The following is a 72,089-nucleotide window of genomic DNA, read 5'->3' on the forward strand; positions in this document are numbered from 1 at the left end:
ATTCAGATACTCTGTCCATCACCACCCCCTTTTCTGAATCGTTTTGTCCACCAGAAGCGTGGAAGGGTATACTCAGATGTGAGTCCCTTGCTCACTTCACCATCAGGATTCAAGCAAGCCGGGCCGAAGATGGCTGGAATGCCAGAAACCGGTCCCCGGAAGCTTGTTTCCTTCCCAGTATAAGAATTGGCTTGGTAGTTTGGTCTGCCCTGTTCCCATGATGCACTGGGCCAGGGACAGACTAATTTGCATGTAGCCAGGTTCTGAGCTGGGATGGTGCAGTGAGCTAAAAAACAGTGATGGATCAAGCCCTGATCATGGGACTGGGTAGGAGTATTCTGCTTAATTCAGATACTCTGTCCATCACCACCCCCTTTTCTGAATCGTTTTGTCCACCATAAGCGTGGAAGGGTATACTCAGATGTGAGTCCCTTGCTCACTGCACCATCAGGATTCAAGCAAGCCGGGCCGAAGACGGCTGGAATGCCAGAAACCGGTCCCCGGAAGCTTGTTTCCTTCCCAGTATAAGAATTGGCTTGGTAGTTTGGTCTGGCCTGTTCCCATGATGCACTGGGCCAGGGACAGACTAATTTGCATGTAGCCAGGTTCCGAGCTGGGATGGTGCAGTGAGCTAAAAAACGGTAATGGATCAAGCCCTGATCTTTGGACTGGGTAGGAGTGTTCTGCTTAATTCAGATACTCTGTCCATCACCACCCCCTTTTCTGAATCGTTTTGTCCACCATAAGCATGGAAGGGTATACTCAGATGTGAGTCCCTTGCTCATTGCACCATCAGGATTCAAGCAAGCCGGGCGGAAGACGGCTGAATTGCCAGAAACCGGTCCCCGGGAGCTTGTTTCCTTCCCAGTATAAGAATTGGCTTGGTAGTTTGGTCTGCCCTGTTCCCATGATGCACTGGGCAAGGGGAAGACTAATTTGCATGTAGCCAGGTTCTGAGCTGGGATGGTGCAGTGAGCTAAAAAACGGTGGTGGGTCAAGCCCTGATCTTTGGACTGGGTAGGAGTGTTCTGCTTAATTCAGATACTCTGTCCATCACCACCCCATTTTCTGAATCGTTTTGTCCACCGTAAGTGTGGAAGAGTATACTCAGATGTGAGTCCCTTGCTCACTGCACCATCAGGATTCAAGCAAGCCGGGCTGAAGATGGCTGGAATGCCAGAAGCCGGTCCCCCCGGAAGCTTGTTTCCTTCCAAGTATAAGAGTTGGCTTGGTAGTTTGGTCTGAACTGTTCCCATGATGCACTGGGCCAGGGACAGACTAATTTGCATGTAGCCAGGTTCTAAGCTGGGATGGTGCAGTGAGCTAAAAAACGGTGATGGATCAAGCCCTGATCTTTAGACTGGGTAGGAGTGTTCTGCTTAATTCAGATACTCTGTCCATTACCACCCCCTTTTCTGAATCGTTTTGTCCACCATAAGCGTGGAAGGGTATACTCAAATGTGAGTCCCTTGCTCACTGCACCATCAGGATTCAAGCAAGCCGGGCCGAAGACGGCTGGAATGCCAGAAACCGGTCCCCGGAAGCTTCTTTCCTTCCCAGTATAAGAATTGGCTTGGTAGTTTGGTCTGCCCTGTTCCCATGATGCACTGGGCCAGGGACAGACTAATTTGCATGTAGCCAGGTTCTGAGCTGGGATGGTGCAGTGAGCTAAAAAACGGTGATGGATAAAGCCCTGATCTTTGGACTGGGTAGGAGTGTTCTGCTTAATTCAGATACTCTGTCCATCACCACCCCCTTTTCTGAATCGTTTTGTCCACCATAAGCGTGGAAGGGTATACTCAGTTGTGAGTCCCTTGCTCACTGCACCATCAGGATTCAAGCAAGCCGTGCCGAAGATGGCTGGAATGCCAGAAACCGGTCCCCGGAAGCTTGTTTCCTTCCCAGTATAACAATCGGCTTGGTAGCTTGGTCTGCCCTGTTCCCATGATGCACTGGGCCAGGGACAGACTAATTTGCATGTAGCCAGGTTCTGAGCTGGGATGGTGCAGTGAGCTAAAAAACGGTGATGGATAAAGCCCTGATCTTTGGACTGGGTAGGAGTGTTCTGCTTAATTCAGATACTCTGTCCATCCCCACCCCCTTTTCTGAATCGTTTTGTCCACCATAAGCGTGACCATAAGCGTGGAAGGGTATACTCAGATGTGAGTCCCTTGCTCACTGCACCATCGGGATTCAAGCAAGCCGTGCCGAAGACGGCTGGAATGCCAGAAACCGGTCCCCGGAAGCTTGTTTCCTTCCCAGTATAAGAATTGGCTTGGTAGCTTGGTCTGCCCTGTTCCCATGATGCACTGGGCCAGGGACAGACTAACTTGCATGTAGCCAGGTTCTGAGCTGGGATGGTGCAGTGAGCTAAAAACGGTGATGGATCAAGCCCTGATCTTGGGACTGGGTAGGAGTGTTCTGCTTAATTCAGATACTCTGTCCATCACCACCCCCTTTTCTGAATCGTTTTGTCCACCATAAGCGTGGAAGGGTATACTCAGTTGTGAGTCCCTTGCTCACTGCACCATCAGGATTCAAGCAAGCCGGGCCGAAGACGGCTGGAATGCCAGAAACCGGTCCCCGGAAGCTTGTTTCCTTCCCAGTATAAGAATTGGCTTGGTAGTTTGGTCTGCCCTGTTCCCATGATGCACTGGGCCAGAGACAGACTAATTTACATGTAGCCAGGTTCTGAGCTGGGATGGTGCAGTGAGCTAAAAAACGGTGATGGATCAAGCCCGGATCTTTGGACTGGGTAGGAGTGTTCTGCTTAATTCAGATACTCTGTCCATCACCACCCCCTTTTCTGAATCGTTTTGTCCACCAGAAGCGTGGAAGGATATACTCAGATGTGAGTCCCTTGCTCACTGCACCATCAGGATTCAAGCAAGCCGGGCCGAAGACGGCTGGAATGCCAGAAACCGGTCCCCGGAAGCTTGTTTCCTTCCCAGTATAAGAATTGGCTTGTTAGTTTGGTCTGCCCTGTTCCCATGATGCACTGGGCCAGGGACAGACTAATTTGCATGTAGCCAGGTTCTGGCTGGGATGGTGCAGTGAGCTAAAAAACGGTGATGGATCAAGCCCTGATCTTTGGACTGGGTAGCAGTGTTCTGCTTAATTCAGATACTCTGTCCATCACCACCCCCTTTTCTGAATCGTTTTGTCCACCATAAGCGTGGAAGGGTATATTCAGATGTGAGTCCCTTGCTCACTACCATCAGGATTCAAGCAAGCCGGGCCGAAGATGGCTGGAATGCCAGAAACCGGTCCTCGGAAGCTTGTTTCCTTCCCAGTATAAGAATTGGCTTGGTAGTTTGGTCTGCCCTGTTCCCATGATGCACTGGGCCAGGGACAGACTAATTTGCATGTAGCCAGGTTCTGAGCTGGGATGGTGCAGTGAGCTAAAAAACGGTGATGGATCAAGCCCTGATCTTTGGACTGGGTAGGAGTGTTCTGCTTAATTCAGATACTCTGTCCATCACCACCCCCTTTTCTGAATCGTTTTGTCCACCATAAGCGTGGAAGGGTATACTCAGATGTGAGTCCCTTGCTCACTGCACCATCAGGATTCAAGCAAGCCGGGCCGAAGACGGATGGAATGCCAGAAACTGGTCCCCAGAAGCTTGTTTCCTTCCCAGTATAAGAATTGGCTTGGTAGTTTGGTCTGCCCTGTTCCCATGATGCACTGGGCCAGGGACAGACTAATTTGCATGTAGCCAGGTTCTGTGCTGGGATGGTGCAGTGAGCTAAAAAACGGCGATGGATCAAGCCCTGATCTTTGGACTGGGTAGGAGTGTTCTGCTTAATTCAGATACTCTGTCCATCACCACCCCCTTTTCTGAATCGTTTTTTCCACCATAAGCGTGGAAGGGTATACTCAGATGTGAGTCCCTTGCTCACTGCACCATCAGGATTCAAGCAAGCCGGGCCGAAGACGGCTGGAATGCCAGAAACCGGTCCCCAGAAGCTTGTTTCCTTCCCAGTATGAGAATTGGCTTGGTAGTTTGGTCTGCCCTGTTCCCATGATGCACTGGGCCAGGGACAGACAAATTTGCATGTAGCCAGGTTCTGAGCTGGGATGGTGCAGTGAGCTAAAAAACGGTGATGGATCAAGCCCTGATCTTAGGACTGGGTAGGAGTGTTCTGCTTAATTCAGATACTCTGTCCATCACCACCCCCTTTTCTGAATCTTTTTGTCCACCATAAGCGTGGAAGGGTATACTCAGATGTGAGTCCCTTGCTCACTGCACCATCAGGATTCAAGCAAGCCGGGCCAAAGACGGCTGAATTGCCAGAAACCGGTCCCCGGGAGCTTGTTTCCTTCCCAGTATAAGAATTGGCTTGGTAGTTTGGTCTGCCCTGTTCCCATGATGCACTGGGCCAGGGACAGACTAATTTGCATGTAGCCAGGTTCTGAGCTGGGATGGTGCAGTGAGCTAAAAAACGGTGATGGATCAAACCCTGATCTTTGGACTGGGTAGGAGTGTTCTGCTTAATTCAGATACTCTGTCCATCACCACCCCCTTTTCTGAATAGTTTTGTCCACCATAAGCGTGGAAGGGTATACTCAGATGTGAGTCCCTTGCTCACTGCACCATCAGGATTCAAGCAAGCCGGGCTGAAGACCGCTGGAATGCCAGAAACCGGTCCCCGGAAGCTTGTTTCCTTCCCAGTATAAGAATTGGCTTGGTAGTTTGGTCTGCCCTGTTCCCATGATGCACTGGGCCAGGGACAGACTAATTTGCATGTAGCCAGGTTCTGAGCTGGGATGGTGCAGTGAGCTAAAAAACAGTGATGGATCAAGCCCTGATCATGGGACTGGGTAGGAGTATTCTGCTTAATTCAGATACTCTGTCCATCACCACCCCCTTTTCTGAATCGTTTTGTCCACCATAAGCGTGGAAGGGTATACTCAGATGTTAGTCCCTTGCTCACTGCACCATCAGGATTCAAGCAAGCCGGGCCGAAGACGGCTGGAATGCCAGAAACCGGTCCCCGGAAGCTTGTTTCCTTCCCAGTATAAGAATTGGCTTGGTAGTTTGGTCTGGCCTGTTCCCATGATGCACTGGGCCAGGGACAGACTAATTTGCATGTAGCCAGGTTCTGAGCTGGGATGGTGCAGTGAGCTAAAAAACGGTAATGGATCAAGCCCTGATCTTTGGACTGGGTAGGAGTGTTCTGCTTAATTCAGATACTCTGTCCATCACCACCCCCTTTTCTGAATCGTTTTGTCCACTATAAGCATGGAAGGGTATACTCAGATGTGAGTCCCTTGCTCATTGCACCATCAGGATTCAAGCAAGCCGGGCCGAAGACGGCTGGAATGCAAGAAACCGGTCCCCGGAAGCTTGTTTCCTTCCCAGTATATGAATTGGCTTGGTAGTTTGGTCTGCCCTGTTCCCATGATGCACTGGGCAAGGGGAAGACTAATTTGCATGTAGCCAGGTTCTGAGCTGGGATGGTGCAGTGAGCTATAAAACGGTGGCGGATCAAGCCCTGATCTTTGGACTAGGTAGGAGTGTTCTGCTTAATTCAGATACTCTGTCCACCACCACCCCCTTTTCTGAATCGTTTTGTCCACTGTAAGTGTGGAAGAGTATACTCAGATGTGAGTCCCTTGCTCACTGCACCATCAGGATTCAAGCAAGCCGGGCTGAAGACGGCTGGAATGCCAGAAGCCGGTCCCCCCGGAAGCTTGTTTCCTTCCAAGTATAAGAGTTGGCTTGGTAGTTTGGTCTGAACTGTTCCCATGATGCACTGGGCCCGGGACAGACTAATTTGCATGTAGCCAGGTTCTAAACTGGGATGGTGCAGTGAGCTAAAAAACGGTGATGGATCAAGCCCTGATCTTTGGACTGGGTAGGAGTGTTCTGCTTAATTCAGATACTCTGTCCATCACCACCCCCTTTTCTGAATCGTTTTGTCCACCATAAGCGTGGAAGGGTATACTCAAATGTGAGTCCCTTGCTCACTGCACCATCAGGATTCAAGCAAGCCGGGCCGAAGACGGCTGGAATGCCAGAAACCGGTCCCCGGAAGCTTGTTTCCTTCCCAGTATAAGAATTGGCTTGGTAGTTTGGTCTGCCCTGTTCCCATGATGCACTGGGCCAGGGACAGACTAATTTGCATATAGCCAGGTTCTGAGCTGGGATGGTGCAGTGAGCTAAAAAACGGTGATGGATCAAGCCCTGATCTTTGTACTGGGTAGGAGTGTTCTGCTTAATTCAGATACTCTGTCCATCACCACCCCCTTTTCTGAATCGTTTTGTCCACCATAAGGGTGGAAGGGTATACTCAGTTGTGAGTCCCTTGCTCACTGCACCATCAGGATTCAAGCAAGCCGGCCGAAGACGGATGGAATGCCAGAAACCGGTCCCCGGAAGCTTGTTTCTTTCCCAGTATAAGAATTGGCTTGGTAGTTTGGTCTGCCCTGTTCCCATGATGTACTGGGCCAGAGACAGACTAATTTACATGTAGCCAGGTTCTGAGCTGGGATGGTGCAGTGAGCTAAAAAACGGTGATGGATCAAGCCCGGATCTTTGGACTGGGTAGGAGTGTTCTGCTTAATTCAGATACTCTGTCCATCACCACCCCCTTTTCTGAATCGTTTTGTCCACCAGAAGTGTGGAAGGGTATACTCAGATGTGAGTCCCTTGCTCACTGCACCATCAGGATTCAAGCAAGCCGGGCCGAAGATGGCTGGAATGCCAGAAACCGGTCCCCGGAAGCTTGTTTCCTTCCCAGTATAAGAATTGGCTTGGTAGTTTGGTCTGCCCTGTTCCCATGATGCACTGGGCCAGGGACAGACTAATTTGCATGTAGCCAGGTTCTGGCTGGGATGGTGCAGTGAGCTAAAAAACGGTGATGGATCAAGCCCTGATCTTTGGACTGGGTAGCAGTGTTCTGCTTAATTCAGATACTCTGTCCATCACCACCCCCTTTTCTGAATCGTTTTGTCCACCATAAGCGTGGAAGGGTATATTCAGATGTGAGTAACTTGCTCACTACCATCAGGATTCAAGCAAGCCGGGCCGAAGATGGCTGGAATGCCAGAAACCGGTCCTCGGAAGCTTGTTTCCTTCCCAGTATAAGAATTGGCTTGGTAGTTTGGTCTGCCCTGTTCCCATGATGCACTGGGCCAGGGACAGACTAATTTGCATGTAGCCAGGTTCTGAGCTGGGATGGTGCAGTGAGCTAAAAAAACGGTGATGGATCAAACCCTGATCTTTGGACTGGGTAGGAGTGTTCTGCTTAATTCAGATACTCTGTCCATTACCACCCCCTTTTCTGAATCTTTTTGTCCACCATAAGCGTGGAAGGGTATACTCAAATGTGAGTCCCTTGCTCACTGCACCATCAGGATTCAAGCAAGCCGGGCCGAAGACGGCTGGAATGCCAGAAACCGGTCCCCGGAAGCTTGTTTCCTTCCCAGTATAAGAATTGGCTTGGTAGTTTGGTCTGCCCTGTTCCCATGATGCACTGGGCCAGGGACAGACTAATTTGCATGTAGCCAGGTTCTGAGCTGGGATGGTGCAGTGAGCTAAAAAACGGTGATGGATAAAGCCCTGATCTTTGGACTGGGTAGGAGTGTTCTGCTTAATTCAGATACTCTGTCCATCACCACCCCCTTTTCTGAATCGTTTTGTCCACCATAAGCGTGGAAGGGTATACTCAGTTGTGAGTCCCTTGCTCACTGCACCATCAGGATTCAAGCAAGCCATGCCGAAGATGGCTGGAATGCCAGAAACCGGTCCCCGGAAGCTTGTTTCCTTCCCAGTATAACAATCGGCTTGGTAGCTTGGTCTGCCCTGTTCCCATGATGCACTGGGCCAGGGACAGACTAATTTGCATGTAGCCAGGTTCTGAGCTGGGATGGTGCAGTGAGCTAAAAAACGGTGATGGATAAAGCCCTGATCTTTGGACTGGGTAGGAGTGTTCTGCTTAATTCAGATACTCTGTCCATCCCCACCCCCTTTTCTGAATCGTTTTGTCCACCATAAGCGTGACCATAAGCGTGGAAGGGTATACTCAGATGTGAGTCCCTTGCTCACTGCACCATCGGGATTCAAGCAAGCCGTGCCGAAGACGGCTGGAATGCCAGAAACCGGTCCCCGGAAGCTTGTTTCCTTCCCAGTATAAGAATTGGCTTGGTAGCTTGGTCTGCCCTGTTCCCATGATGCACTGGGCCAGGGACAGACTAACTTGCATGTAGCCAGGTTCTGAGTTGGGATGGTGCAGTGAGCTAAAAACGGTGATGGATCAAGCCCTGATCTTGGGACTGGGTAGGAGTGTTCTGCTTAATTCAGATACTCTGTCCATCACCATCCCCTTTTCTGAATCGTTTTGTCCACCATAAGCGTGGAAGGGTATACTCAGTTGTGAGTCCCTTGCTCACTGCACCATCAGGATTCAAGCAAGCCGGGCCGAAGACGGCTGGAATGCCAGAAACCGGTCCCCGGAAGCTTGTTTCCTTCCCAGTATAAGAATTGGCTTGGTAGTTTGGTCTGCCCTGTTCCCATGATGCACTGGGCCAGAGACAGACTAATTTACATGTAGCCAGGTTCTGAGCTGGGATGGTGCAGTGAGCTAAAAAACGGTGATGGATCAAGCCCGGATCTTTGGACTGGGTAGGAGTGTTCTGCTTAATTCAGATACTCTGTCCATCACCACCCCCTTTTCTGAATCATTTTGTCCACCAGAAGCGTGGAAGGATATACTCAGATGTGAGTCCCTTGCTCACTGCACCATCAGGATTCAAGCAAGCCGGGCCGAAGACGGCTGGAATGCCAGAAACCGGTCCCCGGAAGCTTGTTTCCTTCCCAGTATAAGAATTGGCTTGGTAGTTTGGTCTGCCCTGTTCCCATGATGCACTGGGCCAGGGACAGACTAATTTGCATGTAGCCAGGTTCTGGCTGGGATGGTGCAGTGAGCTAAAAAACGGTGATGGATCAAGCCCTGATCTTTGGACTGGGTAGCAGTGTTCTGCTTAATTCAGATACTCTGTCCATCACCACCCCCTTTTCTGAATCGTTTTGTCCACCATAAGCGTGGAAGGGTATATTCAGATGTGAGTCCCTTGCTCACTACCATCAGGATTCAAGCAAGCCGGGCGGAAGATGGCTGGAATGCCAGAAACCGGTCCTCGGAAGCTTGTTTCCTTCCCAGTATAAGAATTGGCTTGGTAGTTTGGTCTGCCCTGTTCCCATGATGCACTGGGCCAGGGACAGACTAATTTGCATGTAGCCAGGTTCTGAGTTGGGATGGTGCAGTGAGCTAAAAACGGTGATGGATCAAGCCCTGATCTTGGGACTGGGTAGGAGTGTTCTGCTTAATTCAGATACTCTGTCCATCACCACCCCCTTTTCTGAATCGTTTTGTCCACCATAAGCGTGGAAGGGTATACTCAGTTGTGAGTCCCTTGCTCACTGCACCATCAGGATTCAAGCAAGCCGGGCCGAAGACGGCTGGAATGCCAGAAACCGGTCCCCGGAAGCTTGTTTCCTTCCCAGTATAAGAATTGGCTTGGTAGTTTGGTCTGCCCTGTTCCCATGATGCACTGGGCCAGAGACAGACTAATTTACATGTAGCCAGGTTCTGAGCTGGGATGGTGCAGTGAGCTAAAAAACGGTGATGGATCAAGCCCGGATCTTTGGACTGGGTAGGAGTGTTCTGCTTAATTCAGATACTCTGTCCATCACCACCCCCTTTTCTGAATCGTTTTGTCCACCATAAGCGTGGAAGGGTATACTCAGATGTGAGTCCCTTGCTCACTGCACCATCAGGATTCAAGCAAGCCGGGCCGAAGACGGATGGAATGCCAGAAACTGGTCCCCAGAAGCTTGTTTCCTTCCCAGTATAAGAATTGGCTTGGTAGTTTGGTCTGCCCTGTTCCCATGATGCACTGGGCCAGGGACAAACTAATTTGCATGTAGCCAGGTCCTGTGCTGGGATGGTGCAGTGAGCTAAAAAACGGCGATGGATCAAGCCCTGATCTTTGGACTGGGTAGGAGTGTTCTGCTTAATTCAGATACTCTGTCCATCACCACCCCCTTTTCTGAATCGTTTTTTCCACCATAAGCGTGGAAGGGTATACTCAGATGTGAGTCCCTTGCTCACTGCACCATCAGGATTCAAGCAAGCCGGGCCGGCTGGAATGCCAGAAACCGGTCCCCAGAAGCTTGTTTCCTTCCCAGTATGAGAATTGGCTTGGTAGTTTGGTCTGCCCTGTTCCCATGATGCACTGGGCCAGGGACAGACAAATTTGCATGTAGCCAGGTTCTGAGCTGGGATGGTGCAGTGAGCTAAAAAACGGTGATGGATCAAGCCCTGATCTTTGGACTGGGTAGGAGTGTTCTGCTTAATTCAGATACTCTGTCCATCACCACCCCCTTTTCTGAATCTTTTTGTCCACCATAAGCGTGGAAGGGTATACTCAGATGTGAGTCCCTTGCTCACTGCACCATCAGGATTCAAGCAAGCCGGGCCAAAGACGGCTGAATTGCCAGAAACCGGTCCCCGGGAGCTTGTTTCCTTCCCAGTATAAGAATTGGCTTGGTAGTTTGGTCTGCCCTGTTCCCATGATGCACTGGGCCAGGGACAGACTAATTTGCATGTAGCCAGGTTCTGAGCTGGGATGGTGCAGTGAGCTAAAAAACGGTGATGGATCAAACCCTGATCTTTGGACTGGGTAGGAGTGTTCTGCTTAATTCAGATACTCTGTCCATCACCACCCCCTTTTCTGAATAGTTTTGTCCACCATAAGCGTGGAAGGGTATACTCAGATGTGAGTCCCTTGCTCACTGCACCATCAGGATTCAAGCAAGCCGGGCTGAAGACCGCTGGAATGCCAGAAACCGGTCCCCGGAAGCTTGTTTCCTTCCCAGTATAAGAATTGGCTTGGTAGTTTGGTCTGCCCTGTTCCCATGATGCACTGGGCCAGGGACAGACTAATTTGCATGTAGCCAGGTTCTGAGCTGGGATGGTGCAGTGAGCTAAAAAACAGTGATGGATCAAGCCCTGATCATGGGACTGGGTAGGAGTATTCTGCTTAATTCAGATACTCTGTCCATCACCACCCCCTTTTCTGAATCGTTTTGTCCACCATAAGCGTGGAAGGGTATACTCAGATGTTAGTCCCTTGCTCACTGCACCATCAGGATTCAAGCAAGCCGGGCCGAAGACGGCTGGAATGCCAGAAACCGGTCCCCGGAAGCTTGTTTCCTTCCCAGTATAAGAATTGGCTTGGTAGTTTGGTCTGGCCTGTTCCCATGATGCACTGGGCCAGGGACAGACTAATTTGCATGTAGCCAGGTTCTGAGCTGGGATGGTGCAGTGAGCTAAAAAACGGTAATGGATCAAGCCCTGATCTTTGGACTGGGTAGGAGTGTTCTGCTTAATTCAGATACTCTGTCCATCACCACCCCCTTTTCTGAATCGTTTTGTCCACCATAAGCGTGGAAGGGTATACTAGAATGTTAGTCCCTTGCTCACTGCACCATCAGGATTCAAGCAAGCCGGGCCGAAGACGGCTGGAATGCCAGAAACCGGTCCCCGGAAGCTTGTTTCCTTCCCAGTATAAGAATTGGCTTGGTAGTTTGGTCTGGCCTGTTCCCATGATGCACTGGGCCAGGGACAGACTAATTTGCATGTAGCCAGGTTCTGAGCTGGGATGGTGCAGTGAGCTAAAAAACGGTAATGGATCAAGCCCTGATCTTTGGACTGGGTAGGAGTATTCTGCTTAATTCAGATACTTTGTCCATCACCACCCCCTTTTCTGAATCGTTTTGTCCACCATAAGTGTGGAAGGGTATACTCAGATGTTAGTCCCTTGCTCACTGCACCATCAGGATTCAAGCAAGCCGGGCCGAAGACGGCTGGAATGCAAGAAACCGGTCCCCGGAAGCTTGTTTCCTTCCCAGTATATGAATTGGCTTGGTAGTTTGGTCTGCCCTGTTCCCATGATGCACTGGGCAAGGGGAAGACTAATTTGCATGTAGCCAGGTTCTGAGCTGGGATGGTGCAGTGAGCTATAAAACGGTGGCGGATCAAGCCCTGATCTTTGGACTGGGTAGGAGTGTTCTGCTTAATTCAGATACTCTGTCCATCACCACCCCCTTTTCTGAATCGTTTTGTCCACTGTAAGTGTGGAAGAGTATACTCAGATGTGAGTCCCTTGCTCACTGCACCATCAGGATTCAAGCAAGCCGGGCTGAAGACGGCTGGAATGCCAGAAGCCGGTCCCCCCGGAAGCTTGTTTCCTTCCAAGTATAAGAGTTGGCTTGGTAGTTTGGTCTGAACTGTTCCCATGATGCACTGGGCCCGGGACAGACTAATTTGCATGTAGCCAGGTTCTAAGCTGGGATGGTGCAGTGAGCTAAAAAACGGTGATGGATCAAGCCCTGATCTTTGGACTGGGTAGGAGTGTTCTGCTTAATTCAGATACTCTGTCCATCACCACCCCCTTTTCTGAATCGTTTTGTCCACCATAAGCGTGGAAGGGTATACTCAAATGTGAGTCCCTTGCTCACTGCACCATCAGGATTCAAGCAAGCCGGGCCGAAGACGGCTGGAATGCCAGAAACCGGTCCCCGGCAGCTTGTTTCCTTCCCAGTATAAGAATTGGCTTGGTAGTTTGGTCTGCCCTGTTCCCATGATGCACTGGGCCAGGGACAGACTAATTTGCATATAGCCAGGTTCTGAGCTGGGATGGTGCAGTGAGCTAAAAAACGGTGATGGATCAAGCCCTGATCTTTGTACTGGGTAGGAGTGTTCTGCTTAATTCAGATACTCTGTCCATCACCACCCCCTTTTCTGAATCGTTTTGTCCACCATAAGCGTGGAAGGGTATACTCAGTTGTGAGTCCCTTGCTCACTGCACCATCAGGATTCAAGCAAGCCGGCCGAAGACGGATGGAATGCCAGAAACCGGTCCCCGGAAGCTTGTTTCTTTCCCAGTATAAGAATTGGCTTGGTAGTTTGGTCTGCCCTGTTCCCATGATGTACTGGGCCTGAGACAGACTAATTTACATGTAGCCAGGTTCTGAGCTGGGATGGTGCAGTGAGCTAAAAAACGGTGATGGATCAAGCCCGGATCTTTGGACTGGGTAGGAGTGTTCTGCTTAATTCAGATACTCTGTCCATCACCACCCCCTTTTCTGAATCGTTTTGTCCACCAGAAGCGTGGAAGGGTATACTCAGATGTGAGTCCCTTGCTCACTGCACCATCAGGGTTCAAGCAAGCCGGGCCGAAGATGGCTGGAATGCCAGAAACCGGTCCCCGGAAGCTTGTTTCCTTCCCAGTATAAGAATTGGCTTGGTAGTTTGGTCTGCCCTGTTCCCATGATGCACTGGGCCAGGGACAGACTAATTTGCATGTAGCCAGGTTCTGGCTGGGATGGTGCAGTGAGCTAAAAAACGGTGATGGATCAAGCCCTGATCTTTGGACTGGGTAGCAGTGTTCTGCTTAATTCAGATACTCTGTCCATCACCACCCCCTTTTCTGAATCGTTTTGTCCACCATAAGCGTGGAAGGGTATACTCAGATGTAAGTCCCTTGCTCACTGCACCATCAGGATTCAAGCAAGCCGGGCCGAAGACGGCTGGAATGCCAGAAACCGGTCCCTGGAAGCTTGTTTCCTTCCCAGTATAAGAATTGGCTTGGTAGTTTGGTCTGGCCTGTTCCCATGATGCACTGGGCCAGGGACAGACTAATTTGCATGTAGCCAGGTTCTGAGCTGGGATGGTGCAGTGAGCTAAAAAACGGTAATGGATCAAGCCCTGATCTTTGGACTGGGTAGGAGTGTTCTGCTTAATTCAGATACTCTGTCCATCACCACCCCCTTTTCCGAATCGTTTTGTCCACCATAAGCGTGGAAGGGTATACTCAGATGTGAGTCCCTTGCTCACTGCACCATCAGGATTCAAGCAAGCCGGGCCGAAGACGGCTGGAATGCCAGAAACCGGTCCCCGGAAGCTTGTTTCCTTCCCAGTATAAGAATAGGCTTGGTAGTTTGGTCTGGCCTGTTCCCATGATGCACTGGGCCAGGGACAGACTAATTTGCATGTAGCCAGGTTCTGAGCTGGGATGGTGCAGTGAGCTAAAAAACGGTAATGGATCAAACCCTGATCTTTGGACTGGGTAGGAGTGTTCTGCTTAATTCAGATACTCTGTCCATCACCACCCCCTTTTCTGAATCGTTTTGTCCACCATAAGCATGGAAGGGTATACTCAGATGTGAGACCCTTGCTCATTGCACCATCAGGATTCAAGCAAGCCGGGCCGAAGACGGCTGAATTGCCAGAAACCGGTCCCCGGGAGCTTGTTTCCTTCCCAGTATAAGAATTGGCTTGGTAGTTTGGTCTGCCCTGTTCCCATGATGCACTGGGCCAGGGACAGACTAATTTGCATGTAGCCAGGTTCTGAGCTGGGAGGGTGCAGTGAGCTAAAAAAACGGTGGCGGATCAAGCCCTGATCTTTGGACTGGGTAGGAGTGTTCTGCTTAATTCAGATACTCTGTCCATCACCACCCCCTTTTCTGAATCGTTTTGTCCACCATAAGCATGGAAGGGTATACTCAGATGTGAGTCCCTTGCTCATTGCACCATCAGGATTCAAGCAAGCCGGGCCGAAGACGGCTGAATTGCCAGAAACCGGTCCCCGGGAGCTTGTTTCCTTCCCAGTATAAGAATTGGCTTGGTAGTTTGGTCTGCCCTGTTCCCATGATGCACTGGGCAAGGGGAAGACTAATTTGCATGTAGCCAGGTTCTGAGCTGGGATGGTGCAGTGAGCTAAAAAACGGTGATGGATCAAGCCCTGATCTTTGGACTGGGTAGGAGTGTTCTGCTTAATTCAGATACTCTGTCCATCACCACCCCCTTTTCTGAATAGTTTTGTCCACCATAAGCGTGGAAGGGTATACTCAGATGTGAGTCCCTTGCTCACTGCACCATCAGGATTCAAGCAAGCCGGGCCGAAGACTGCTGGAATGCCAGAAACCGGTCCCTGGAAGCTTGTTTCCTTCCCAGTATAAGAATTGGCTTGGTAGTTTGGTCTGCCCTGCTCCCATGATGCACTGGGCCAGGGACAGACTAATTTGCATGTAGCCAGGTTCTGAGCTGGGATGGTGCAGTGAGCTAAAAAACGGTGATGGATCAAGTCCTGATCTTTGGACTGGGTAGGAGTGTTCTCCTGAATTTAGATACTCTGTCCATCACCACCCCCTTTTCTGAATCGTTTTGTCCACCATAAGCGTGGAAGGGTATACTCAGATGTGAGTCCCTTGCTCACTGCACCATCAGTATTTATTCAAGCCGGGCCGAAGACGGCTGGAATGCCAGAAACCGGTTCCCCCGGAAGCTTGTTTCCTTCCCAGTATAAGAATTGGCTTGGTAGTTTGGTCTGCCCTGTTCCCATGATGCACTGGGCCAGGGACAGACTAATTTGCATATAGCCAGGTTCTGAGCTGGGATGGTGCAGTGAGCTAAAAAACGGTGATGGATCAAGCCCTGATCTTTGTACTGGGTAGGAGTGTTCTGCTTAATTCAGATACTCTGTCCATCACCACCCCCTTTTCTGAATCGTTTTGTCCACCATAAGCGTGGAAGGGTATACTCAGTTGTGAGTCCCTTGCTCACTGCACCATCAGGATTCAAGCAAGCCGGCCGAAGACGGATGGAATGCCAGAAACCGGTCCCCGGAAGCTTGTTTCTTTCCCAGTATAAGAATTGGCTTGGTAGTTTGGTCTGCCCTCTTCCCATGATGTACTGGGCCAGAGACAGACTAATTTACATGTAGCCAGGTTCTGAGCTGGGATGGTGCAGTGAGCTAAAAAACGGTGATGGATCAAGCCCGGATCTTTGGACTGGGTAGGAGTGTTCTGCTTAATTCAGATACTCTGTCCATCACCACCCCCTTTTCTGAATCGTTTTGTCCACCAGAAGCGTGGAAGGGTATACTCAGATGTGAGTCCCTTGCTCACTGCACCATCAGGATTCAAGCAAGCCGGGCCGAAGATGGCTGGAATGCCAGAAACCGGTCCCCGGAAGCTTGTTTCCTTCCCAGTATAAGAATTGGCTTGGTAGTTTGGTCTGCCCTGTTCCCATGATGCACTGGGCCAGGGACAGACTAATTTGCATGTAGCCAGATTCTGGCTGGGATGGTGCAGTGAGCTAAAAAACGGTGATGGATCAAGCCCTGATCTTTGGACTGGGTAGCAGTGTTCTGCTTAATTCAGATACTCTGTCCATCACCACCCCCTTTTCTGAATCGTTTTGTCCACCATAAGCGTGGAAGGGTATATTCAGATGTGAGTCCCTTGCTCACTACCATCAGGATTCAAGCAAGCCGGGCCGAAGATGGCTGGAATGCCAGAAACCGGTCCTCGGAAGCTTGTTTCCTTCCCAGTATAAGAATTGGCTTGGTAGTTTGGTCTGCCCTGTTCCCATGATGCACTGGGCCAGGGACAGACTAATTTGCATGTAGCCAGGTTCTGAGCTGTGATGGTGCAGTGAGCTAAAAAACGGTGATGGATCAAACCCTGATCTTTGGACTGGGTAGGAGTGTTCTGCTTAATTCAGATACTCTGTCCATCACCACCCTCTTTTCTGAATCGTTTTGTCCACCATAAGCGTGGAAGGGTATACTCAGATGTGAGTCCCTTGCTCACTGCACCATAAGGATTCAAGCAAGCCGTGCCGAAGACGGCTGGAATGCCAGAAACCGGTCCCCGGAAGCTTGTTTCCTTCCCAGTATAAGAATTGGCTTGGTAGCTTGGTCTGCCCTGTTCCCATGATGCACTGGGCCAGGGACACACTAATTTGCATGTAGCCAGGTTCTGAGCTGGGATGGTGCAGTGAGCTAAAAAACGGTGATGGATCAAGCCCTGATCTTGGGACTGGGTAGGAGTGTTCTGCTTAATTCAGATACTCTGTCCATCACCACCCCCTTTTCTGAATCGTTTTGTCCACCATAAGCGTGGAAGGGTATACTCAGATGTAAGTCCCTTGCTCACTGCACCATCAGGATTCAAGCAAGCCGGGCCGAAGACGGCTGGAATGCCAGAAACCGGTCCCCGGAAGCTTGTTTCCTTCCCAGTATAAGAATTGGCTTGGTAGTTTGGTTTGGCCTGTTCCCATGATGCACTGGGCCAGGGACAGACTAATTTGCATGTAGCCAGGTTCTGAGCTGGGATGGTGCAGTGAGCTAAAAAACGGTAATGGATCAAGCCCTGATCTTTGGACTGGGTAGGAGTGTTCTGCTTAATTCAGATACTCTGTCCATCACCACCCCCTTTTCTGAATCGTTTTGTCCACCATAAGCGTGGAAGGGTATACTAGGATGTGAGTCCCTTGCTCACTGCACCATCAGGATTCAAGCAAGCCGGGCCGAAGACGGCTGCAATGCAAGAAACCGGTCCCCGGAAGCTTGTTTCCTTCCCAGTATAAGAATAGGCTTGGTAGTTTGGTCTGGCCTGTTCCCATGATGCACTGGGCCAGGGACAGACTAATTTGCATGTAGCCAGGTTCTGAGCTGGGATGGTGCAGTGAGCTAAAAAACGGTGATGGATCAAGCCCTGATCTTTGGACTGGGTAGGAGTGTTCTGCTTAATTCAGATACTCTGTCCATCACCACCCCCTTTTCTGAATCGTTTTGTCCACCATAAGCATGGAAGGGTATACTCAGATGTGAGACCCTTGCTCATTGCACCATCAGGATTCAAGCAAGCCGGGCCGAAGACGGCTGAATTGCCAGAAACCGGTCCCCGGGAGCTTGTTTCCTTCCCAGTATAAGAATTGGCTTGGTAGTTTGGTCTGCCCTGTTCCCATGATGCACTGGGCAAGGGGAAGACTAATTTGCATGTAGCCAGGTTCTGAGCTGGGATGGTGCAATGAGCTAAAAAACGGTGATGGATCAAGCCCTGATCTTTGAACTGGGTAGGAGTGTTCTGCTTAATTCAGATACTCTGTCCATCACCACCCCCTTTTCTGAATAGTTTTGTCCACCATAAGCGTGGAAGGGTATACTCAGATGTGAGTCCCTTGCTCACTGCACCATCAGGATTCAAGCAAGCCGGGCCGAAGACTGCTGGAATGCCAGAAACCGGTCCCTGGAAGCTTGTTTCCTTCCCAGTATAAGAATTGGCTTGGTAGTTTGGTCTGCCCTGTTCCCATGATGCACTGGGCCAGGGACAGACTAATTTGCATGTAGCCAGGTTCTGAGCTGGGATGGTGCAGTGAGCTAAAAAACGGCGATGGATCAAGTCCTGATCTTTGGACTGGGTAGGAGTGTTCTCCTTAATTTAGATACTCTGTCCATCACCACCCCCTTTTCTGAATCGTTTTGTCCACCATAAGCGTGGAAGGGTATACTCAGATGTGAGTCCCTTGCTCACTGCACCATCAGTATTTATTCAAGCCGGGCCGAAGACGGCTGGAATGCCAGAAACCGGTCCCCGGAAGCTTGTTTCCTTCCCAGTATAAGAATTGGCTTGGTAGTTTGGTCTGCCCTGTTCCCATGATGCACTGGGCCAGGGACAGACTAATTTGCATGTAGCCAGGTTCTGAGCTGGGATGGTGCAGTGAGCTAAAAAATGGTGATGGATCAAGCCCTGATCTTTGGACTGGGTAGGAGTGTTCTGCTTAATTCAGATACTCTGTCCATCACCACCCCCTTTTCTGAATCTTTTTGTCCACCATAAGCGTGGAAGGGTATATTCAGATGTGAGTCCCTTGCTCACTACCATCAGGATTCAAGCAAGCCGGGCCGAAGACAGCTGGAATGCCAGAAACCGGTCCCCGGAAGCTTGTTTCCTTCCCAGTATAAGAATTGGCTTGGTAGTTTGGTCTGCTCTGTTCCCATGATGCACTGGGCCAGGGACAGACTAATTTGCATGTAGCCAGGTTCTGAGCTGGGATGGTGCAGTGAGCTAAAAAACGGTGATGGATCAAGCCCTGATCTTTGGACTGGGTAGGAGTGTTCTGCTTAATTCAGATACTCTGTCCATCACCACCCCCTTTTCTGAATCGTTTTGTCCACCATAAGCGTGAAAGGGTATACTCAGATGTGAGTCCCTTGCTCACTGCACCATCAGGATTCAAGCAAGCCGTGCCGAAGATGGCTGGAATGCCAGAAACCAGTCCCCGGAAGCTTGTTTCCTTCCCAGTATAAGAATCGGCTTGGTAGCTTGGTCTGCCCTGTTCCCATGATGCACTGGGCCAGGGACAGACTAATTTGCATTTAGCCAGGTTCTGAGCTGGGATGGTGCAGTGAGCTAAAAAAACGGTGATGGATAAAGCCCTGATCTTTGGACTGGGTAGGAGTGTTCTGCTTAATTCAGATACTCTGTCCATCACCACCCCCTTTTCTGAATCGTTTTGTCCACCATAAGCGTGACCATAAGCGTGGAAGGGTATACTCAGATGTGAGTCCCTTGCTCACTGCACCATCGGGATTCAAGCAAGCCGTGCCGAAGACGGCTGGAATGCCAGAAACCGGTCCCCGGAAGCTTGTTTCCTTCCCACTATAAGAATCGGCTTGGTAGCTTGGTCTGCCCTGTTCCCATGATGCACTGGGCCAGGGACAGACTAATTTGAATTTAGCCAGGTTCTGAGCTGGGATGGTGCAGTGAGCTAAAAAACGGTGATGGATAAAGCCCTGATCTTTGGACTGGGTAGGAGTGTTCTGCTTAATTCAGATACTCTGTCCATCACCACCCCCTTTTCTGAATCGTTTTGTCCACCATAAGCGTGACCATAAGCGTGGAAGGGTATACTCAGATGTGAGTCCCTTGCTCACTGCACCATCGGGATTCAAGGAAGCCGTGCCGAAGACGGCTGGAATGCCAGAAACCGGTCCCCGGAAGCATGTTTCCTTCCCAGTATAAGAATTGGCTTGGTAGCTTGGTCTGCCCTGTTCCCATGATGCACTGGGCAAGGGGAAGACTAATTTGCATGTAGCCAGGTTCTGAGCTGGGATGGTGCAGTGAGCTAAAAAACGGTGATGGATCAAGCCCTGATCTTTGGACTGGGTAGGAGTGTTCTGCTTAATTCAGATACTCTGTCCATCACCACCCCCTTTTCTGAATAGTTTTGTCCACCATAAGCGTGGAAGGGTATACTCAGATGTGAGTCCCTTGCTCACTGCACCATCAGGATTCAAGCAAGCCGGGCCGAAGACTGCTGGAATGCCAGAAACCGGTCCCTGGAAGCTTGTTTCCTTCCCAGTATAAGAATTGGCTTGGTAGTTTGGTCTGCCCTGTTCCCATGATGCACTGGGCCAGGGACAGACTAATTTGCATGTAGCCAGGTTCTGAGCTGGGATGGTGCAGTGAGCTAAAAAACGGCGATGGATCAAGTCCTGATCTTTGGACTGGGTAGGAGTGTTCTCCTTAATTTAGATACTCTGTCCATCACCACCCCCTTTTCTGAATCGTTTTGTCCACCATAAGCGTGGAAGGGTATACTCAGATGTGAGTCCCTTGCTCACTGCACCATCAGTATTTATTCAAGCCGGGCCGAAGACGGCTGGAATGCCAGAAACCGGTCCCCGGAAGCTTGTTTCCTTCCCAGTATAAGAATTGGCTTGGTAGTTTGGTCTGCCCTGTTCCCATGATGCACTGGGCCAGGGACAGACTAATTTGCATGTAGCCAGGTTCTGAGCTGGGATGGTGCAGTGAGCTAAAAAATGGTGATGGATCAAGCCCTGATCTTTGGACTGGGTAGGAGTGTTCTGCTTAATTCAGATACTCTGTCCATCACCACCCCCTTTTCTGAATCTTTTTGTCCGCCATAAGCGTGGAAGGGTATATTCAGATGTGAGTCCCTTGCTCACTACCATCAGGATTCAAGCAAGCCGGGCCGAAGACAGCTGGAATGCCAGAAACCGGTCCCCGGAAGCTTGTTTCCTTCCCAGTATAAGAATTGGCTTGGTAGTTTGGTCTGCTCTGTTCCCATGATGCACTGGGCCAGGGACAGACTAATTTGCATGTAGCCAGGTTCTGAGCTGGGATGGTGCAGTGAGCTAAAAAACGGTGATGGATCAAGCCCTGATCTTTGGACTGGGTAGGAGTGTTCTGCTTAATTCAGATACTCTGTCCATCACCACCCCCTTTTCTGAATCGTTTTGTCCACCATAAGCGTGAAAGGGTATACTCAGATGTGAGTCCCTTGCTCACTAATAATAATAATAATAATAGGGGGTCTTGTAAAGCGCATGGTGACGCACAACGGCGTATCCCCGTGCTCCGATACGAGCATGGTAAGAGGCGGTACTGAGGGGAGGCCGTTATTTCACATATAGGAGTGTTTTTAGCTTTGCTCTAAATATCGACTCAGTAGGTTCCAAGCGCAGCGCAACCGGAAGTTTATTCCAGCTGGATGAGGCAAGATACCTGAAGGACCTGCCGCCCATCCTAGCTCTGGTCACTTTGGGAATGGTAAGGCGCCCTGATCCAGAGGATCTGAGTGCGCGTGTCGGCTCGTAATGAGTCAGGAGACCCTGAAGTGGAAAGGGTGCCCTGCCGTTAATAATCCGATGACAGGTGCAGAGGGCCTTGAATTCCACCCTGCTTCTGACCGGGAGCCAGTGTAAGGCCTGGAGAGCGGCTTTGGAGGCTGATCTTCTCGGCAGTTTGAGCACCAGCCGGGCAGCGGCATTTTGCAAAACCTGTAGACGGCTCAGGTTTTTCTCAAGGGTACCCAAATAGAGCAGGTTGCCGTAGTCCATTTTGGACGTGACTAAAGCGTGCACTAGTGTCCTGCGGGCTTCGGTGGGAAGGAGCTCCAATACCTTCCTGATGGTCTTAAGGATCCCGAAACAGGTGCCAACCACCCTGTTTACCTGGGGACCAAAGGTCAGATCGCAATCGAACCAAATGCCTAAATTCCTCGCCTCCCGGCAGGGAGTGGGAGCTGGTCCCAAGCACGGTGGCCACCACGCTGACGTCCACGCCGCCCGATCACCCCCTACCACCAGCACCTCAGTCTTGTCGCCGTTGAGTTTAAGGCAGTTGGCAGACATCCAGGCAGCAAGTTCTTGCATGCATGCTCTGAAGATGTCTGCCGCAAGACCGGGCGCTCGCGATAGGGAGATGACTAGCTGCGTGTCGTCAGCGTAGGACACCATGCGCAGGCCGTGTCTCTCAACTATGGAGGCGACCGGGGCAACATAAAGGTTAAAAAGCGTCGGGCTTAGGGACGAGCCCTGAGGTACCCCTTGGTCCAGTGCCACTCTCCTGGAGTAGCAGTCGCCCTGCCTGACTTGAAAACCTCGGCCCGACAGAAACGACTGAATCCATTTTAGCGCTGCGTTGCCTACCCCTGCTATGTTCAGACACTGTAGCAAGATGGAATGTGCTACAGTGTCGAATGCAGCGCTGAGATCCAGCAGGATCAGAGCCATGGTATGGCCCTCGTCGGCCCCCTGTCGGATGGCTTCAGATGCCATGAGGAGTGCCGACTCAGTCGAATGTCGAGGTCTGAATCCAAATTGGGTGGGGTGGAGGAGATTTGTCTCTTCCATGAACTGCATTAGCTGCAAATTTGCCACCTTCTCCGCCACTTTCGAAAAGTAGGGAAGGAGGGATATGGGTCGTAGATTTTCCAGCTTTTCGAAGCTGATGTTGGGCTTTTTACGGAGGGGAAGCACAACTGCCTGTTTCCACTCACGAGGCAGGGTGCTGGACCTGAAGGAGATGTCCAACAGGTGCCTGATATATGGTTCTAGTGTCGTCAGGCTGTCGGCCAGCCGTTTCGGAGACACTGGGTCCCGTGGGGAGCCTGACTTCACTGACCTGCAAATTTTAATCAGGTCTTCTGCTGACGGGGTAGAAAAATTGAGCAGCAAGTTTTGTCCGTTCACCTCCCTATCAGGAGCTACGAACTCTCCTCCGACTGTTGGTTGGGCGGGAAAGGCGGAGTAAATTTTGGACACTTTGTCGGCGAAATACTCGGCAATGCGATTGCAGGTGGCCGCAGAGCAGTCCTCTGGCCCCGCTGATGAATTGGGGACAGCCAGAGACTTGTATACACTGAACAGTTCTTTCGCTGAGTTCTCGGCATCCATTATTCTACTGGTATAGTGGGCGGTCTTAGTTCTCCTGATCAAATTATGGTATACTCTTCTGTTGACGAGATATCTCTCTCTCGCCTGACTATCAAAGGCTTCCCTCCATTGCCTTTCCGCTCGCTTGCACTCCCTCTTGGCACCGCGCAGCTCCTCATTGAACCAAGGTGCCGATCTCTGTTTGCGCCCGCCCTCCTTAGTATGACCCAGTGGGGCGGTGCGATCCAATGCAGCCGTGATGCGATCGTTGAGCAATTTATTTGCCGAATCCGCATCGTCGCCTCCAGGGGGACCCTCAGCAGTGAGAGCTTCATGGAATTTCGGCAGGGAGAACCTAGCCCATTTGCGTCTAGGATAATTGAGAGGAGTGGAATCGGTCACCTTTTGCGTGGGGAGGTGGATTTCAAAAGGTACCAAAAAATGATCAGTCCACGGGAGGGGCACTGGGGGCGCCACACTTACTTCCTCCCAGTTTGCGAATACTGGATCGAGTAGGTGGCCATGTTGGTGTGTAGGGAGTTGGCTTTTTAGCTCTAATTGAAGTGATTGAAGATCCTGCAAGAACTCCCTCGTACCTATGTCGGATAGATCTTCGAGATGCATGTTAAGATCTCCAAGTAGCGAAAACTTGTCTCTCCGCAGCGCTATCTCCGTAACACATTCTATGAGAGTGCCCTTAAACCTCGCCAGAGGGCCCGGCGGGCGATAAACTAAGTAACCCTTCACAGTGGTACCCCCATTAATTTTTATTGTGAACACCCCCACTTCACCTGCCGCCAAATGGACTGATTCCAGTTGACAGGCCAGGTGATGTTTAAATGCTAGCGCTATGCCTCCTCCTCTGCCCTCAGATCTATCCAATCTAACCATTCGATAATCTTCCGGCAGTGCTTGAATGATTTCCGGGTCGGAGTGCGCATCCAGCCATGTTTCTGTAAGGAACAGTAGGTCCAATTGTCTATCCATGAGTAAGTCATGGATGTCGAGCTTATGGCAGCGCAGCGATCTCGCATTTAGTAGGCCGCATGACAGGGAGGGGTTGTTCCCGCTGTCTGAAATAGTAGTGCAGAACTGATATTGGCAGTGCTTGCAGTCTATGTCCACCCCTGTGTGCAAGATGTGAAGTCCAGGTCTGCATTTTGCGGAGGACAGATTTAAGAGCTCGTCCCTACTCCATATGATCCGATCCACAGGACCAGGGGTTGAGGCCCTGGGCCGTGTCCGGACGCGGACGGGCGCAGACGGGCTTGGCTTTGGCGCGGCTTCGGCGCGCGCCCGGCGCGCCCGCTGCGCCCGTCCGCTGCGCTTCCTGGGCCAAGGTGTCATTGTATGGAGTCAGGTGCGGGCGGGGCGGAGCACTAGAATGCTCGCTCAGCTCGTCCCCCTCACGCAAGATGGCGGGACCAGTGAGGTGGGAACGGGGGTTCGCGCCCTGCAGTCTCCAATAAAGTTTAAAAACACATGGGCAGTCTTTATACACGCAATCTATCTAAAACAAATAGCAGCAGTATTATTAAAATATTAGCAGCAATCACAATACATGAACAGTCCCGGCTTTCCGCCTCAGGACAGCACTCTTTCCTCGTTAGCAATCAGCGAGGACAAGGGTTTTGGGGCTTTTGTAGAGTCAGGGGCGGGCGGGGCGGAGCACTAGAATGCTCGCTCAGCTCGTCCCCCTCACGCAAGATGGCGGGACCAGTGAGGTGGGAACGGGGGTTCGCGCCCTGCAGTCTCCAATAAAGTTTAAAAACACATGGGCAGTCTTTATACACGCAATCTATCTAAAACAAATAGCAGCAGTATTATTAAAATATTAGCAGCAATCACAATACATGAACAGTCCCGGCTTTCCGCCTCAGGACAGCACTCTTTCCTCGTTAGCAATCAGCGAGGACAAGGGTTTTGGGGCTTTTGTAGAGTCAGGGGCGGGCGGGGCGGAGCACTAGAATGCTCGCTCAGCTCGTCCCCCTCACGCAAGATGGCGGGACCAGTGAGGTGGGAACGGGGGTTCGCGCCCTGCAGTCTCCAATAAAGTTTAAAAACACATGGGCAGTCTTTATACACGCAATCTATCTAAAACAAATAGCAGCAGTATTATTAAAATATTAGCAGCAATCACAATACATGAACAGTCCCGGCTTTCCGCCTCAGGACAGCACTCTTTCCTCGTTAGCAATCCAACTGCACCATCAGGATTCAAGCAAGCCGTGCCGAAGATGGCTGGAATGCCAGAAACCAGTCCCCGGAAGCTTGTTTCCTTCCCAGTATAAGAATCGGCTTGGTAGCTTGGTCTGCCCTGTTCCCATGATGCACTGGGCCAGGGACAGACTAATTTGCATTTAGCCAGGTTCTGAGCTGGGATGGTGCAGTGAGCTAAAAAAACGGTGATGGATAAAGCCCTGATCTTTGGACTGGGTAGGAGTGTTCTGCTTAATTCAGATACTCTGTCCATCACCACCCCCTTTTCTGAATCATTTTGTCCACCATAAGCGTGACCATAAGCGTGGAAGGGTATACTCAGATGTGAGTCCCTTGCTCACTGCACCATCGGGATTCAAGCAAGCCGTGCGGAAGACGGCTGGAATGCCAGAAACCGGTCCCCGGAAGCTTGTTTCCTTCCCAGTATAAGAATCGGCTTGGTAGCTTGGTCTGCCCTGTTCCCATGATGCACTGGGCCAGGGACAGACTAATTTGAATTTAGCCAGGTTCTGAGCTGGGATGGTGCAGTGAGCTAAAAAACGGTGATGGATAAAGCCCTGATCTTTGGACTGGGTAGGAGTGTTCTGCTTAATTCAGATACTCTGTCCATCACCACCCCCTTTTCTGAATCGTTTTGTCCACCATAAGCGTGACCATAAGCGTGGAAGGGTATACTCAGATGTGAGTCCCTTGCTCACTGCACCATCGGGATTCAAGCAAGCCGTGCCGAAGACGGCTGGAATGCCAGAAACCGGTCCCCGGAAGCATGTTTCCTTCCCAGTATAAGAATTGGCTTGGTAGCTTGGTCTGCCCTGTTCCCATGATGCACTGGGCAAGGGGAAGACTAATTTGCATGTAGCCAGGTTCTGAGCTGGGATGGTGCAGTGAGCTAAAAAACGGTGATGGATCAAGCCCTGATCTTTGGACTGGGTAGGAGTGTTCTGCTTAATTCAGATACTCTGTCCATCACCACCCCCTTTTCTGAATAGTTTTGTCCACCATAAGCGTGGAAGGGTATACTCAGATGTGAGTCCCTTGCTCACTGCACCATCAGGATTCAAGCAAGCCGGGCCGAAGACTGCTGGAATGCCAGAAACCGGTCCCTGGAAGCTTGTTTCCTTCCCAGTATAAGAATTGGCTTGGTAGTTTGGTCTGCCCTGTTCCCATGATGCACTGGGCCAGGGACAGACTAATTTGCATGTAGCCAGGTTCTGAGCTGGGATGGTGCAGTGAGCTAAAAAACGGCGATGGATCAAGTCCTGATCTTTGGACTGGGTAGGAGTGTTCTCCTTAATTTAGATACTCTGTCCATCACCACCCCCTTTTCTGAATCGTTTTGTCCACCATAAGCGTGGAAGGGTATACTCAGATGTGAGTCCCTTGCTCACTGCACCATCAGTATTTATTCAAGCCGGGCCGAAGACGGCTGGAATGCCAGAAACCGGTCCCCGGAAGCTTGTTTCCTTCCCAGTATAAGAATTGGCTTGGTAGTTTGGTCTGCCCTGTTCCCATGATGCACTGGGCCAGGGACAGACTAATTTGCATGTAGCCAGGTTCTGAGCTGGGATGGTGCAGTGAGCTAAAAAATGGTGATGGATCAAGCCCTGATCTTTGGACTGGGTAGGAGTGTTCTGCTTAATTCAGATACTCTGTCCATCACCACCCCCTTTTCTGAATCTTTTTGTCCACCATAAGCGTGGAAGGGTATATTCAGATGTGAGTCCCTTGCTCACTACCATCAGGATTCAAGCAAGCCGGGCCGAAGACAGCTGGAATGCCAGAAACCGGTCCCCGGAAGCTTGTTTCCTTCCCAGTATAAGAATTGGCTTGGTAGTTTGGTCTGCTCTGTTCCCATGATGCACTGGGCCAGGGACAGACTAATTTGCATGTAGCCAGGTTCTGAGCTGGGATGGTGCAGTGAGCTAAAAAACGGTGATGGATCAAGCCCTGATCTTTGGACTGGGTAGGAGTGTTCTGCTTAATTCAGATACTCTGTCCATCACCACCCCCTTTTCTGAATCGTTTTGTCCACCATAAGCGTGAAAGGGTATACTCAGATGTGAGTCCCTTGCTCACTGCACCATCAGGATTCAAGCAAGCCGTGCCGAAGATGGCTGGAATGCCAGAAACCAGTCCCCGGAAGCTTGTTTCCTTCCCAGTATAAGAATCGGCTTGGTAGCTTGGTCTGCCCTGTTCCCATGATGCACTGGGCCAGGGACAGACTAATTTGCATTTAGCCAGGTTCTGAGCTGGGATGGTGCAGTGAGCTAAAAAAACGGTGATGGATAAAGCCCTGATCTTTGGACTGGGTAGGAGTGTTCTGCTTAATTCAGATACTCTGTCCATCACCACCCCCTTTTCTGAATCGTTTTGTCCACCATAAGCGTGACCATAAGCGTGGAAGGGTATACTCAGATGTGAGTCCCTTGCTCACTGCACCATCGGGATTCAAGCAAGCCGTGCCGAAGACGGCTGGAATGCTAGAAACCGGTCCCCGGAAGCTTGTTTCCTTCCCAGTATAAGAATCGGCTTGGTAGCTTGGTCTGCCCTGTTCCCATGATGCACTGGGCCAGGGACAGACTAATTTGAATTTAGCCAGGTTCTGAGCTGGGATGGTGCAGTGAGCTAAAAAACGGTGATGGATAAAGCCCTGATCTTTGGACTGGGTAGGAGTGTTCTGCTTAATTCAGATACTCTGTCCATCACCACCCCCTTTTCTGAATCGTTTTGTCCACCATAAGCGTGACCATAAGCGTGGAAGGGTATACTCAGATGTGAGTCCCTTGCTCACTGCACCATCGGGATTCAAGCAAGCCGTGCCGAAGACGGCTGGAATGCCAGAAACCGGTCCCCGGAAGCTTGTTTCCTTCCCAGTATAAGAATTGGCTTGGTAGCTTGGTCTGCCCTGTTCCCATGATGCACTGGGCCAGGGACAGACTAATTTGCATGTAGCCAGGTTCTGAGCTGGGATGGTGCAGTGAGCTAAAAAACGGTGATGGATCAAGCCCTGATCTTGGGACTGGGTAGGAGTGTTCTGCTAAATTCAGATACTCTGTCCATCACCACCCCCTTTTCTGAATCGTTTTGTCCACCATAAGCGTGGAAGGGTATACTCAGATGTGAGTCCCTTGCTCACTGCAACATCAGGATTCAAGCAAGCCGGGCCGAAGACGGCTGGAATGCCAGAAACCGGTCCCCGGAAGCTTGTTTCCTTCCCAGTATAAGAATTGGCTTGGTAGTTTGGTCTGGCCTGTTCCCATGATGCACTGGGCCAGGGACAGACTAATTTGCATGTAGCCAGGTTCTGAGCTGGGATGGTGCAGTGAGCTAAAAAACGGTAATGGATCAAGCCCTGATCTTTGGACTGGGTAGGAGTGTTCTGCTTAATTCAGATACTCTGTCCATCACCACCCCCTTTTCTGAATCGTTTTGTCCACCATAAGCGTGGAAGGGTATACTAGGATGTGAGTTCCTTGCTCACTGCACCATCAGGATTCAAGCAAGCCGGGCCGAAGACGGCTGGAATGCAAGAAACCGGTCCCCGGAAGCTTGTTTCCTTCCCAGTATAAGAATTGGCTTGGTAGTTTGGTCTGCCCTGTTCCCATGATGCACTGGGCCAGGGCCAGACTAATTTGCATGTAGCCAGGTTCTGAGCTGGGAGGGTGCAGTGAGCTAAAAAAACGGTGGCGGATCAAGCCCTGATCTTTGGACTGGGTAGGAGTGTTCTGCTTAATTCAGATACTCTGTCCATCACTACCCCCTTTTCTGAATCGTTTTGTCCACCATAAGCATGGAAGGGTATACTCAGATGTGAGTCCCTTGCTCATTGCACCATCAGGATTCAAGCAAGACGGGCCGAAGACGGCTGAATTGCCAGAAACCGGTCCCCGGGAGCTTGTTTCCTTCCCAGTATAAGAATTGGCTTGGTAGTTTGGTCTGCCCTGTTCCCATGATGCACTGGGCAAGGGACAGACTAATTTGCATGTAGCCAGGTTCTGAGCTGGGATGGTGCAGTGAGCTGAAAAACGGAGATGGATCAAGCCCTGATCTTTGGACTGGGTAGGAGTGTTCTGCTTAATTCAGATACTCTGTCCATCACCACCCCCTTTTCTGAATAGTTTTGTCCACCATAAGCGTGGAAGGGTATACTCAGATGTGAGTCCCTTGCTCACTGCACCATCAGGATTCAAGCAAGCCGGGCCGAAGACTGCTGGAATGCCAGAAACCGGTCCCCGGAAGCTTGTTTCCTTCCCAGTATAAGAATTGACTTGGTAGCTTGGTCTGCCCTGTTCCCATGATGCACTGGGCCAGGGACAGACTAATTTGCATGTAGCGAGGTTCTGAGCTGGGATGGTGCAGTGAGCTAAAAAACGGTGATGGATCAAGCCCTGATCTTGGGACTGGGTAGGAGTGTTCTGCTTAATTCAGATACTCTGTCCATCACCACCCCCTTTTCTGAATCGTTTTGTCCACCATAAGCGTGGAAGGGTATACTCAGATGTGAGTCCCTTGCTCACTGCACCATCAGGATTCAAGCAAGCCGGGCCGAAGACGGCTGGAATGCCAGAAACCGGTCCCCGGAAGCTTGTTTCCTTCCCAGTATAAGAATTGGCTTGGCAGTTTGGTCTGGCCTGTTCCCATGATGCACTGGGCCAGGGACAGACTAATTTGCATGTAGCCAGGTTCTGAGCTGGGATGGTGCAGTGAGCTAAAAAACGGTGATGGATCAAGCCCTGATCTTTGGACTGGGTAGGAGTGTTCTGCTTAATTCAGATACTCTGTCCATCACCACCCCCTTTTCTGAATAGTTTTGTCCACCATAAGCGTGGAAGGGTATACTCAGATGTGAGTCCCTTGCTCACTGCACCATCAGGATTCAAGCAAGCCGGGCCGAAGACTGCTGGAATGCCAGAAACCGGTCCCTGGAAGCTTGTTTCCTTCCCAGTATAAGAATTGGCTTGGTAGTTTGGTCTGCCCTGTTCCCATGATGCACTGGGCCAGGGACAGACTAATTTGCATGTAGCCAGGTTCTGAGCTGGGATGGTGCAGTGAGCTAAAAAATGGTGATGGATCAAGTCCTGATCTTTGGACTGGGTAGGAGTGTTCTGCTTAATTTAGATACTCTGTCCATCACCACCCCCTTTTCTGAATCGTTTTGTCCACCATAAGCGTGGAAGGGTATACTCAGATGTGAGTGCCTTGCTCACTGCACCATCAGTATTTATTCAAGCCGGGCCGAAGACGGCTGGAATGCCAGAAACCGGTCCCCGGAAGCTTGTTTCCTTCCCAGTATGAGAATTGGCTTGGTAGTTTGGTCTGCCCTGTTCCCATGATGCACTGGGCCAGGGACAGACTAATTTGCATGTAGCCAGGTTCTGAGCTGGGATGGTGCAGTGAGCTAAAAAATGGTGATGGGTCAAGCCCTGATCTTTGGACTGGGTAGGAGTGTTCTGCTTAATTCAGATACTCTGTCCATCACCACCCCCTTTTCTGAATCTTTTTGTCCACCATAAGCGTGGAAGGGTATATTCAGATGTGAGTCCCTTGCTCACTACCATCAGGATTCAAGCAAGCCGGGCCGAAGACAGCTGGAATGCCAGAAACCGGTCCCCGGAAGCTTGTTTCCTTCCCAGTATAAGAATTGGCTTGGTAGTTTGGTCTGCCCTGTTCCCATGATTCACTGGGCCAGGGACAGACTAATTTGCATGTAGCCAGGTTCTGAGCTGGGATGGTGCAGTGAGCCAAAAAACGGTGATGGATCAAGCCCTGATCTTTGGACTGGGTAGGAGTGTTCTGCTTAATTCAGATACTCTGTCCATCACCAACCCCTTTTCTGAATCGTTTTGTCCACCATAAGCGTGGAAGGGTATACTCAGATGTGAGTCCCTTGCTCACTGCACCATCAGGATTCAAGCAATCCGTGCCGAAGAGGGCTGGAATGCCAGAAACCGGTCCCCGGAAGCTTGTTTCCTTCCCAGTATAAGAATTGGCTTGGTAGCTTGGTCTGCCCTGTTCCCATGATGCACTGGGCCAGGGACAGACTAATTTGCATGTAGCCAGGTTCTGAGCTGGGATGGTGCAGTGAGCCAAAAAACGGTGATGGATAAAGCCCTGATCTTTGGACTGGGTAGGAGTGTTCTGCTTAATTCAGATACTCTGTCCATCACCACCCCCTTTTCTGAATCGTTTTGTCCACCATAAGCGTGACCATAAGCGTGGAAGGGTATACTCAGATGTGAGTCCCTTGCTCACTGCACCATCGGGATTCAAGCAAGCCGGGCCGAAGACGGCTGGAATGCCAGAAACCGGTCCCCGGAAGCTTGTTTCCTTCCCAGTATAAGAATTGGCTTGGTAGTTTGGTCTGCCCTGTTCCCATGATGCACTGGGCCGAGGACAGACTAATTTGCATGTAGCCAGGTTCTGAGCTGGGATGGTGCAGTGAGCTAAAAAACGGTGATGGATCATGCCCTGATCTTGGGACTGGGTAGGAGTGTTCTGCTTAATTCAGATACTCTGTCCATCACCACCCCCTTTTCTGAATCGTTTTGTCCACCATAAGCGTGGAAGGGTATATTCAGATGTGAGTCCCTTGCTCACTGCACCATCAGGATTCAAGCAAGCCGGGCCGAAGACGGCTGGAATGCCAGAAAACGGTCCCCGGAAGCTTGTTTCCTTCCCAGTATAAGAATTGGCTTGGTAGTTTGGTCTGGCCTGTTCCCATGATGCACTGGGCTAGGGACAGACTAATTTGCATGTAGCCAGGTTCTGAGCTGGGATGGTGCAGTGAGCTAAAAAACGGTGATGGATCAAGCCCTGATCTTTGGACTGGGTAGGAGTGTTCTGCTTAATTCAGATACTCTGTCCATCACCACCCCCTTTTCTGAATCGTTTTGTCCACCATAAGCGTGGAAGGGTATACTCAGATGTGAGTCCCTTGCTCACTGCACCATCAGGATTCAAGCAAGCCGGGCCGAAGACGGCTGGAATGCCAGAAACCGGTCCCCGGAAGCTTGTTTCCTTCCCAGTATAAGAATTGGCTTGGTAGTTTGGTCTGCCCTGTTCCCATGATGCACTGGGCCAGGGACAGACTAATTTGCATGTAGCCAGGTTCTGAGCTGGGAGGGTGCAGTGAGCTAAAAAATGGTGGCGGATCAAGCCTTGATCTTTGGACTGGGTAGGAGTGTTCTGCTTAATTCAGATACTCTGTCCATCACCACCTCCTTTTCTGAATCGTTTTGTCCACCGTAAGCGTGGAAGTGTATACTCAGATGTGAGTCCCTTGCTCACTGCACCATCAGGATTCAAGCAAGCCTGGCCGAAGACGGCTGGAATGGCAGAAACCGGTCCCCCCGGAAGCTTGTTTCCTTCCCAGTATAAGAATTGGCTTGGTAGTTTGGTCTGACCTGTTCCCATGTTGCACTGGGCCAGGGACAGACTAATTTGCATGTAGCCAGGTTCTAAGCTGGGATGGTGCAGTGAGCTAAAAAACGGTGATGGATCAAGCCCTGATCTTTGGACTGGGTAGGAGTGTTCTGCTTAATTCAGATGCTCTGTCCATCACCACCCCCTTTTCTGAATCGTTTTTTCCACCATAAGCGTGGAAGGGTATACTCAAATGTGAGTCCCTTGCTCACTGCACCATCAGGATTCAAGCAAGCCGGGCCGAAACCGGCTGGAATGCCAGAAACCGGTCCCCGGAAGCTTGTTTCCTTCCCAGTATAAGAATTGGCTTGGTAGTTTGGTCTGCCCTGTTCCCAAGATGCACTGGGCCAGGGACAGACTAATTTGCATGTAGCCAGGTTCTGAGCTGGGATGGTGCAGTGAGCTAAAAAACGGTGATGGATCAAGCCCTGATCTTTGGACTGGGTAGGAGTGTTCTGCTTAATTCAGATGCTCTGTCCATCACCACCCCCTTTTCTGAATCATTTTTTCCACCATAAGCGTGGAAGGGTATACTCAAATGTGAGTCCCTTGCTCACTGAACCATCAGGATTCAAGAAAGCCGGGCAGAAGACGGCTGGAATGCCAGAAACCGGTCCCCGGAAGCTTGTTTCCTTCCCAGTATAAGAATTGGCTTGGTAGTTTGGTCTGCCCTGTTCCCATGATGCACTGGGCCAGGGACAGACTAATTTGCATGTAGCCAGGTTCTCAGCTGGGATGATGCAGTGAGCTAAAAAACGGTGATGGATCAAGCCCTGATCTTTGGACTGGGTAGAAGTGTTCTGCTTAATTCAGATACTCTGTCCATCACCACCCCCTTTTCTGAATCGTTTTGTCCACCATAAGCGTGTAAGGGTATACTCAGATGTGAGTCCCTTGCTCACTGTACCATCAGGATTCAAGCAAGCCGGGCCGAAGACGGCTGGAATGCCCGAAACCGGTCCCCGGAAGCTTGTTTCCTTCCCAGTATAAGAATTGGCTTGGTAGTTTGGTCTGCCCTGTTCCCATGATGCACTGGGCCAGGGACAGACTAATTTGCATGTAGCCAGGTTCTGAGCTGGGATGGTGCAGTGAGCTAAAAAACGGTGATGGATCAAGCCCTGATCTTTGGACCGGGTAGGAGTGTTCTGCCTAATTCAGATACCCTGTCCATCACCACCCCCTTTTCTGAATCGTTTTGTCCACCATAAGCGTGGAAGGGTATACTCAGATGTGAGTCCCTTGCTCACTGCATCATCAGGATTCAAGCAAGCCAGGCTGAAGACGGCTGGAATGCCAGAAACCGGTCCCCGGAAGCTTGTTTCCTTCCCAGTATAAGAATTGGTTTGGTAGTTTGGTCTGCCCTGTTCCCATGATGCACTGGGCCAGGGACAGACTAATTTGCATGTAGCCAGGTTCTGAGCTGGGATGGTGCAGTGAGCTAAAAAACAGTGATGGGTCAAGCCCTGATCTTTGGACTGGGTAGGAGTGTTCTTCTTAATTCAGATACTCTGTCCATCACCACCCCCTTTTCTGTATCATTTTGTCCTCCATAAGCGTGGAAGGGTATACTCAGATGTGAGTCCCTTGCTCACTGCACCATCAGGATTCAAGCAAGCCGGGCCGAAGACGGCTGGAATGCCAGAAACCGGTCCCCGGAAGCTTGTTTCCTTCCCAGTATAAGAATTGGCTTGGTAGTTTGGCCTGCCCTGTTCCCATGATGCACTGGGCCAGGGACAGACTAATTTGCATGTAGCCAGGTTCTGTGCTGGGATGGTGCAGTGAGCTAAAAAACGGTGATGGATGAAGCCCTGATCTTTGGACTGGGTAGGAGTGTTCTGCTTAATTCAGATACTCAGTCCATCACCACCCCCTTTTCTGAATCGTTTTGTCCACCATAAGCGTGGAAGGGTATACTCAGATGTGAATCCCTTGCTCACTGCACCATCAGGATTCAAGCAAGCCGGGCCGAAGACGGCTGGAATGCCAGAAACCGGTCCCCGGAAGCTTGTTTTCTTCCCAGTATAAGAATTGGCTTGGTAGTTTGGTCTGCCCTGTTCCCATGATGCACTGGGCCAGAGACAGACTAATTTGCATGTAGCCAGGTTCTGAGCTGGGATGGTGCAGTGAGCTAAAAAACGGTGATGGATCAAGCCCTGATCTTTGGACTGGGTAGGGGTGTTCTGCTTAATTCAGATACTCTGTCCATCACCACCCCCTTTTCTGAGTCCTTCATAAGTGCGGCAGCCATTGGCATGCAGACATGAGTAGATGGCTATGAGCATGCTCCACCACCCAAATCGCGGTGGCTACCGCCTGGCCATGGCGGTGTGACACCAGCACCACCCCCTTCACAAGTGCCGCAGCCATTGGCATGGAGCCTTGGGTAGATTGCTGTGGGCATGCTCCCCCACCCAAATCGTGGTAGCTACCGCATGGCCACGGTGGTGTGATACCAGCACCACCCCCTTCCCAAGTGCGGTAGCCATTGGCATGGAGACATGGGTAGATGGCTGTGGGCATGCTCCGCCACCCAAATCACAGTAACTACCGCCTGGCCACGGCATTGTGACACCAGCACCACCCCCTTCATAAAGTGCGGTAGCCATTGGCATGGAGACATGGGTAGATGGCTGTGGGCATGCTCCGCCACCCAAATCGTGGTAGCTACCACCTGGCCACAGCGGTGTGATACCAGCACCACCCCCTTCACAAGTGCGGTAGCCATTGGCATGGAGACATGGGGAGATGGCTGTGGGCATGCTCTGCCACCCAAATCGCTGTCGCTACCGTATGGCCACAGCAGTGTGACACCAGCACCACCCCTTCACAATTGCAGTAGTCATTGGCATGGAGACATGGGTAGATGGCTGTGGGCATGCTCCGCCACCCAAGTCGCGGTAGCTTCCGCATGGCCACGGCAGTGTGACACCATCATGGAGCATTGCCTACAGCCAATGGGAGCGATGATAGCGGGTGCATGATGCAGTTTTGGAAATAGCGGAAGGCGTGCTCCACCACCGCGGAGGCAGTCATTGGATGTGTTTGAAAGAAGCACCATTGCGGTAGTGCACCCCAGGCACCTGCGGTGCATCACAGCCATGGAGCATTGCCTACAACAATGGGAGCGATGATAGCAGTGGCAATATGCAGTTTTGAAAATCGCGGAATGTGTGCTCCGCCACCGAGGAGGCGGTCATTGGATGGGTCTGAAAGATGTACCATCGCGGTAGCGCACCCTGGGCACCTAGGGTGCATCACCTCCATGGAGCATTGCCTACAGCCAATGGGAGCAATGATAGCGATGGCATGATGCAGTTTTGAAAATCACGGAAGGCGTGCTCGGCCACCATGGAGGCGGTCATTGGATGCTTTTGAATGAGGCTGACCTGGACAACCAATTGTTGCAGCTTTGCACCTTACAAACGACCCCAGGGGGCCATAACTCTGTGGGAGTGAGCCTCACATTTCCACTGCTCACAGAGCCTGCTGCCTGGGACCCTCTACTGATGCTACCTCAAAGGCCCTTCTGCCTGGGACCCTCTCCTGCTGCTGCCTCAACTGCCTGCTCCCTGGGACCCTCTCCTGCTGCTGCCTCAAGTGCCTGCTGCCTGGGACCCTCTTCTGCTGCTGCCTCAAGTGCCTGCTGCCTGGGACCCCTCACCACACACTTCAACCACAGGTTTTCCATGTCCACATGGATGGCAAGGATAGAGAAGCTCTGTGCCAGTCCATTAACAAGCGAGGAGCTGGAGTTCCTTGTGGATGAGGTGCTAGCTCAGTACCCAAGGCTGTATGGTGGCCCCAATGTAGTGGTAAGTCATCATGAAGGGAGCTGTAGGGCAGGGATGTATTTGTGCTGCTGCAGTATATGCCTGAGGGTGTAGGGTTGTGTCATACACTGCCAAACAAGCTGTCTCCAAGGTGAAGGAGTGTGTGTGTCCCAATGGCACTGTTTACCCTGCCTGCAGTTGTATGTGTGAGTGGAGTGTGTCACATTTTCAGCCATACAGTCCCACAGGATGTTGGACATGTAGGTGCCACGACAGAAATTGCTCGGGTGATTGTATCTGTGTGCCCCTGTTGTCCGACTCAGTGTGAACCCAGAGACTAGGCCCAGTGCCCGCCCACCCAAACAAAAACACATCACAGAACTTACATGGTACTTGCTCCGGTTCATTCACACTGAAAAGAAGATGCACCATCTCAACCCTTTATATTTGCACACAAACACACTTCTGTAGATGGCTATTTTGTTGGTGAGTCCATGTGGCCCGAGGCCATACACATTACAAACACATATGTTCACAGGACATGCTCATTGAATTCTGCCCAGGCATGCACACAGTGCTTCTAGACACAGACACAGGTAGATATGTGATGTATGTAGTGGGCAGACATGCATGGGACTGGTGATGTCTGCAAACCACTGAGGGGGTTCAGTGCAGTCATCCTGCATGTGTATGAGATTATCAGGGACCCTCTACGCCCTCATGTATGCATGCAATCACATCTGCTTGGCCCGTGCCGAGTGCCCACTGTGAGGTGTCCCCCAGTTTGGGATGGAGGGAGATTACAATAGGTCATGATTCTGTGTATTGCTACTGTACTGATCGATGTAGGTACATCACACTGTGCCACTGGTCATTTACCCTTCTTTTCTCCTATACCTGCAGCTCAAGGTACACCAGCGTAAGGCTGTATGGAGGGCCATTGCAGCAAAGGTGCGAGCCCTGTGGTATCCAGCCGACGATGCACCCACTGCCACAAGAGATGGGACGACATCAGCCGGCTGGCAAAGAATGTGGCAGAGATGACATTAGGGCTGCTACCGCACACTGGGCGTTTGCCACGCCGCAACATAACACCACTGATGGGCCACATATTGGCAGTGACTCATCCGGAGCTGGATGCACGTCTGAAGGAGCATCGCCAGCAAGACAGGGGTGAGTATTTGGGGAGGGTGACTTTGGCTGTGAGCAGTTGCATGTGTACAGGGCCTGTGGCAGCCGTGGCCCATGTGATGTTTGTGTGGTGGTGCTGTGCTGTGTCATGTGAGTGGCTGCTGGGATGTGTGCTAGTCTCAGACATTGTGCCAAACTGGCCTTACAAAGCCGATCCTCCCTGCTGTGCTTTTTCATAGCCAGATGTGTTAGGATCTACATGGTCATTCAGCATTGGGATAGTGTGGGGAACCTATTAGGGGGTGAACACCAGGGTCCACTATCTGAGTGTGACTTCATGTATGCCTACTTTGCATGCACCATGATCGGTGAGGCCCACACATCTGACAACAAGGTGCCCCAGAGTACCACATGGTGCTTGGTATGGCCTACTTGGCATTGCGGACTGTCATGTCCTGATAGGTGTGTGTGTTGTCCCCTCCTGTTCCCTGAAGGCCTGTCAGTGGCAATGAGTGTTGTACCCACATCATGTCCCTAGGTGTGGGCAGGGCAAGTTGTGTGTCTGGTACACTTCATCCACGGGCAGGGTGTTGTGCTGTATGGCCACAACATGGCTCAGTCATGGCAGATATTCAGGGTTACAGGCATTGTTGTGGTATATGTAGTGTGTTGCTTCAATGTGATCGCAGGGTGTTGATTTGGGCATCTCCTGTACTGCATTGATTGGATTGCTTTGTCCTGATGATGACACTAACACAACCCTGCATCTGTCTCTCATGCAGAATCGCCAGTGGACAAGGAGGAACGGGAGCCGGAAACCAGTGGTGGCGAGAGTAGCACCACAGCTGCACCGAAGGCCAGTGACACAGAGCTCACCAGGGCGTCTGAGGGGGACCGTAGTATGCAGGAGGAATCCGTGGCTGAGACACAGAGTACCACAACCTCTGATGCCAGCGGTGATGCATCCATGTTGGCAGGCACAGGGGATGGGGAGTGTGCAACATCATCTACCACACAGCGGCCAGTGCCCAGCCTCCCATCCACTTCCTCTGGTGATGCCCATGTCCGTGTCAGTAAGAGGGGACCAGTTACATTCACACCTGGCACAGCTGAGCCTGCACCTGTCCCCTGCTGCCCTCAGTGCTGAGTCTGTAGAGCTCCTGCGCCAGCTTTGTTGTGTTGGCCAGACCGCCCTGCTCAATGCCTTCAGTGACCATGACAAAAAATTAGGCCAGTTGGTTGCCTACATGGAGGCCATACACTTTGACGTGGGTGGGCTGCACCGTACAGTCCAGGCTTTGTCATCCGCAGTTACGTCTGCCCTTCAACAGGCACATGCTCCCATTCCTGCTCAGGTGCCTTTGTCCACCTCCCAGTCAGTGGCCACATCAGATGACAGTGACCACGGTTCTCATGCGTCACAGACACGATACAGCACAAGGAGCACACAGCAGACACAACCCAAGCGGTCCCGCCCACAGACACCATCCCACAGAAGAGCAGAGCTGGCCCAGAATGCAAAGACAAGAGCCCGTCAGGGAAGAGCAAGGCCGAAAAAGCAATGAGGCTCACATCAGGCTCACATGCCTCAGGGGCATAACCAGAAAAGGACTCTCCTGACCCTAAAACTACACACAGAGCTAGGCGTGCAGTGTCTGTGCCCACTGAGGAGGTGTTGTATGGCAAGGGTACACCTAGGAAGGGCACAGGGCCACATCCCCCCACCACATCAACTCCAATTCCAAGCCCAGTGAAGCAGGTAGAAGAGGGCATTGTAGGGGCTAGCCCTGGCAAACAGGCAAAGGAGGGCACTTTCAGGGCCACCCCTGGTAGAGAGGCAAAGGAGGGCACTGTAAGTGGGACACCTGGCAAGCAGGGGAAGGTGGTCTAGAGGCATAGCCAGACAAAGCTTTCCTGCAGGATCCAACATGTCACCAGAGGGAGTGCCAGTGTCTGCACCCGATGCGGGACAGTTGGTGTGTGTGCCTGTTGTGTCATCACCAGTTCCCATTAACCCCAAGACAGCGAAGCCATTTCGTATTCCCAAGAAGTGGAAGGGCACCCCTCCAACCTCTCCCACCCACACTGTGTCACAGGTCTGCATCACTCCACCTCCACATGCCACTATACAACCTGGTCCAAACAGCCCTCCAGCTTGCCAAACCACTAATAGCCCTACATCACCTGGGCCTCTGTCGCCCCAGTCAAGTGTTCCTGCTGTCACCGACACACAGCCATCTTCAAGTCCGCCTGACAGCCAAATGTGAGTGTTAGTCCCCCTCATACACCTGTCTCTCATACAGGTGTGCTAGTCCTGCCCATTGCTTGCCACCTGGGGTGTGTTGCTGGTTATGGACGGGTATAGTCATACACACTCACTGTGCAGCTTCCCATGTCCTGACTCTGCGCTTCTCCCTGCACACTGGCCCTGTAGCTCTGCTGTGTTAGACTCTTCTCTGTGCCATGGACACTGGCCCTGTTGCTCTGCTGTGTTGTACTCACCCCTGTGCAGCCTCTCATGTACTTGCTGTGCCACCTGCCATGGACACTGGCCCTGTTGCTCTGCTGTGTTGGACTCTCCCCTGTGCCATGGACACTGGCCCTGTTGCTCTGCTGTGTTGTATTCTCCCCTGTGCAGCCTCTAATGTACTTGATGTGCCAACTACCATGGACACTGGCCCTGTTGCTCTGCTGTGTTAGACTCTCACCTGTGCCATGGACACTGGCCCTTTAGCTCTGCTGTGTTGGACTCTCCCCTGTGCAGCCTCTCATGTACTTGCTGTGCCACCTTCCATGGACACTGGCCCTGTTGCTCTGCTGTGTTGGACTCTTACCTTTGCCATGGACACTGGCCCTGTAGCTCTGCTGTGTTGGACTCTCCCCTGTGCCATGGGCACTGGCCCTGTTTCTCTGCTGTGTTGTACTCTCCCCTTTGCCATGGACACTGGCCCTGTTGCTCTGCTGTGTTGTACTCTCTCCTGTGCAGCCTCTCATGTACTTGCTGTGCCACCTGCCATGGACACTGGCCCTGTAGCTCTGCTGTGTTGGACTCTCCCCTGTGCCATGGACACTGACCCTGTTGCTCTGCTGTGTTGTACTCTCCCCTGTTCCATGGACACTGGCCCTGTTGCTCTGCTGTGTTGTACTCTCCCCTGTGCCATGGACACTGGCCTTCATGTTTGAAGTTTGCCTGTGCCGATTATCTTGCATATGATCTGCATCTTGTGCCTTGCTCTTGTCTACTGTTGTTCTACTGTCACATCTGTGCACTATGTGAATAAAGACAGTTACTTCTGTTGTGTGTTTTGTCAGTGTCCTTGCTGATTAAAGTTCTTTTGGTGTGTGCATTTTGTTGCCTGTGCCCCATGCTCTATGTGTCACTTCTACCTTGCCAGGCTCTTTGTCCGCATCACATTTTTAGACAGGGGTGACAGTGTCTTCAGTCCATTCAGACACTGATACTAGTGTTATCTGTGATGGCTCTTTTACTTGTCATGCAGTTCTCTTTTTAGTGGTTTGCTAATGTTGGCTACATTGTTGCCATGTCAGGTTGGAGGACACTGCCAGCACAGGGTGTGATGCTGTTCACAGGTTTGCATGCAGGCTGGGCAATGTCATGATGTATGTGTGTTATTCCAGTATATGTGCCCAGCTGTGTATGTCTATGGTCAGTTTATGTTGGGCCTTAGTCCTGGTCCCCTGGCCTACATGAGATGTGTGCTCTTGGGTGGTGAAGAGGTGTGCAGTGTGAAGGGTGTGACTTTGTAGTGGGTGTGGATGTGTCTGTGCCCCTGGATTGTGATAGACACACATGTGTCAGCCAGGAGATGTGTGCCTGTTGTTTGGATTGTCCTGCCCTGTGTAAATGATTGTATGCACTTGTGTGCGTTGTCTGTTGTGCACTGTGAAGTGTGTTGGTGTGTCCATGCAGTTCTGTCTTACTCCTCCTTGTTGTTTTGGTCACTTATGAGTGTGTAAAGTGTGTGACTTGCACATCAGTGTTGTGTTGTGTTTGATCATCAATGTGTCTTGAGTGTGTTTGTGTAGACTGTGTGGCCCTGCTGCTCCTCACTGGCATTGTGTTTGTGTTTCTCATGCATTCCAGGCACATGGTGCCCTTTCTCCTCCTGTATGGCATGGTGTGTGTGGCATGGTGTGTGTGGTGTAATGCCATCCCCTATGTGTGCCACTTGTGCCTTGCCATTGTGGGTCTGCACTCCTCTATTTGTGTCTGATATACCCCTTCCATGTCTACTACTGACATGCAAGTCAGTTGACTTTGATGTCAGCTGTCCCCTTGGTTTACATGTGTATGTGCCTCCCTATCACTTTATTTGTGACGCTGTGCCTTGTGGTGCAGTTCTTGGGCCAAGAGTGATGTTCCACTCTGGACATTGCCCCAATCGTTTATGTGTGATGTTATTGTGCTATTTATCAGTGAGGATTGCTCATGTGCACTTTAGCTGTGTGTGCTGCCCAGTGCTCTGGTGAAGATGGTTCTGCTCTTGTATCTCAGAGTGGTGCATCCTGTTGTTGTTGTGTTGGAAGTATGTGTGTTGGCTGTGGTATTGCTTCACTTCCTGGGTGTGCTGTTGTATTTGTGCCGTGCTGATTTGTGGTGTGTGTGTTGGAGTTGTGTCAGTCATGTCTGTGTGTGGCTGTTGTGCTTGGTGTGCACACACTGCTTGTTGTGCATACAGTGCTGTGTGTATGTGCCCTTGGAATTGCCTGGTGTGCATCTCCTGATTTCCTGTGGTGTTTGTTGATTTATAATTTCATGTGCATCTGTGGTTGGTTTGATGTGGTAGTGTAGTTCTGTGCAGGTGCACTTCTTGTGTGATTTGTGGTATGTTGTGTGTGTTTTGTTCCTGAGTGATGATGTTGTGCACTCATGTTGTGTTTGTGCTCCCATTGCCTTTCCACAGTTTGACTGACAGAGTATGTTTGTTTCTGTTGGGGTTTTGTGTGTGTTCCTGTGGTTTTTGTGTGTTGTTTTTGGGCAGGCATCTGTTCAGGCTTCCCTGTGTTTGTGTTATGTTTGTAGCTACACCCAGGGTGTGTGTTTGTTTGTGTGTGTATGTGCTGGCAAGGATTGTCAGCCTTCAGTGTGTGTGGCACTGGTGTTGTGTGTTCCTTGTCAGCCACTCCTGCAGTGGCTGTCTCCCTGGTTGTTTGTTGTGTGGTGCAGGGTGTGTATTGAGCATGCTTGTTGTTGTACTTGTTGCTTGTTGCTGTGCATGGGGGTGCTCAGGATGGGCACCTGGCCTGTGACTTGATGAGGTGTGTTGATGTGTGGTTGGAGGCGGTGTGTCCCTGTGGTGTTTGTGCCTCCCCATGCCTTGGAGTGGCCCTGCCTTCTGCATTGTGCGCATGTGTTGACCGCTATGGTGATGTCACTGGGACAGGGACATTGCTGCTGGTTCACGGTTGATGTGCGTCAAGGATGCAGTGGGGGGACTTTGTTGGTAGGTGGGTCATGTGTGGGTGCCCTTGTGGATGTGCTGTTACCCCCAGCAGGGTGTCTGTGGAGGAATTGCACCCTGTGTCAGCCTGTGTGTTGTATTTGTGTAGTTGCGTACCTGCGGCGGCAATGGTAGTGCTGTAGCAGGTACATCACCGGATGCATATGTAGGGCTGGGTCCATGGCGTTCATGTCCGGGTGGTGTGGACCGGGTCTCTGCTATCGCGCTCCGCTGTCGAGTTTCCGCCGTCTCTGGTTGGGTGGTGTCGCCGCTACGGTGTGTCTGCCTATTTGGGCTATCCTAATTTGTGGTGCGGGGACGACGTCATTTCGCATGGCAGAGAGTCTCCATTGGCTCCCACCGCAGTGGTGAGGGGCGCACTTTGATGGTGGTGCGCGATGCTCTGCGGCAGACGGGAAATGACCTATGTTTTGCTATACTAATATGGCGGACGTGAGTACCGCTGCTCGCGGGCGGAAAAAGGCTTTTTTCCGCCCTCCAGCACCGCGGTGGTGCCACGGCCCGACATCCTAATGGACCCCTAAGTGAGGTAACAGATAGGGATATTCAACAGACCCCAGGTTTTTGTCTGATACACTGGTTTCCCCACACTGCCCATAATAAGGTTACCAGTAAATTTATAGATTTAGGATTAGTCCTGGCTAAAAGAGAGATTACTAGCCATTGGAAGGTGGTCACTGCACCCAATGCTTCACACTAGCTGCGAGAATTTATATAGTGGGATGACTGTGAGGGGATTTTTAGACTACGAATTGCTCAGAGAACCAATAACGACAAATTGTTGGACGCGGCTAGGGCATGGGTAGCAATGGTGGACTTACTCAAGAGCCCGAATGATGGAGATGACGACCCTCTGACGGGGGAGACCAGTACTTGTGAACTGGAACGTTGCCTTTGTTGAGCAGGTGGTTTGGTTGTTGGGTAGTGAGAATAGTATACTAGCATCCCCCTAAGTGGTAGCTTACTTTCTGACATAGTGGTTCTGATTGGACTTTGGGAGTGAATGTGGCGCGACATAGTGAGGCATGGGGTAGAGCAACATGTCTGACGGGGAGGAGGGGTAGTGGGGGGAGGAGGGCAGGGGGGAGTTGTTATCTTGTTAACTCATTGACTGTTGGGGGGCACCAGAATATGATCAAGCCTGGAGCAGTAAAGTCTCGACAAGCTAGATAGAGTTGGGGATCGCAATATCCTAGCAATGTCGGCTGGGCCGACAACTCCAGGAAAGTGGGCGAATGTGAGGACATCAGTGAGGTAGAAATGGTTACGACCATGGCATAATATCGGCTCAAGATGTTAAAGGATGTCATTTTAAGTACACTATGTAATCTAAGGCATTGGTTTTGCTATTGGCTACGTTTTATATGAATTTGATGAACTTTGAAGATTAAGACTATGATGAAGAATTCTCAGACGTATGACGAGAAAAGAAAAAGTAAATAAAAATAATTAATTCAATGGACTTTGAAAGAATATTGATTTAATTGTGGACATTTTTTCTCTTGAGACCAAAAGAAACTTGCTTGTGCTCGGGAACTACTTGTCTTTTGTCATTGAATCTCTGTCTGTTCAAAGGAATCCGTTTGGGGACGCAGGTGGCCGCTTTCCCCTGTTCCCTTGAGCCACTTTACTTGGAGAGCACTGTATTAGTTGTTATTGCGCAAGTATTGCCCAGCTACTGTTTGCTTTGTCCTGTAGATAGAGTTGGGGTTCGCAATATCCTAGCAATGTCGGCTGGGCCGACAACTCCAGGAAAGTGGGCGACGGTGAGGACATCAGTGAGGTAGAAATGGTTACGACTATGGCATAATATCTGCTCAAGATGTTAAAGGATGTAATTTTAAGTACACTATGTAATCTGAGTGTTGATGCTTACGCACTTGTGATAATTGAATAAAAGTTGTTTAAAACAAAATTAACAAAAGCAACTGGGCTATCATTTCTGCATATCTAAGATCACAATCTTCTTTGGCGATTAGATGAATTAGTACATACTTAACCAAGCCTGAGATAATTTAAAAAGGTAAAATCCTAGAAAAATAAAATTCAATAGTAAATACATCTGGACCAGTGCCTTTACTTTTTTCAATTAAATTGTTTTAAAATATTTTTTCAAAAGAAATATCTTTCCCTCAAAACCTAAATAAAAAAATTACCCATTACTTGTTTACTGTCACTTAAAAAAAATCATAGATTCTTCTGATTTTAATGTCAGCCTGAGTCAAACCATATACATAAAAGTATGCAGAGGAATTTTACTAACAAGCAATTTCACACTAACCCATCTTCCTACATTATTCCTTTCCTGAGATAGAACTTTAGTATCCATTTTTTTGACTTAAAATAAAAACACCATTTTTTTGTCTTGAGAATGGGAAAAATTAAGACATCAGCAACCCACCAGTTTTTGCTTTTTCAGGTTTGTCTATGTGTAAATAAATGAGAAAGAACTTGCTATCACTTTTTAGTGGTACCAAGCCCTTTAACATTCCAGATTAATCAATGATGAAATGTTTTTAGATATATTGCTTTTACACACAAAAATATGATCTCATTATACCATGAAACACGAAAAGAATTCATACAAAAATAGAAAAAGGGAAAATGAGATATGACAGAGCTGAAGAATTGAAGGAATGGACACCCACAAAACGATACAAAATAAAACAATAAAGATGAAAAAACATACCTTATAATACACAAAAAATTAATGGTCATGAAACTACATGACAAAGATTTTTCTCAAGGTTAAACCAGGGGATTGAGAGTTGAGACCAAAGCCGTTATGGGAAGAAAGCAAAAATTTAAAATAAACCATAATCAAATATGCACTAGACATTTAAAGGTCAAGACATTTCTGTGTTTTCTCCTCTACTATCTTTCAAAAACTTTTTGGATGCATTCATCTATTTAATGAGGATGTACATCAAGAAATTGGTTAAGTGACTCTGCATTCTGCAGTGACGTTTGTTACATTTTTAAAGAAGAAATGCTAGTTGTCTGATCAGCAAATCTGTTTCAAGCTTTTTTCTACTATAATGATCTTAAGGAGGTAAGAATATTCCACAAATAAAATGATAGCACCTCTCGGCTTGGAAGCCAGAGTTAAAGCCCTTGAACTATGACCTAATCTATGGGATCTTTGAATTTCAGGGTGACCGTTTGTAGCATATTTAAGATCTTGTAGCTAAATTGCTGGAAAACAAATTTCCCTGGAGTAGTTCCATCTTTTAAAATTTTCAATATCTTCTGCATGCTTTCTAAAGCGGGATACATCTTTTTCCAGTAAGTCAATCTTAATCATTGCATCTTGTAAATGACTCACAGACGTATCCACTTGATGGTCATTGCTCCACTTCAGAAACCTTCTTGTCCATGAAGGACCATTCATGGTCAAGATTTTGAAGTCAATTATTAGTTTCTTCAGCATATGGTCTGAAGGGGGAGTAGTCAAAATATTGTTTTTTTTAAATCGAAATGACAGAATATTGATATTTATATATCGAAAGTAAGAAATAAAGATGTTTTAAATATCGATTGCAATAACATCATTTTAGGTATCTGTGTTTTAACATCGATGTGAAAAATATCAATTGTAAAAATATTGTTGTATAAAAATGTCGATCATATGTAGTATTTTGTTAGTTTTAGTATATCATGTAATAGTTTTTTTGAGTAATTTAATATGTAATTTAAAATGTATTGTATGTTGACATTTTTTTTATATGTGTTTTAAATTTCATATATATTTTTAGGAGTGGGATGTTGGGTTTATAGGGGATAAGGGTGGGGAGTGTTTTAAAAATATATATATGAAATGTAATATTTCTTTTAATTTTTATTAACTTTTACAATTTATTTTGTATTTAAAAATTTTTTTTTAAATAATGTTAGGAGCGGGATGTTGGGTTTATAGGGGATGAGGGTGGGGAGTGTTTTTAAAATATATATTTAAAAGGTAATATTTTTTACAATTTTTATCAAATTTTAAAATTTAATTTGTATTTTTTATGGAAAAAAATTTGAAAAATAATTTTAGGAGCGGGATGTTGAGTTTATAGGGGATAAGGGTGGGGAGTGTTTTCAAAATCTATATTTGAAATGTAATATTTTTTACAATTTTTATTAAATTTTCCAATTTATTTTGTATTTTTTATTAAAAAAAGAAATTTGAAAAAATATTTTTGGAATGTGACGTTGGGTTTATAGGTGTTAAGGGTGGGAATCTAAAATATATATATATATATTCATAATACAATATTATTAAAATTACAAAAAAATATTTTTTAATTTAGAAAAAAATGTTTAAGTTAGTATTTTGATTTTGAGTTTATAGTTGTTAAGGGTGGTGAGTGTTATTTTTAAATTAAAAACGATATTTAACATTTTAAAATATATTTAATATTTCTATTAAATATATATATTTTTTAAATAGTTTGGAAAATTAGTTTAGGCGTGGGATATTTTGTATATAGGTGTTGGGAGTGGGAAGTATTTTAAAAATAGATAATTTAAATATTAATTTTTAAAAATTTTGCTAAAACTATAATTCAAATGTAATAATATTGTTTTTATTTATTTTAAAAAAATTGGAAAATGGTTAATTACTTTTGTTTTAATTCCAGCTCCTATCCCAATTTAGGGGCTGATTCTGATGCGGGTTGGAAATGCTTCCCGACTGAATTGGGTTGGAAATCGTTTCCGACCCACTCGGATCGGGAGAGTCCGAGCGACCAAGTACAATGCATCCGGATGCTTCCAGATACGATTTGGTTGGACTCCTATTGACTTTAATGGGAGCACATGTTCCTAACCGCATCATAATAGGGCGCTGGGTCGCTCCCGATCCTGTTTGGAAGGAGCAAATGCTATTAGGAGGCCTTCCTAACCGCATCAGAATCAGGCCCTGGGTGGGAATGCTTTCCAACCCGTATCAGAATCGGGCCCTTAATGTAGACTGGAGTTGGAATAGTAAATTATATTTCATTCCTGTCCAGCACCTACCCCAATTTAATGTAGACTGGAGTTGGAATAGTAAATTATATTTCATTCCTGTCCAGCACCTACCCCAATTTAATGTAGACTTGAGTGGGAATAGTAAATTATATTTAATTAGTGTCCAGAACCTACCCCAATTAAGGGACAGATTCTGATGCGGGTTGGAAATGCTTCCCAACCGAATCGAGTTGGAAATGGTTTCTGACCCATTTCCGGATCGGGAGAGTCAAACCGACCAAGTACGATGCATCCGGATCCTTCCAGATACGATTTGGTTGGACTCCCAATGACTTCAATGGAAGCACATGCTCCTAACCGCATCATAATTGGGCACTGGGTCGCTCCCGATCCTATTTGGAAGGAGCAAATGCCATTAGGAGGCCCTCCTAGCCGCATCAGAATCAGGCCCTGGGTGGGAATGCTTTCCAACCCGCATCAGAATCGGGCCCTGAATGTAGACTGGAGTGGGAATGGTAAATTATATTTAATTAATGTCCAGCACCTACTTCAATTTAAAGTAGACTGGAGTGGGAATAGTAAATTATATTTAATTAGTCCCCAGCACCTACCCCATTTTAATGTAGACTGGAGTGGGAATAGTAAATTATATTTAATTAGTGCCCAGCACCTACTTCAATTTAATGTAGACTGGAGTGGGAATAGTAAATTATATTTATTTAGGGGTCGATTTCGATTCGGGAAACAAATCCGTACGACGATTTGTATTCGTAGCCATTTCCTTACGAATCGTTCAAATCCGTCCGAATTGCGCAGTACGATCAATTGTGAGAAAATACTTCCGAATCATTGCGAACCATACGAAAATGAAGCGTAAATCCGTACGACATCGACACGCACAGTGAACCGAATGATTCGTAAAAATGCCGTACGACCCACCAAGTACGATCCGGACCGGGGTATGAGTATGCGATTCGTACGGTAAACGTCGCGTATGAGCAATTTGTACTTAGGGCAACACTATCACATACACACCGTACCCCAAAAATCAAGGGGTGTACACACGGGGGTTACGCGCTGTACACCTACGACCTTGGGGTGTACGAACCATACCCCTATGGTCCGTACACCTACGATCATGGGGTGTACGCACGGGGACATTCGCACCGTACCCCTGAAATCCAGGGGTGTACACACTGTACCCCGATGCACCATACCCCTGCAATCATGGGGTGTACGCACCGTACATGGGGGGGGTCCGTTTCGTACGTATTTCGAGATTAAATCTGCTTTTATGGATGTTTTAAGCTCCCGTAGAAAAAGAGTTGTACGGAGTGTTATCGATACGATTCGTACTTGCTGGGTCAGAAAATGCGGTACAAAAGGGGGTGGTGATGGACGGAGCATATGAATCAATCAACTACTCACACCCAGTCAAAAGATCTGGGTTTAATCCATCACCGTTCTTTAGCCCACTTTGCCACCCCAGTTCAGACATGGCTATATGCAAATCAGTCTGACCCTGTGCCTCATGGGAACAGTCCAGCCCGAACTGCCAAGCCATGTCTTCCCTGGACTGGAAACAAGCTTCCGAGGACCGGTTTCTGGCATTCCAGCCGTCTTCAGCCCAGCTTGCTTGAATCCAGTGGCAAAGTGAGCAAGGGACTCCGGTCAATTCAAGGATTTGAATTTAGAATCCACTATAGGCTTACCCAGGTTACAAACTATGTTTGTCCATACAGAAGAGCTGACTTTTACAGAACAGAAGACCGAGATTGCACTTGGCCTGACCCAGCGGGGGAAAGCACAGGGGATGGATCTAATCCCAGCTGATCTATATAAAAACAATCCCCAACTTTGGGTTCCCTACATAACCAGGATCGCAAATACTATTGCTAAGGGGGCCAGGATCCCCGTGTCATGGAAGGGGGCTGAGATCCTCCCAATTTTTAAAAAAGGTGACCGCTCGAACCCAGGGAATTACCGCCCAATTAGCCTTATAGACTCATTCCAAAAGGTCATAGCAAGGATGGTCCTTGCAAGAGTTCAGGGCTGGATGGAGCTAGAGGGTATTTTGTCCCCAATGCAGGCCGGCTTCAGATCTGGTACAAGTACCATCGATCAGGTTTTCAGATTTTGTCTGATCTACTGGAAGGTGGTGCTGCTGGGCGGTGGAACTATCTATGCCGCGTTTATCGATCTGAAGTCGGCCTTCGCCTTGGTGCCAAGGGCCAAACTTTGGTCCGTTCTTAGAGACCTGGGATTGCCGATAGAATTATTACATCTGATTGTCAGATTACACGAGGGCAATTTTGCAAGGGTTAGGTGGGGAGGCCAAGGACAGGTGACAGACTGCTTCCCCGTAACACGGGGCGTCTGTCAGGGGTGCGTACTGGCGTCCACGCTCTTTCTATTGTTCATCGATCAAGTGGTTAAGTTTTTTGCTAGTACCCCCACTGATGCACCCACTCTGGGGGGGACCAGGTTTCCTATGCTCATCTTCGCTGATGACACATTACTCCTCTCTAAGACCCGTAGCGGTTTACAGTCAGCACTGGACCGCTTTGAGGAGTTCTGTCGCATCAATGATCTCAAGATTAATGTGAGCAAAACAAAATTTATGGTGCTCACTAAGAGTCATCCCCTAAGGAGTGCAGTGACTATGAATGGAGAGAGTTTGGAACCAGTCGAGGTTATGACCTATTTGGGAGTAACCTTGGACTATAGTCTCCGTTGGAAAGCACAGGTGGACACATTACATTTAAAATTTGCGCGTCTCACAGGTTGTCTCCTACAAGAGCAAAAAAGGTCCCTTACTAAACGAGTTAAACCTGCACTTCGGATCTATACCACCAAGGTTAACGCTGCAATTTTGTATGGGGCAGATCTTTGGGGACATATGGACCTCTCTACCCTGGTGAAAACGCAGTGCAAGTTCATGCGGAAACTTGTAGGTCTACCCCAATCCTCTCCATCTAAACCACTTTGTCTGGATATGGGTTGGAACCCAATAAACGAAATGGCAAGGTACAGACTGGTAGCTTTTTGGAGACGTATTTGGACCTCTCCTGACCTTAGCCTTTTTGCTAATGAGCTTGCAGAAGTAAGATCAATTAAGGGGTCCGGTGGTATTCCATGGCTGCGTGCAGTAAAATTGATCCTGGTTGAAATGGGCCTTGAACAGTTGTGGGTTTCCCCGGGATCTAATATTTTTCCATCAAAACAGGAGTACAAGGCACTTTATTGGACCTCTGTTCGTCAAGCTTTGGTCACTGCTTCTGGCTCCGCTAGTTTAACAGGAAGGTTCCTGACTCACAAGTTGGATCCCTTCCTAGAGAACTATTGGGACATTATCACTAGGCCACTTGACAAGAAACTTTACCACCAGTTTCGTGTGGGATCCTTGCCCTTGAATTCGTTCACTAAAAACTGGTCTAATGGAGTGAGTGAATATTGCCCTTGGTGCCCGGGACACAAGGAGAGTGTGGGTCATCTTCTATTTGCCTGTTTGATTTATCAAGCACCTCGAAGTAAATGGATAAAACCCCTCTGCCAGCGACTTCAATACAAAGGGTGTGCTGAGGCTATTTGGGCACTTAGAACTAACACCTCTGATGTGATTGTTGTGAGCGTAGCCAAATTCTTGGGGTGGGCATGGGTGATCAGAACGAGAAGTTAGCAGAAATGATTAAGATCCTGTCTCTTTTTTAATTCCAACGTTTTTAATTCCAACCTTTTTAATCTTTTTTAATTTTTAGGTCAGGTTTGTCTTTGTAATGTCAGGCTGTTTAATTGAAATTTTAAAATAATGTTATATTCTATATGTATGAATTTCATGAAATTCGAATTAGTATACAGTAATTGAAACTATAATTGTGTTTGCTGTAATACCAACTCTTTATAATAATCTGTATGTCCGAAAATTCACGTTTAAAAAAAATTTATTTTATGATTTTATTATCGAAATAAAGACTTTAAAACCTGAACCTGAACCTGAGCAAGGGACTCACTTCTGAGCATACCCTGCCACACTTATGGCGGCCAAAAGCTGTACAAAAGGGGGTGGTGATGGATGGAGCATCTGAATCAATCAAACACTCACACCCATTCAAAAGATCTGGGTTTAATCCATCACCGTTCTTTAGCCCAATCTGCCACCCCAGTTCAAACATGGCTATATGCAAATCAGTCTGACCCTGTGCCTCATGGGAACAGTCCAGCCCGAACTGCCAAGCCATGTCTTCCCTGGACCGGAAACAAGCTTCCAAGGACCGGTTTCTGGCATTCCAGCCGTCTTCAGCCCGGCTTGCTTGAATCCAGTGGCAAAGTGAGCAAGGGACTCACGTCTGAGCATACCCTGCCACACTTATGGCGGCCAAAAGCGGTACAAAAGGGGGTCAGAAAATGCAGCTTCGATCCGTACGCACATCATGTGCAGTGCGTTCCGGATGGGATTCGTAAGGATTAGTGAGTTGTACGGTCTTCGGTACGATTTGTACAGAGAATCCGTACGATACGGACTTGGGAAACAAACTGTACAATTCGTAATCATGCCATACGACCGACAAGTACGATCCAGACCTGGGACCGAGAACGCGATTCATACGGGAAAACGTAGCCACGTATGAACTGCGATTTGTACAGAAAACATCGCATATGAGCGAACCACACAATCAAATACGTTTCGAACCACCCCTGAACGAAGCACACGCGAACCCCGGAAAAATATCGCGTATGAGCGAGCCACAAAAGCAAATACGATTCGAACCCCCCTAAACGAAGCACACGTGAATCACGGAAAAACTTTGCGTATGAGCGAGCCACAAAAGCAAATACGAATCGAACACCCCCTAAACAAAGCACACGCGAACCCCGGAAAAACGTTGCGTATGAGCGAGCCACAAAAGCAAATACGAATCGAACCCCCCCTGAACGAACGCACGCAAACCCCGGAAAAACGACGCGTATGAGTGAGCCACAAAAGTAAATACAAATCGAACCCTCCCCTGAACGAAGCGCACGTGAACCCATTAAAACAGCACAAGGAGGGTGCAAACGATTCGCACAACACCACAAAACGTATCTCTTGGTAACAAACCATTGGAAAAGAATGTCCTGGCTAGATCTAAACAGGTAAACAGAGGGCCCAACTCAGATCCACCCCTTATAACACACCCACTAAAATTTCAAACTAAGCCCTACCCGCAAATGGACCAATAAAAAGGGCCCACACACAAAAACCATGATCCTTTGCAACACACCCAATTTAGCCACATTGCCAGACAACACACAAACAACTGTACACATCCACCTTCACACATACCCCCAATCACATACAGACCCACACCCCCCCATTCACATTCATACCCACATCCATACACACCCTCACCCCCCCAATCACATTCACCCCACACCATGTCCACACAGAAGAATCCAAAGTTCACAAAGAAGGAGATGGAGATCCTTGTAGATGAAGTCATTAGAGTCAAGCCACAGCTGTTTAGTGCATTGGTTAGACAGACCTGCATAGCGGAGAAAATGCGCATGTGGGAGAGGATCGTCGATAAGGTGAATGCTGTTGCACCCAATCAGATGCACCAGGAAGGATTGCCAGTCCAGGTGGTACGATCTGCGGAGGATGGTGAAGAGGAAGATGGAGGTGGTGGTCCCCGCAGATCAGTACAGTACCAGCCATGGGAGGAGAAGGTCATGGCCCTGCTACCACCGGTGGGAGTACATGGCATTGAAGGAGTCATGGAGAATGGTGAGTATACAAACAACTCATGTAACATGGGGGTAATGGCATCTATACTCCAAGTACAAAAAATGCCCGCAACAAGTGCCAAGCGCCAGATGCCCATAACTACAGGCAAAACCAATACAAATGCCACTAACATGTGTATGTCCCATTGACAAACCAAGGCAATGACATGTCCCATGCTACAGGAAGCACAGACCCAAGAATAGACGCCCAGTATCCTGGGAGTTTGGGTGTCACTAAATTCATTGTGGGACCCCAAATCAGACTCAAATCCCTGTGCGTCCTTAGGGAGGGCAAGGGGTGGAGTTCTGGACTTTTTGGTTCCGTTCAGAGGTGTCAGGGAACAACACCCGAAGACCCCGGAGTTCCACCTGCCTTGGTGCACAAATAAACAGAAACACGGGCTTCTCGATGGTGGCGTCAAAGACCAAAGGTTTATTACTGCAGGGACACAGAAGTCACAGAAACCACGCATGGGCAGTATCTAGGAGCCTGTTCGATTTGTACAAAGAGGGTTGCTCCTTATATACTAAAAATTGGGCTTCAGGCAAATTCTTCACATGTTAGTACATTCCCAAACCTTTGTGTCCTAAACAATAAATATTTGGCGTTACACAGGAACCGTTGATAATATCTGATGCCAAACATTACGAAGAGGGGTTCCCACTAGTTCATCACAATCTCTTGTCAATATTGCATTCAAGAGTCGGACCGCCTCATCGTAAATTTCGTTACCTCCCCCTAATAAAGATTCAGAGAGAAAGGAACAGAGCCAGGTGTGGAAGATAGGAAAGTGGGATAAGGGATGTTTGTGGGTTGTAAATGGGCAAGGCTACCGGCTTCGGCCGCCTGATCGTGATCAGGACAATGGACGCGAAGACCAGTTTAGCAGGACTGGCCTCGGGCTGAGGAGGCAGCCTTTGTCGAGTCATGCAGTTACAGCGTGTTCTGTTCCAGGGTGCACGTGTCACTAGAGAGGTGAATCGCCGGCTAAGCCTACGTGTCCTTAATTGAAATGAAGTGATCAGAGGTTATTGCGTATGTGAGGGCAAGAAAACACAAAATGGCTGCCATGATCTAAGATGGATGCCATGGGTAGATCAGAAATGTGTTTGTGACAGGAGTACTCTTGCTCGTAGCATAGCGAAAACACCAGGATATGCTAAATGGATCATTTGCGGTTCGCTGATACCAATATTATGTATTTCCGACAATATTGATAACACGGGTTCAAATTGTCACGGAACCTCAGACCCTCCTTTTGCCCTTACATAGGCAATTACTCAGTCTATGTCAGAATCTAGTTCTATGCTCATCAGGTCAGTGACATGTTGTTGTATCATCATCCTCTCTCGTGCCTTTTCTCCAAACGCAGGTGTTTTTCTAAAACAAGTTGCAGCACAAAGACTACACAGAGCAGGACCACACTGGATAATCAGGCAGCATGAGAATAGGAATACTAAGATGACACCAATGACCATCAGAACCTTCCATCCCCACGCTGAGATCAGAGTCCAAAACCACTCCATGAAGGACCAGTTTCCCTTGTCTACGTGTATAGAGTCGGAAATCTTGTGTAGCTTAGAGATCGCCTCATAGACTGTTGGAGCATTATTAGGAATAAAGACACAGCAGCTCGATTGGATCATTCTGCATACCCCACCTCGATCTGCAAGTATTACGTCTAGAACCATACGGTTCTGCAACGTCATGAGTCTATCCGCCTGAAGCTCAGCTGTTAAATTGCTAAGGGCACCAGCAGTTTCGGTGATAGTAGATTCAACTACCCGTGTTAGCTGACGTATGTTTCTACTATTGGCCATAGGCCCCCAGAACGGAAGGAAACCTTTGAAGAAGTCTCCAGCCTCCTGACCAGCGGTATCTTCCTTGCTGAAGACACCTCTTGCTACTCTGGTCTTGTGATAATCAGATGAAGCAGTGTATGTTGGAGGCAGCAATCGAGCAATATAACATGAACCTGAAAAGTCGGCAGGCAACCATGTATACGCTCTGTCTTGGCAGATGAAGTAAGTACCCCTAGCAGTAAGAAAAGCAGGGGAAGAGTTAGCCGGAAACACGTAAGTCTCAACGCACTCACTCCTCCCTAGCTGAGCTCTCGGATTTCACCCATTACCTTGCAAACAGACCTGACCTCGGTGAGGTACGACCCAGATTGGAGTTGAGCTTTTACGCTTGCTTTCTCCCAAACTAAGGCGATACTCTGAAGAATTCCAACTTAAATATATTCGCAATTCGTCTCTAGGGTAAGATGGAGTATTATTGACGTCCTTGATCATGTCAATAATTCCCTGGACTAAAGCTTTGTTGGCAGAGTTATATTTAGTGGAACGTGGTGGACGCGGAGGATAGGTTTCAAGGGCATAAGCAAAGATGGTTTGAAGGGCCTGAAATGATCCATTGTAGCTGAAAGGCAAAACCAGATAGGGAATACCTTTATCCATAGTGTGGGGTATCAAGCCACACACCCAGCAGTCTGTAGTGTTAACTACCAGTTGGTGTTGTTGCAAGAGCTGTACAAAAGTGTTGTTGATGAATTCTGAGCGTCGAGCTTGCTCATGTTCAGGAAACGAGTGAAAAGAGTGTATAGAAGAAACAGTAGAAGTAGCAGGATCAAGGGGAGGTACTGTAGCTACTGGCATAAAAATCAAACTCATACCAAAGATGATTCCACCCACCAACGTTATCAAAACAATTAAAAATGTAATGGCACATTGTATTAAAAAGCATTTGCTGTGAAGAATTCTGTAAAGTCTGTTTTTGCGAACATAGATCACATTTTCTCGTAGCAGCGCAGGAAGCTCCATCTTCTACAATCCGCTCGCGACCACTGATGATGTGTACGTAGATGAAAATGCCTCTATCAGCCCTGGGAGTTCCCAGAACCAACAGAAAGATCGACCTTGTGTCAGACCCCCGCAGATTCAACTAGGCACACAGCCACGACCCTACGGCTACCCAGACGGCAAGGCAATTTTTAAAAACAATAAGACAATAGCAAACTTCCTGGCTGTAGGCAAAAGTTCAAGATTTCAAATATCACAATAGGCAGTTTCCTGCTTTATTTGTCCATATTACGAGATCGTAAATTGTATCTTAATTTAGCAGGAACTGTTTGATCTGGAAACAGTGTGTTGTCAGTAGAGTTTGCAGTGTTCAAGTTCGCAGATGGCAAAGTTTCTTCTGATGCAGAGGGCAAGTGTTCAGAGTTCAAAGGAGTCTTTTCAGGAGGAGAGTCAGAGTTCGGAGTGTCGGTAATCAATTCGGCATCGCTGAAAGGGATGAACTTTGGCGTTTGTTCAAATTCGGAGGCACCAATTCCCTTCTTCACCCAGTCGTCGTAAGGAAGTGGTAGAGGCACACGTTTGACATGGGATGCATGTACCCAGTGCTTGCGACCAGCTACACGAACAGCGGTTCTTGTCGCAAGCAATACCTGGAAGGGGCCAACAAACTTCGGTTGAAGGTTCTTTGTCCTCGCGAAGTTTCTGACCACAACGTGGTCGCCGGGTTTCAGCTGATGCCCTGGACTCTCCGGAGGCTTTGGCAATGCATCGAAAACCTGTTGGTGAATAAGACTCAATTTAGCAGTCAAGTCGTAAAGGTAATCGATCAACATAGGATATTCTAGAGAACAAAACTCCTTCGGCCTAGGCACTCCCCACACATTTGCCGGACTGCCAAAAACAATTTCATAAGGACTAAGCCCTACTCTAGAATGTACAGTTGCTCTCATAGATAACAAAGCCAAAGGTAGTGCGTCTGGCCAGGACAAACCCGTGGATGCCTGTATTTTAGCTAGTTTTAGTTTGAGGGTGCCATTGTAACCCTCAACTAAACCAGCAGACTGGGGATGGTTTGCACTGTGGAACTTCTGTTTGATGCCCAGACCGGCACACACACTCTGCATAACTTTCCCTATAAACTCACTTCCGTTATCTGACCATACAATCCGTGGCATTCCATATCTAGGGAAATATTGTTTAAGAAGAATTTTGGCAGTTGATAGAGCAGTATTGTCCTTTAGTGGATATGCTTCGATCCATCTGGAGAAAGCACAGACTACCACCAGGATGTATTTTAGATTATTACACCGATCCATGTGTATGAAATCTAACTGAATTACTTCAAAGGGGCAGGAAGGAGGAGCAAAGTGACCAGCAGGAGTTGGGGTTCCCTTGCCAGGATTATGCATCAGGCATACCATACAATTTTTCACCACTCTCTCTGCACATTTACTGATCCCATCATTCTTCCAGACTGGAGCCAACATCTTACAGATTCCTTTAGAACTTATATGTGCTACTCCATGCGCCATCGTCACCACTGCAAGCACATACGCATCAGGCAACATCCAACGCTGTTGTTCTGACAAGTCAATCCAACACCCACTCGAATCCAACTTGCCCGTACTTTCTCTCCATACACGTTTCTCTTCCTCAGTTGCCTCTTTCTGAATCTCTTTCACACTTTCCACTGTATCCTCACACATTCCAGACTCAGAAATCCATCTTGCAGACGTAGCAACATACATTCTACTCATCATATTTCTAGCTGTCTGTTTAGCAGTTTCATCAGCAAAAGCATTCCCACGACCAACATCATCCGTGATTGCTTTATGAGCACTGCACTTCACAATCGCAACTTCAGTCGGCAAGGTTAGAGATTCCAACAGATCGTTAACTAGCTGACCATGTTGAATCTTAGTCCCATGGGACGTAATGAAACCTCTTTCTTTCCACAAACGGCCAAAACTATGGGCCACACCAAACGCGTACTGACTATCTGTAAACACATTCACTCTCTTTCCCTTAGCTAAAACACACGCTCTTGTTAGAGCGATCAATTCTGCAGCTTGGGCAGAATTCTGACTCACTCTTGCAGTCTCCACAATCGTCTTCAAAGTCGTTACTGCGTAAGCAGCAGTCACATCACCATTCTCCAATTTAAAACATGACCCATCCACGTACAACGTGCCATCTGGATCTAACAATGGTGTGTCTTTTAAATCAATTCGTCCTTTTGTCTCTTCCTCCGTTCTAAAACAACAATCATGGGGCTCGGAATCACTCGACTCTTGATTAGCCGGCAACAATGTTGCTGGATTCAATACATTACATCTTTTGATCTGAATATGACTCGCTAGTAATGCCAGCTCATAACCAGATAATCTCGCACTGGTAAGGTGTTGTGTCTTGGTTCGATTCATGAGTGTATCCACTGCATGAGGAACCATGACCACTAGCATGTTGTTCATCACCAAACCCGCAGATTGTCGAATGGAAGCCGCAGCTGCCGCTGTAGCTCTCAAACAACTAGGTAACGCTCTAGCTACTGGATCCAATGTTGATGAAAAATACGCACAAGGGCGTTGTTTATCACCAAATTTCTGTGTCAGAACACTCAACGCGCAACCTTCTCTCTCGTGAACGTAGAGCGTGAATGGCTTGCTGTAATCAGGTGTACCCAATACAGGAGCTGAACACAATGCTTTTCGTAACTCAGTAAAACTCTCCTGACATTCATCCGACCATGGCACCGGACTCGGAACATTTTTTCCAGTCAAAGCTACCAATGGTTTCGCTAAAAGAGAAAAATTTGGGATCCATTGCCTACAGTAAGAGGTAATACCTAGAAAGGCACGTACTTCTCTCTGTGTGCGAGGAACACTCATCTGTGTAATTGCTTTTATTCTCTCTGGGGTCAACTTCCTTCCCTCCTTTGACAAGAGATGACCTAGGTAGGTCACTTCTTGGCAGCAGTATTGCATTTTCGAAGGTGATACCTTGTGATTCAAATTGGACAAATGATGTAATAACGAAATCGTAGCTGCTTTGCAAGTTTCCTTGTCATCGGCAGCCACTAGAAGATCATCTACATACTGCACTAGAGCAGAACCTGGAGGAAGGACAAAGGAATCTAACTGACTTTTTAATGCTTGACTGTAAATAGATGGGCTCTCACAATAGCCTTGTGGAGCGCGTTTAAATCTGAAACTTCGACCTCCTAGACAGAAGCCGAAAATATCTCTGCTTTCCTCGGCTATTGGAATGCTGAAAAAGGCATTTTTCAAGTCAATGACTGAAAACCATGTGGCTGTAGCAGGAATCAATGTTAACAAGGCAGTGATATCTGGAACCACAGGAAACTGTGGAACCACAATTTTATTAACCTCCCTGAGATCAATGACAAACCTATATACTGGAGGTTTTGTAGGATCAGTTCGTTTCAAAATCGGTAATACAGGACTGTTACAGACATTTCCTCTGGTTTCTTCAACCACACCTTTCTTAATCAAATCTTGCACAATCAGTAAAAGTGCACGTTCACCTTCACTAGATATTTTATATTGAGGAATTTGTGGAAATTTGACATTTGCTTTTAAAGTGACTACATATGGTGGTATTTCTAAAAGGCCTACATCATTAGGACCAGTCGCCCAAAGAGTTTCAGGGAGTGAACGCAGCTCTGGCGGGAGTGCATCCATGGCCAAGTACATCGGAGAGGTGATTCTTTTACCCAATGTAAGCTGTACTCCTTCCGGAGAACAGTACAATGTCGCATATAGGCGTTTTAACAAGTCTAAACCAAGCAGATTTTCATTACAACCCGTCGTCAAAATCAAGGGTGCTTTCAATTGACACGGTCCAACAGAAATAGACAAAGGACCAGATATGGGGTTGTAAACAGGGGCGCCTGAAAAACCTACAGAAACATTTGTTAAGCCGGACAAAGGTGCGCCAGGGAGTTTCGCATGAATGATAGAACTTTTTGCGGCACCAGTATCCAACAGAAACGGTTCGACTACACCCGATGTTGCTACTGCGACATAAGGCCCACTCTGATCCACTGGAACTGATACTACTCCCTCTCTCTGTCCATGGCTGTCCTAGTACCCATTTTGTTGAAATCCCTCATCTACTTCACAATAGTCTTCAACATGATACTGTTGAGATCTATTTTGCTGGGCAGACTGTCCATTTCGCTGATCAAAGTGATTGGAAGGGCGATCATTCGTCTGTGGAGGCATAGCACCTCGTCCTCTACCTCTAGAATTTTGCACAAAACCACCACGACCTCTCTGAGCTGCTGCTGCATTATTTTGCGCTAGGATTGGACACTCATTTTTGTAGTGACCTTCTTTCTTACAGTACGCACACTGATTCCATTGATACTGAGGCCTAGGTGAACTATAATCTGTCCTTTGATACGAGCCTTGCTGCGTATTAGTCTGATTCGTGCGAGGCGGATACGCCTGCTGCAAAAGAACTTTAGTTTTTAAATCTTTCGTTTTCTTGTCTGATTTCTCTTTCTCCTCTTTATCTCTATTTTCATAATACTGGGCAGTCACAAGTATTTGCGCAGTTGTAGAAACAGCCCACGCACTTTCAGAATCTTTTAATTTATTACATAGCTCAGGTAACAAGTTGTGCACAAATTTATCGACAAACAATCTCTGTCCTCCTTCTGTACTCATATCCTGACCACTGTGATCTACGAAAGTCTCTTCGAACCTCGTGAAAAAGTCGGAGACACTTTCGTCTTTCTTCTGCCTGCATGCGGACAACTTGTCCCAATTAACGCGTAATGCTGGCATTAGGGTCTTCATTAAGTCAATTATTCTACCTGGAAGATTAGCAATTAGGGGCTCGGGTTTGGAACCACCTATTTGCTGACCATCTGATGCAATAATAGCTGCCCAATCACCACCTAGGGCAACTGGATGATTCTCTTTACGAATTTTGGCCCAGATTGGTTGCGGAACTACATTGCCAAATAACATGTCAATGTCCGCCAGATTCATTACACAAGCCTCAACTGTCTGCGTTAATTCTTTATAGTATCCGGCAGGATTTTTACGCGGGTCTGGCAAGGCCTGCTTCACTGCTAGCACTTCGGCTCGCTTCCATGGAATGTGTATCCACACTCTCTGGAATTGCGCCGGAGCGGCAGCAATACCACGGCCCGCATCAGCTTGCACAGCTTCGCGCCAAATTGGAGAAACCTCCCTCATTGGATATTGGCGAGTCTGCTTCGTACTACTTTTCTCTAAGTCTCTCGGTGAACGAAGTGATGGATCATTCCTATAACTTAAAATCAGTTCCATTGCTTCTTTTATATTTTGACCTACTATCATTCCTGCAGCAAACTCTTTCTGAACCTTAATTAAGTCCTCTAAATTCGATTCAACATCATCTTCTTCTACTTCCTCACGTAAAAGCGAGCACATCTCGTCAAAGACATATCGTTGCGTTGGTTCATTCCATTGCATAAATGTATCTAGTACATCTCTTGTACTATATCTCCTACTCTTCGAAATCCATCTGAGAGCCGTGGAATCTAAAATCCCCCGTTCCTCAGTACTTGGAAGCTGACTACGTCTCTGTACAGAGTCAGAAGTAGGAGTCTTAATTAAGGTTTTATAGAAAGGAGACAGAATGTTAGAAACAGAATCAGTGATTCTTCGACGAACAGAAAGTGGAGTCAACATACTAGCGGACGCAGAGAATACAGTAGCAGTAGGAATAGATAACGGAACAGTAGGTGTATCGAGGAAGACAGCTTGTGAAACAGTAGGTATAGGCGATACAGGTATAGGTAGAGAAGTCGGCAACCCAGGAAGAGGAGGTGCCGAAGGAATATTCACATTGACCACAGGAGGTACAGGAACTTGATTCTGAGGGGCAAGAGCAGGAATACCAGGTTGTCCAGCAACCGGCAATTGAACATTCGGTACGGGTGGAGCCACAATACCCTGTGCATACGGTGGAGGTGACTGTAACAAGTAAGACAACAGAGGATCGTTTTCGGGGTCCTCTAGTATCTTAGTTGTACTTGATGGCAAGGCAGGATAGCACTTGTCGATCGCTAAATTATGCTCTCTAATGGCCACCTCTACGGCCTTCTCACACTCGTTGACTTGCAGCTGTTTAGCCGCCTGCTCTAAAGTCAACTCTTGCTCTTTCTGTTCTTTCTTCAACCTCTTAATTTCTCTCTGTTTGGATTCTTTTCGCCAGTAACGGAAAGAATCAAACATTGCCGGCCGGGCTTTCTTCTTAAACAATTTCGCTTCTAGATTGTCAAGGATTTCTGGTTCAAAACTACCATGTAGTGGCCAACTAAGGACACCATCTTTTTCAGTGTATCGGACCCACACCTCATTATAAGATATAGGACCCACACCATGTTTACAGTACAAATCATATAGGGGAGTCCCAATCGGAGGAACCAGACATGAGTCCTCCAATCGTGAATTACTGTTGCAACCAAAACAAGACAACATACAATTTCTCCGACTTACCATTTTTCAGTCCGGAACACAAAACAGACAAAACAAGAAACAGATATGTGCACCTGAACCAAGAACTTAGGCCTACCAAAAACGAACTGATGTATCGATACCCAAACTAAACCAGAATAGATTATCGTAACTAGAACAACCAGTGATAATCTCACAAAACCGAACCAAACCAAGAACCAAACAGGATTTTAACAACCCTCACGAAGTAACCAGCAAGCAACCACTAAATACTTAACTGAGGCACTGAAGACGTCACCAAGGAGAAACCCGTCACGTTTCGCTGTACTAAGGACTGCACCTCGGGTCCAAGACAGGGCGACGGTCAAGGCAACGGCCCACTGCAGCCGTCTTGAACGTGAACCCTCGTGGAAGAGAACTTCGGGCCACTTTTGCGATATGCCGGGATCGATGAAGTGGGGCGCCTCCCTCAGGAATCTTCACACGAAGCTTCTCGAACTCTTCAGGCTTTTGGACCGGTACCGAATGACGTCGCCCCACGTTGGGTGCCAATTGGAGTTCTGGACTTTTTGGTTCCGTCCAGAGGTGTCAGGGAACAACACCCGAAGACCCCGGAGTTCCACCTGCCTTGGTGCACAAATAAACAGAAACACGGGCTTCTCGATGGTGGCGTCAAAGACCAAAGGTTTATTACTGCAGGGACACAGAAGTCACAGAAACCACGCATGGGCAGTATCTAGGAGCCTGTTCGATTTGTACAAAGAGGGTTGCTCCTTATATACTAAAAATTGGGCTTCAGGCAAATTCTTCACATGTTAGTACATTCCCAAACCTTTGTGTCCTAAACAATAAATTTTTGGCGTTACACGGGAACCGTTGATAATATCTGATGCCAAACATTACGAAGAGGGGTTCCCACTAGTTCATCACAATCCCTTGTCAATATTGCATTCAAGAGTCGGACCGCCTCATCGTAAATTTCGTTACCTCCCCCTAATAAAGATTCAGAGAGAAAGGAACAGAGCCAGGTGTGGAAGATAGGAAAGTGGGATAAGGGATGTTTGTGGGTTGTAAATGGGCAAGGCTACCGGCTTCGGCCGCCTAATCGTGATCAGGACAATGGACGCGAAGACCAGTTTAGCAGGACTGGCCTCGGGCTGAGGAGGCAGCCTTTGTCGAGTCATGCAGTTACAGCGTGTTCTGTTCCAGGGTGCACGTGTCACTAGAGAGGTGAATCGCCGGCTAAGCCTACGTGTCTTAATTGAAATGAAGTGATCAGAGGTTATTGCGTATGTGAGGGCAAGAAAACACAAAATGGCTGCCATGATCTAAGATGGATGCCATGGGTAGATCAGAAATGTGTTTGTGACAGGAGTACTCTTGCTCGTAGCATAGCGAAAACACCAGGATATGCTAAATGGATCATTTGCGGTTCGCTGATACCAATATTATGTATTTCCGACAATATTGATAACACGGGTTCAAATTGTCACGGAACCTCAGGGGGACTCTTGGCCCCCCCTGGATCACCAGTGTTTCTGGTGTCGGCCCAATCAGGGCCGGCCCTAGTCCATCATGCTTTACAAATGGTCTCATTGTCAGAGGTGGCAGCACCCTACATTGGGTGGGAAGGGTGCAAGGGGGTTGCCCAGAATTGTGCAAGACAGAGGGGAGGAGGGTGCAAGGCTGAGCACCTGAAGGCTGCAAGGCAGAGGGTGCAAGGGGTAGGGTGAGAAGGGTGCAAGGCAGAGGGTGAGAAGGGTGCAAGGAGGAGCGGATGAGGGTGCAAGGGGTAGGGTGAGAAGTGTGCAAGGCGGAGGGTGAGAAGGGTGCAAGGCGGAGAAGAGGAAGGTGAAATGGGGAGGATGAGAAGAATGCAAGGGGGAGGGGGAGAAGGGTGCAAGGGGGATGGTGATGAGGCTAAAATGTTGCCCACCCCTATGAACATCTCTGTGGATGCCCATGTCCAATTGCACTCATCCCATATGGCCCAGGTACACACCCATGCACCATGCTCAATGCACATGGAGTGTGAATGACAAGATAGCTGACACTGGGCCCTGGTGTAGGCAGCACAAGGCCCTCCTGTGACCAGTGCAAACACAACACCGGGACAACAAGGTCAGATATCTTGGGCAGGAACTCACAACCACTGTCATGGCAGCATGCTCCATGGGGGGACAGCCACACCACGAGGGAGGCCCAGTGCCAACTCAGACTCCAACTACCAGCACGGCCTGTCACACGCACCCTTTACACAAACATCCCCTCCTGGGACAGGCAATGGAGTGCCCCACTATCACAATGGTCATGAAACACAACAAAACCAAATTCGGATCTGATGATGCATCCAAGCAACAAATGCACAGTGCACATTCACAAGCCCCTTGCGCTTCTTTCACAACACAGTTGCGTCACCTTCGGGACACATCGGGGGCACAAAAGAGGGGCCATGGTGCTGGGAATTTAAAAGGTGACGCATCTGGGAGATGTTTCACGTTCTAAAGCCCTGTGCCACAAGTAGGTGTACTGGCGCAGGGGGGAGGGGGGCGTCACGGCGCAGCCACGCCTCACAAAAGTGGCTACGTGAAATCTACAAGATTTCACTCTGTCACTTTTAAGCACATGCTGCGTCAAAACCCTGTGCATGGCTGATGCAGGCGTAAGGAATGAAGCTACATTGTGAAGATAGGGCCCCACAGACCATTGCTGGAGCTGTCTTGCGCTGGTGTCGCTACTCCAGCAATGCGCCTACTTATACAGCACAGATGTGTGATGCTGCTGACCCATTTTTTAAACCATGGTGTTCCACAATGTGAATGCGTAGCATCTGTGCTGGCATAGGTGCGGTGCACAATGATTGATTAATCCCTGCTGATATGCAGGGCTGTGCCAGTTATAGTAAATTCCCCCCCATGTCAATTCCTTAGGAGCACATATCAATCTGAACCCAAAATATAAACATCCACAAGTGAACATGGAGGACAATCCAAAGCATGGACAACTACCAGGTGGAACAGTGCCAACTACAATGTGTATGAGAAATGGATGTTGCATTACATGGCATTAACATTGTCTGTCTCTCACACCCACAGGGTAACGTGCGGAACCGAACCCCAACAATGGGGAAGATGATTCACAGTCCCAGGCTCCACAGGACCCTCATCCCACCGACAGCGACACCTCTCACCACTCCCTGGATGACCCCGACCGACCTGACACCTCTGGTGCCCCAAACCGTGCAGCATCTGGATCAGGCACACCTGCGCCAACCGCCACCACCATTCCTGCCACATCCCAGCAGACAGCTCGGAGCCCTGGCCATACTCAAGAACTTAGCCAGTCTGACAATGAGGGACAAGGTTCGACGGCCACCCAGGAGGGGGCAGACAACACCACCACTGCCATCACTCAGGGATCCCATCGAGCCGATGTGCCCACAACTGCAGGCCAGGCTCTTGTGGGCAGGGTAGCGGGAGTGGCAGCAGGTGGAGGCATGAGCCTAACCAGGCAGCTGCAGGTCCCGGTATGTCTGAACTCCGCACCATCATGGAGGCATACCGGAGTGACACCAGGAGTTCAGCCAGGTAGTTGGGGCCGTTACAGAGATCAAGAACCTGCAGGCTGAGCAACACGCCAGTCAACAACAACACCAAGGATGGATGGAGGCAAGACTGGATGAGCTCCTGGCGGTGCAAAGGGACATACGCCAGTCACTCCGTCGGATTGCTGATAGCATGCAGCACCCTCCCTGTGTCACCAGGCAAGACACTTCAAGGCAAATACCGCCACCAGGCACAGGGAGGGAGTAGAAGGTAGAATCGTCCGACTGAGCGTCCCATGCATCGTCAAGGCCTGCATATGAGGGTCCCCCAAGGAAGATGGGTCGTCCACGGAAAAGACAGTGAGAGGCAGCGGGCCATGCGCATCTCCCAGGACACCTGGTCTGGCACCTGGAGTCTGTGTGCAACAGCATCACCTCATTGACTGTCCTACTCTCCCACATGGACTTGCTGGTTGCAGTCTGACCAAGGATGCCAAGCACTGTGGTCTGAACTCTGGTGATTCAAACTGCTAGGCATCACATCTCCCTTTGTGAACTTTGGATTCCCCCCTTTTTTGTACAGCACCCATCACTAACTCACGTTTCCCGCACAATAACGATAAATAAACAAAACCAACACTACTGAAATTGATGTTGCAGTCATTTACCATCATTCCACAACATACGTGTGGGGATATGTCAAAGTATGTTACAGTGTGGAACAAACTCAACCCATCCATACACTGGGATCAGAGTCCGGTCGAGGACACACATAGGTCACTAAGTATCATCAAATACATGCATGGAGCGCTATACTCACCTGTGATGGTTTCAATCTGCTGAAGGGGGAGTCTGCCTTTCTGCCCAGACAGACAGTTTTGGAAGAGTGTGATGAAGGTGTAGAGGTCATGGGTCATGTGGAGGTGCCCAGGGAGGGAGTACTAGGTCTGTATGTTGATGTGGGAGAACTATCTTCCAGATGCAGTTGTACTGTGGATGTGAGGAATGGTGTACAGGGTAAGTTAGGCTGGCCTGAGTTGGTGCAATGGGGTGTTGGATGGGAGACGTCCATGTTCGTGTTCGGGGCTGGGGTTGTGGAGTGCCTCCTGAGTGTGGCTGATGGGTATGAAGGTGATCCTGCTGGTCAGAGTGAGCCTATTGTAGGTATCCCAGGTGGATGGCCATGTGGCTGTGGCAGGGGATGTTCAGGATGAGGTGTGCCGATGCACTCTGTATGTGCACAAGTACTCTTGGAGTCTGGCTGTTGTTCCTACGAAGAGGGAGTTGCTGTAGTAGAGCCAGCTGGTGTTGTGTACCTGGGTGACTGTCTGTCTTGACTAGGAGTGGATCTATCTGATGAACATTTGCTGCATGCGGAGAGACTTGCAGCATGAGGTAGAGATGGTGTTCATTTGTTGATGTACCAATGCAGGATGGTGCCGGGGTTGTCCTCCAGCCAGGAGTTCCTGTATCCCTGACCCATGTAGTCTGTGTAGGTGAGGCCTGCGGGCTGATGTAGTTGTCCAATGTCTGAGTACCAATCTGTAAATATGTTTCCCATCTCTGTGGTCTGAGTATATCTAACATATTTTCATATGAAGCCTCTCTGCTCTAATTGCAGATGTGTAAATCCGGTTATCCTACTGACCCCTTGCCCGTCAAGCTATACAACATCCTACCTAAGAGTACCAATCACCATTTAAGCACCATTTCGAACCTTTCCCTCAAATTGGGCTCTAGTCCGGATGTGTGGAGACAGGTGTCCCTCTTGCCCATCTTAAGGAAAGCCAACGCGGATCCTGTATCTCCTTGCAATCATAGACCTTACTCTCTCGTCCCAGCTCGGGCCAAGCTTTAAGTGTGTGTTTGTATTTTATATAGCACACTTCTACCCAATAATGATCAGAATTATCAATGTGGGAGCCCCACGTTCCACCTCAAGATAAAATTTCATTATCTGCAAGTTTGTCAGAACGAGTACCAGCTTAGTATTGCCTCCACCAATGTGCCTCAAAGCTTCAATCTAAACATCACCACGTGTGACACTGCACACAAATCCAAAAAAAAAAAATATGTCTGAAAATGTACCTGACTTAATGCTGTGAACAACTGTGCTGTGTATCATGAGTTATCCCTGGATAATAAAACAATGAGGTAACTAATAAGCCAAACCATTTCTTTCCTGATGAAAACTGTACAAAGCAAAAACCAGCCGCCGCCTACCTCTATCGGTGACTGTAGTCCCCCAAGTTAATAAACGTCAAGAAATCCTTTTCTTCTTGTCCTATTTCTGAAACAAATGCACACCACCTTTAGTGTCCCGCTGACCGAAGTATTGGTCTCCCACCCTTAGTCCCGCCTCGCTGCTTACCTCACTATCAGAAGCTCTGAGAGTGAATCGCCGCCTTGCGTTCAAAAACGCCTCCTCAAACCCTCGCATAATAGGCTCGCTGCCTTTCCCGGGTCAAAACTAAAGACGGACTATCGGAACTGACGATAGGCGCCATCTTTGCCTAGTCAAAAGCGTTTGAATGACGAAAAGAGGGCAAAAACCGGATAATGCCTGTGTTAAATGTGTGAAAACCCTGATTCCTGGTGTTAAGGCTTATCTGTACAAACAATAGCTCAATGTAAAATAAAATCCCCAAATTCTCCACTAAGTTAGCGCTGGTTGTGACAAAATTGCCATACAAACAATGAATATAACAATGATAATAACAATGCTCAATCAGTCATTCTTTGTTACAGAAAACATGCTAATTCAATTTTATCATTGAGTCCCTGCGGCTCAAGCATATTCAACCTGCGAATCCAGTATGTCTCCCTCTGCAATAATTGGCGATTGGTGTGAGCATGTACCTCCTGATCAATACTTTCTAGCACTGTAAAACGCAATTGCGGAATGGTATGCTGTCTCTCTTTCCAATGCATTGCTAAGTTAGACTTGGGATTCCCTGTTCTTATGAGGCTCTTGTGCTCCGTTATGCGGACCTTGATTTTTCTAGTGGTTTTACCCACATACACAAGCCCACACGGGCATTTGATGGCATAAACAACTCTACTCGTATTACAGTCTGATGTGTGTCTTAACTGTATGTGTTGACCTGTCTGTGGATGTGTGAACACATCCCCAATCATTACGTTGCCACAATGGCCGCAGTTGTGACACTTAATCATGCCTCTATTTCGTACTGTGCCTATTTTGGTCTGAGAATGTTTCAGTATCTCTTTTATGTTCCTGGACCTTGTGTGTGCAAATAGGTGGGAGACCAATACTTCGGTCAGCGGGACACTAAAGGTGGTGTGCATTTGTTTCAGAAATAGGACAAGAAGAAAAGGATTTCTTGACGTTTATTATCTTGGGGGACTACAGTCACCGATAGAGGTAGGCGGCGGCTGGTTTTTGCTTTGTACAGTTTTCATCAGGAAAGAAATGGTTTGGCTTATTAGTTACCTCATTGTTTTATTATCCAGGGATAACTCATGAAACACAGCACAGTTGTTCACAGCATTAAGTCAGGTACATTTTCAGACATATTTTTTTTTTTTTTTTTTTTTGGGATTTGTGTGCAGTGTCACACGTGGTGATGTTTAGATTGAAGCTTTGAGGCACATTGGTGGAGGCAATACTAAGCTGGTACTCGTTTTGACAAACTTGCAGATAATGAAATTTTATCTTGAGGTGGAACGTGGGGCTCCCACATTGATAATTCTGATCATTATTGTTGTATTTGTTTAGAGCATTCCCCTGACGAAGGTATTGCTATACCGAAATGCATTGGGAGCTACTGAAAAGATGTATGTATGTACATGAAGTAATGTACCAAGATTGAAGAATCAATTACAAGACAAGAAAACTTCGAATAAAAAGGATGTTCTTCATTTGATTGATTTTCTTTGTTTTTTGAAATACTAAAAAACAATTTGTGTATAATTTGATTGAAACCATTGTTATAACAGTTGATACCAGAGATAATTGTGGTTGATAAAATACCCTGCGGGGATCTGTGTAAAGTGCATCGTTTACAAACAGTTCTCTGTTTGTGTTATATGTTATGTCACTGACTTGAGCCAGTCAGATCAAACGATAGCACCTAAAAATAAGGAGTACTAGATTCGTTTTTATACCAAGGAGTGCAGGGTGTCAAACCTTACATACAGCTCTAACCATTGAGCCACGCTTCTCCAGTGAACAATTCCTTGCAGCAAATGATGGCCTTTGTGGAAGATAATAGCCTCCTTCATGACTCTCAATCCAGCTACAACCCCGGATATAGTAAGGAGTCGTCCCTCATTGAAATGTCAGACTCGATACGCTGGGCGGTTGAAGGAGGTTCCAAGGCAGTGTTGGTGCTGTTAGACTTGTCCAAAGCATTTGACACTGTTGCCCATCCCATTCTTCTAAACCTCCTTTAGACCTTAGGCGTGGGTGGCATCATGGTGAACTGTATATCGTCCTTACTATCTGACTTCACACAGCAGGTCCAGACCTATCGATCCATCTCCCTAGTCAAATCACTGCAGTGGGGCGTGCTGCTGGTCTCTGCTCTGAGCCCTCTGTCTTGGAATATTTACTTTACCCCGCTGGCTGCATCAATTGCCATGTTTGAAGTCAAAATCATATCATATGCTGATGAGCCTCAGCTGCTATTCACCTTGAATGCTGTGTGTGCTGTTATTTTTGACTCACTAGAAAATAGTCTCTAGATTATTGTGGCCTGGATGTACCACAATTTCTGAGAACTTAATACAGTTAACACAGAGTTCCTATTTATTTAACCAACCATCTCCCCTCTCTTCCAATCTGTGGTGGCCAGAGGAACTGGCCATTGCTCTGGCACACAAGGACTTTGTCAGGAATCTGGGAGTAAGATGGGACAATCAGCTATCCCTTGCCACACAGGTACAAGTGGCGGGTGCCGCTTGTTTTTGCAAGATTAAACTCATCAAGAGAATTATACACTATATGCACATTGTAACCCGGAAAACCGTGCTTCACGCACTGATTACCTCCCATTTACACTACACAAAAGTCTCATAGGTACGTCTCACATTAGGCTTGCTCCGTATACTGCAGACAGGCAAAAATGCTGCTGCCTGCCTGGTATGTGGAGTCTCACTTTGACAACATATCTCTCAGTGTCTTAGACTACTCCATTGGCTGCCATGGCTACACAAATAGAATTCAAGGCGCTTACACTCGCCTTCTGGGCAGGACAAGGCTGTGGTCCGGTCTACCTTGGGAGGAGACTGCGTCCCTATTGTCAATCACAATCTTTACGTTCCAATGACAAGCACTTGCTCATTAGTCCTTGCTTAGCTAAACCTAGATCAGAAGGTGAAACCTCTCAGGGAGTAACCACCCAATGTTGGACTAAGCTACCTCTTCCGCTGCGTCTGATTCTGTATGAATGTGATTCTCGCTAAGCCCTTAATACCTGTATATTTAGCCTGCTAGATCAGTTGCTCTTTTGTATGCTGACTCAT

This window comes from Lissotriton vulgaris, chromosome 3_2, assembly GCF_964263255.1.
Source record: "Lissotriton vulgaris chromosome 3_2, aLisVul1.2, whole genome shotgun sequence".
NCBI lineage: Eukaryota > Metazoa > Chordata > Amphibia > Caudata > Salamandridae > Lissotriton > Lissotriton vulgaris.